Below are 71647 nucleotides of genomic sequence, written 5' to 3' on the forward strand. Positions count from 1 at the left end.
ATGTCTTCTTTCTCCAGGAACCAAATGCAACACCCTAGATCTTGGGGAATACGAAGAAGAGATGGGCTGAGGGTCAGGGCGGAGAGGGCTGGCCCAGGCCGGGTGTCTCTGCCAAAGACACCCCCGGGGGGTGCATTTCCTCCAGCAGCTACTCTGCTCATACAATTTGTGTGTGTGCGGAGGGGGGAGCAAGATATTTAAATTTTTTTTCTCTTTTCTTAACAGAGGGACTGGGGATTGAACCCAGGACTTTGTGCATGCTAAACATGCGCTCTGCCACTGAGCTGTCCCCTCCCCACTCCACAGCAAATTAAATGGTAAATAACTGAGCATGTGCTTCCTACTCATACACACACACGTGGACACCCTGTCTCTGCTCCGGTTAGGTAGCTGGTCCTCTTAGTCCCCCTGAGTCCCTGTCACTCAGCCCCAGGTGCTGGAGCTCGGCAGACAAGCGGTTCCTGGGGTGGGGGGTGGGGGTGTGACAAACAGCTTGGACATTTCAAGGAGGTAAAAGTTGGTGGCTGGGGGTGAGAGAGTTCAGTGAGGAGGAAGGACCCAATCTCCCCACCGTCCAGTTTGACAAACTCAAGCTTAGTCTCTGAGGTCCCCCAGCTTTGAGGCTGTCCCGATGGACACAGGGAAGACTCAGCATCTGGGAGACAGGCAGTCTGGGCCAGAGATGGAGAAGCTACAGCTCCCCAGATGAGTGAGAATGAATCACAGCCCAGGCCTCTTCTAGTGAAGCAGAGGCTGTGTGCCCCAGTTTTGTAACACTCGCGGGTGGAGGGTGAGGAGGCCCGCCCTGATCTGCATACAATGGGGACAATTGCAGGCTAGGTTCTAGAAGTGACTTCAGAGAACCCACTGTCTCCCCAGTAGCCCAGAGGCCCGGAGGTCCCATCCCTGAGCTCCCACCCCGCTCCCTGGTCCTCTGAGCCGTGCAGGCCCAGCTCGCCTCAATTCATTCTAGAAAGTCTCATTTACCTGTCCTCAGCCAGCTGCCCCCCCCCTTGGCAAGGCCCGTCTCCCAGCCTGGGAGGTGCCACCGTGGACATCATCACATCTGCGGAGAGAGAAGAGGCACTAAAAGAGGTGACTCAGTGGTGTCGCCAGGTGCTCCTGAGGCCGGAGGAGATTTGTTCTCTTGCCAGGTGCCCTGCATTCTTGGGTGCTGGCTCAGCCCCTGGGACACCCACCAGGATGGGGTAAAGCCACTCTGGGATGCCTACGACCTCATAAGATACAACGTCCAACCATCACAAGTGGATAAATTCATTCATTTAGGCATTTAGTAAGGAATTTTCCACTTCTTTCCCAATGAGTAAAAGGTCCAGGCTGGCTTTGGATGGTATCTGATTAAGGAAAGACAGATTTGCTTAAAAACATAGTAAGGTCTCAAATGCCAGGCAACTGCCTCGGATGGTATTCAGAGGCGAGTCGTTGGAAGTTCGTAATGAAAAGGAAATCAAACACAATTTTCTTGTTCCCAGTGCTTTCCAGTGGATGTTAAGAGCTGGCTGACCGATCCAGCAAACACTGGAGTTTCCAGCTTGGGTAGAGAGTGATTCTGAGGACCAGGGATGCTGGCTGAAGCTTGTGGGGTCCTTTGTTTACTGGTGCCATCCTGGTCCTCGTTGAGGTGTGTCGGGGCCTCCGACCCTGCACCCTGTCTGTCCTGTGGCAGGAAATGTGGACACGGGGCAGGGCAGCTAGGGAAGGGCTGGGATGACCTAATCTCTCCCTTTTAAGTTCAGGGGCTTCCCTCAAGGCAGCCTGTACGAGAAATGGGTCCACAGCTCAGGACCCCGAGCAGGCACAGCCAGTACCATCACCTCCACCCCAGCCAGTTGCCTACATCCTTCTGCCAACAGCCCTCGCTGGTTCTGTGTACAAGACACCGGGGGGGGGGGGAGGGCCGGTGAACCACGGCTCGGGACTGGGAGAAGTTGAATCAGACACGTGCACAGGAGAATTTCCAGAAACACTGAAGGACTGTGGATGTCACTGACTGCGTGTGGTGGTGGGTGGGCTTTGAGGGGAGCTGGGGCTGGAGGTGGGACTTGAAAGAGAAACAGAATGACGTTAGGACACCTGAAGATGGGCGGGTGGTCCGGGCACGGTGAGGAAAGGCGTGGATAAACCGCGTGCAAACCGCGCTTGGGAGAAAGTGCAGACTCAGGGTGGCAGCGCTGGGGGCCTGGGCGGGGGGCAGCGGGAAATGCAGCAGCAAGGGCAGGGTCCAATCAGCCTTTGCATGTTCTCCAAAGTCAGGCTAGGAGGTTGGACTGTCTCAGAGGGAAGCCATGGCAAAGGTTTCCAAGGAGGGTCAGATTCATCAGGTGGTGTCCATCTGGGACAGACCCAGTTCCTGGGGCCATGGAGGCGCCAGGGCGCAGCCATGAGCAGGATGTGGTCTCTGCCCACAGAGACTTTCTGGTTTGGGGGACGTGACAGGTAAGAAACAGACGCCCCGGGTAAAATGTGATCAGTGCAGGGCTAGAAACAGAGCTGGGTTGCTGTTAGAGCTCAGGGACGAGGCTGAAAGGCAAGGGGGCGAGGGCTGCTCCTCTGTCCCCAGGGCTGTGGAGGGAGGCAGGGGAGAGACGAGACGGGGGACTGGAGGATGGACCCGGACAAGGAGGGGCCGGCAGGATGAGAGAAATGGAGGAGGCTGGTGAACAGGTGAGGCCGCACAATGGGAAGAGGTCATTCGCTGGGCAGGTGAGCCCGGCAGTGCTCAGGAAGGACAGGGCAAGAGCTTACTTGGGGTCAGGACATTCACCTGGGAGCTCCTGAACTTGGCTGCTGAGAGGTGCTGGAAGCCAGAGCTGGGAAGGAGCAAGACAGACACGGCACCTCCCAGCTCTTGGGGTGAAGGAGCCACGCTGTACGTGGGGCACAGGTCTTCCAGGGGCGGGGCCTTCAGGGCAGCCTGTTATCGTTTTGAAATAAATTGGTTAATTCCTTGCAGCAACAGGGATGGACCTAGAGATGATCGTACCAAGCGAAGTCAGTCAGAGAAAGACAAATGCCACATGACATCACTTGTATGTGGAATCTAAAAAAAGTTTGATACAAATGAACTTATTTACAAACTGGAAACAGACTCATGGACGTGGAAAACAAACTATGGGAAAGGGATGGGGAGGGAGATTAGGCATTGGGATTAATTTATACACTCGACCATCTATAAAATAGACAAACAACAAGGTCCGACTGCACAGCACAGGGAGCTACATTCAATATCTTGTAATGGCCTATGATGGAAAATATTCCGAAATACATATATATTCCCGCCTCGGTTTTTATTGGACTTGAACATCGCTGTAATCACACCACGTGCGCAATTTGCTGCCCCGCTGCACCAACCGTTCAAGAGTGCCGATTTTTCTGTGTATTACATTTATCCTCGTTTTTACATATGTTGGTATTTTTACACATATTCCAGGGAAAGGCTCACCTCCCTGTTTTTTTCCCTTCCTTCCTTTTCCTTCCTTCCTTTCTTTTTCTTACACTTTCTAGCTCCCTCCTGACCACCTACCTTCATTTCAAGCCTCCGTTTCCAGAGTCGGAAATGGCCATCTCCTTCAAATCTGCCTCCGTGGAGCTTTGCCAGGAAGAGGAAGTCACCAGTGCTGATTCCTAGAGATCCCGTCTGTGCCCCTCCCTCCTGCAAGGCCCTGACAGGACTCTCACTTGGAGTCACAGCCCTGGCTGAGGCCCACCCTCCCCCACCTGCCATGTGCATCCTGCCCCCAGTGTCAAAGGTTTCATCTGACCATGATACAGCGAGCTGTCTAAAATGAAAAACAGCTAAGTACTGTCTTATCTACAGTCATTTTCTATTCTCTGAAGTTATCACGCAAACATCTCCTTAACAACGCCGACCTCCAGATCACACAGAGCGCCCAGGAGACGCTCAGTCACCACGGGGACCGACCACCACAGAAGTCAGCTGGAAGCCTGGGGCTCACTTGCCCTCACGCCGTCCCCAGCCCGGGCGGGCTTTTCCATCACATGCCTTTTCGGCAACAGGGAGCTGGGATGGAGTGAATGCTCAGCTCTCTTTCCAAAAGCTGAGGACACTTAAAAATGCCTCCCAGTAGGTGGTTTGGTGGGGGAGGGAGATAGCTCAGTGTTTAGCGTGCAAGCATGCAAGAGGTCCTGGGTTCGATCCCCAGTCCCTCCATTTAAAAAAAAGTGCTGGTAAGACAAAACAAAACATGTTGTTAACCTAGAAACCTCTATCGATTGAAAAGATACCTAATGAATAAAGGCAAAATAAAAACGTTTAAAAAAAACACCTCCAAGTTAGCAACCAGGGCCCAGAGAAATACGGATTTATCCTTGCAGGGGCAGTGGCAGGGATTCCGGCTTCTGAGTGGCTTCACCCGGAGCTCGGCTGTGGCCGAGGCTCAGCGTGAGAGGATCACTAACACATCCCTCTTTCTCCACCACTGTGTCTCCATCCGAGTGGACGACCCTGCAGCCCCGACTCTGAGAGGCTGTCTAGTGTGGCCTGAGCTGTGTGCCCATCCCACCCCCTCCCATTCATGTGCTGACGTCCTAACCCCCAGAGCCTCAGAATGGGACTGTGTTCAGAGATGGGGCCTTTAAGGAGGAAATTAAGGTTAAGTGAGGTCATAAGGGTGGGGCCCTCATCCAACAGAAGAGGGAGAGAGAGACACCAGGGAGGTCCAGGCGCTGGGGGAAAGGCCACGTGAAGACACAGCGAGGCGGCCCGTCTGCAAGCCGGGACCAGAGGCCCTGGGAGAAGTCAAACCTGCTGCCACCTCGGCCCCGGGCGTCCAGCCTGTACGCTGAAAATACAAGTCATTTCATCACTTGGGTTCTTACTGGATTGTGTTTTTTCTCAAATATATAACATAACCCATATTTCACTAGATCATGGGTATCAAAATTCAGTATGATTTCCTGACCCAAGTCCATTTTTTTCTTCTAAATCACCATCCCTACAGTCATTCTTTTATGCTTGTTGAGAATAGATTTAATTATTGTCATATGCAGCGAGTCTCTGCTTTTTATCAAGTTTTATTCCTGGAAAATTTACGACAAAGTGAATTGCCTTAAATAGATTATATTTTACCATCAGAACTGCGACATAAGTGAACGTTTTCTTCTTGATTTAACATCAAATGAATTTTAGATATGACCACAATATGTCACAAAAGCAAAAACACAGCTGTTTTAAACCCCTGTCATCGATTACAAGAGTAGAGTGAATGCCCAAGCCATTTAAAATGGGATTGAGTAGATAGATTACATATATTTTGTAATAAAAAGGGCTGTGAGCACATAAAATAGAAAAATTCCTTGTTTTTCCACCTCTTCCCTGACAGTCCATCCTACACACTGGCACCGGATTAACCTTGATGGGTGAGACTCCAAGGTGACACACTTCCACCAGTTCCCTCTCTCTCGTAGGATAGCACTGAGAGCCGTGAGCGTGGAAGTTGCCCGCAGTCCCGGCCTCTTCCCGACCTCTCTCCCTAACTCCTTCACAGTGTTAGCTCTCTGTCCAGCCAGCTGGTCGGCAGCTCCAGGTCCGTCACACCCGTCACCTGTCTTCCTGCCTCGATACCTTTTTTCGCTCCCTGCTCCACCCTTGCCAGTCTCCCCACCCACGCAAATCCCTTTCCTCCTTGGAGGCTCTGCCCCGGTCTCTGTGCCTCCCAGGTCTGCACAGCGCCCCCGGCCCCCAGCCCGGGACTCGTGCTGGACCCCAGAGCACAGAAGGTGGGCCATCTGGCACCTCCTTGGGGCATCACTCTGTGCTGTTTCTGCTCTATTGTACCATCCAGGCTGGCCAGCCCGTTCTATCTACCTCTGGGCATCGGTAAAGGGAAGGGACAGACACCAACATTTGCTAAAAATCTACTGTGTGCCAGGCACCCTGTCTGGCATTTTCATGCAAGTTCTCTCCTTGAATCCCTATGACAACCTCATGCAGTAGGATTTAGTATTTCCACGAACAGCTGACAATTCTGAGGCTAAATATCTTCTTCAACCAACTCGGCTAAGAAGTGATGGGGCCAGAATTTAAACCCAGATAGTACACAGGGAGGATATAAAACTAGAAATCAGGAGCTCTCCAGTTCAATTAACCTCTCTGAATCTCATCTTGTCCCACAAGCATAGAGGGCTCAGCACACCCACCTCCTGGAAACGTGTGAATTAACGGAAGACAGCCACGGAGGCGCCATCGCTCCTGGTGCCGAGCACACACCGATGCTCAATAAACCTTTGTTGCTAGACTGATTTCTAGTTCTTCACAGTATCTGTGAGTCTCCCCCGTCTCCCTGCTCTGAGCTGGTTACAGCCATATTCATGTGTTCAACTTTAGAAAAGAAATCATGCCACGATCTTCTGAGAAGCACTTCCCAGTCCAGAGTGATCAGACAGTCAACACTTCCCTGCACACATTTGCAAACATTGCTTCATGTCCTCAGGAGCATTCCTCCCAGGGCTTTGTGAGCCGCGTTGGGGAGGGGTGAGGAACACTAATGTGTAACACCAGTTTGCTTCTACTTCTTGAAAGATAGCAATGATGGGGGGTGGGTGGTTACAGCTCAGTGGTAGAGCCTGTCCTTAGCATGCACGAGGTCCTGGGCTCAATTCCCAGTCCCTCCATCAAAATAAATAAATAAATAAATAACCTAATTACCTCCCCCACTTGCAAAAACTTAAAAACTAAAATAAAGAAAAAAAAGATAATGGCCAGTAGTCATGGCCGCGTCTCCTACTTCTGGGGCTCCCTTAAACCCCTTGCTGGGGGTGGCCATCAGCCTTCTCTCCGTAGACCAAGCTGCCTCAGAAAAGCAGTGCTCGTCACACGCCGAGCCGTGCGTTTTTGCTGGGGGTCTGCTGTTCCTTAGTGTGATAGAGGTAGCTTGGCTGTCACTCTGACTTAGCTCTCCGCCCCTCCTGAATATCTGTGCGCTACATTCAGTGTCTTCTCCAGGCTCAGCGTGTCGTTTGCTGGGTCTTCACATTTCCTCTTGTCCCTTTCCTTTCCTTCTTGATTACCCGGCAAAGCTCCTTGCAAACCCATTTTCCCTGTTTGTTCCCATCACAGTATGATTCCGACCCTCAGCTTTCCTACTTAACCTTCCAGAAATTGCTCGAGGCAGACTCTTCCTGCCCTGATGAAATTAGAGTTCTCGTCTTAGAACTTCCCCTGTCATTTCTCTCCTTGTAATTTTGTACATTTCCTTTCATTTAAAGGAGCCAAATATTTACGTTTCTTGACTGTAGTTTTAATAGCTTGGATTTGGGGGTAGGAAACTTGCTTACCCTTACCAGAGAAGGGGGACTGGTCAAAGTGTGTCAACTTGGAGGCTCACCTATTAAGCTTAATCCGGTGCTGGCGTGTAGAATGGACTGCCAGGGAAACGGTGGAGTTCCCTTTCCACCACAACTGGTCGTACAAAATCGAACTTATTTTTAAGACGAAATGTTCCAGAAAAATAGGCACCAGTAGCACTTTTGTCGGTAAAGTTAATAACTTCTAGATGTAGACTTTATTTCTCTACCACACGTTCATGTTCTATAGGATTACCCAGTGCTCAAAACAGAAACCTTATCCAAACAAACCCATTCTGTGGTATACAGCGCTTCCCCCAGCTTGTCCAATATACAAGCCTTTTTCGCTCTGCCTAGTTCAACTGTTTGTAGATATTAATCGGTCCCACTGAGTCATTTTTCCATTTTTTTTGTTTTGTTTTTTTGAACATTTTTTATTGATTTATAATCATTTTACAATGTTGTGTCAAATTCCAGTGTTCAGCACAATTTTTCAGTCATTCATGGACATATACACACTCATTATCACATTTTTCTCTCTGTGAGTTATCATAACATTTTGTATATATTTCCCTGTGCTATACAGTGTAATCTTGTTTATCTATTCTACACACTTTTCCATTTTATATCCAGTAACAGACACCTCTCTGAGTGGACATCAGATGGTTAATCCACTCTAACCAGCCTCATCGATGCTCTTTTCTGAGGAACGCATGCTTTAGAGCAGCCAGAAGAACCATATTTCTCTTCCTGCTTTCTTTGGCAGCTCTCCCAAGGAAGAGGTGAAGGTGAGAGGTGGTCCAAGCCACCAGCCCTTCCTGTCTGTCCTGTCCTGTCCTTTTCCCAGAGTACTCCCTCCTGTCTACCCACGGCACTCATCCCCGCACCACTGGTCACCCAGGGTCCACGCCACTGGCAGCCAGGACAGTGGTCCACCCTTCCAGTGGGCCTGGGCAGCCATCGATCTTGGTCTGTGTGTCCTGTGGGGAGGCCACCGTGGTATCTGTCTCAGAAGCTGTCTCTAGCCTCGCTTTGTAAGTGTGCCTTCAGTCCCAGGCCAGAAGGTCTGCAGGCAGAGCTGTGGGAGCTCGGGGAGAAGGGGGCAGGGGCGCTCTGCTCTGGGGGCGTGAGAGTCACACAGGGTGGAGGACAGGATGTTACCTCCACTTCCAGGGGGGTCTGAGCACATGGAGAAGACCTGGATGCTCTTTGTTGGGGCGCGCGGGCCCTGGCCATCGATGGAGGCAGGGGACCCAGCAGGACATCTATGAGACACCCCCAGGGCCCACAGAGATTCCTGGAGGCTGGGGCAGGGGGCTGAAATCCTCTGTTTGTTGTGTTGGGGAGGATCAGAGCCTGTGAAATCTGGGTCGTTACTGTTAAGGTGACTCATGAGTATCCACAGACCATCAGAGCCTGTGCTTTATAAGAACGACTTCCGTGTGAGCAGGTGGTCTGTGAATACAGGTGCGGTCATCGGCCCTCCACCTCCAGGCAGCCTTTGGAAAGGAGGTAGGTTCACATTTGTACTTGGGGATATAAGCACACGGTATAAAATGATAGAATATAGATGTGCACTCTTCTTTAAAAGTAAGTTAGGGCTGTTAGTTCTAGAGTCATGGATATGATCCACGGAACGGGAGCTCTGAGGATGGACACCTGTATCTCTCGGACTCAGAGAGATAAAAGCGCACAGAGTAAGTCCTGGGAGCAGCGGGGGTCCTGGGAAAGCCAGCCCCTGAGGCTGAGGACAGGTGGGCTGGGGGAGCAGCACAGCCACCCTGGCAGGTGCGCTGCATCACTGACCCCGGGAGGGCCCCTGTGTTGTTGGGCATCTCAGGTAGTGTCCCAGGCACCCAAATACAGAAACACGTCAGGGGTGTGGAACTCAGCCTGGAACTCCCACCCAGGCCGTCCAGCTCCCCAGTGCCATCCCCCTAATTCCCAGCCAGGCGTTAGGGCCAGACCTCCCCTGCGGGCTGGGACAGGACCCTCCTGTGACTTTGCTAGTTCTGGGCCGACCACCAGCAGTGCTGGGCACAGTCCACATATCCGATAAGTCTTCCTTCTTAATGTCAGTACTTTAATTAAAGCATCCCAGAAAGCCGACTCCTGAAGGGGGCTGGCACTGAGCCAGGCCCTCGTGTACCACCCCTACCTGCCGGGAACCAGGGAACTGGAGAACGATCTTCTACTGGATTGAAATTGCTCCCTTTCCATTTTTTTTTCCTGCAGTCTGAACAACTGACTTGAAAGAGTTGTCTGGAAGGATGACACCACTCCCGTGCTGAATTTTTTTTTTTAATTTTAAGTATAGTTGTTTTACAGTGGTGTGGTTAGTTTCAGGTGTACAGCACAGTGACTCAGTTATATATACATATTCCTTTTTCATATTGTTTTTCATTATAGGTTGTTACAAGATATTGAATATAGCTCCCTGTGCTCTACAGTAGGACCGTGTTATTTATCTTCTCGCTTTTATTCTTATTTTTAATTGAAGTACAGTCAATTACAATGTGTCAATCTCTGGCGCACAGCACACAATGTCCCAGGCATGCATATACATACATAGATTCGTTTCCATACTTTTTCCATTAAAGGTTATTACAAGATATTGAGCATAGTTCCCTGTGCTGTACAGAAGAAACTTTTTTTCTGCATTAATTATTGAACTTACATACTCTCTCCCCTTCTGTTCTCTGTCTTACTCCTCCTTGAACTCTTCATCTTGGAAAGGAATAAAGATTTTCCCAGCATAGTCCTCCTTAGCAGAAGGCCAGGCTGTCCCAGTAGCAGCAGAGCTGGCTGCTGCCAAAGCTTTCGAGGACCTGGTAAGGGGCCTGACAGCAGTGAGGGAGGAGGTCTTCAAAGCCCTTCTTGTCCTTCTCCTGCTCTTCCCAAGCCCCCGCTAGCTTTGCCAGAGGGGAAGTTATCTTGTAGGTTTCAGTCACTGTCTTCATCAGGCACATAACACAATCAGGGAAATGAGGAGGAACTTCCATAAAAAATATACTTATACAATGGAGTACTACTCAGCCACAAAAAAAGAATGAAATAATGCCATTTGCAGCAACATGAATGGACCCGGAGATGGTCATTCTAAGTGAAGTAAGCCAGACAGAGAAAGAAATGCCATATGATGTCAGTCATAAGTGGACTCTAAAAAAAAAAAAAAAAAGGAAAGAAAGAAAAAGGAAGAAGAGGACACTAATGAACTCATCTACAAAACAGAAACAGACTCACAGACGTAGTAGACTATCTTATGGTTACCAGTGGAAAGGGGGTGGGAAGGGATAAATTTGGGAGTTTGAGATTTGCAAATGTTAACCACTGTATATAAAAATGGATAAACAAATTTCTCCTATATATCACAGGGAACTATATTCAATACCTTGTTATAACCTTTAATGAAAAAGAATATGAAAAGGAATATATGTATGTATACGCATGACTGGGACACTGTGCTGTGCACCAGAAATTGACACATTGTAACTGACTGTACTTCAATTTTTTAAAAAAAGAAGTTAGAGTTGATTTAAAAAGAAGAAGAGCCTACCCTCCCTCATTTCCTGGCACTGAGTCAAGGGACTTCCAGAGAAGGAGGAGGAGGGTTGACTCTGTCTCCTGCTCCCTCTTCAAGTTCTGGTTCAATGACCCCAAAACTGGACCAGTCAGGAGACTGGGCCTCTGGCCTCTGAGTCTCGCATCTTGGAGGAAGTCCACACACTGTCCTTCCAACCCATCATCTTCTTAGTGCTCTCCCTAATGTTGAGAGATTTCCGTTCCCAGACAGATGGCTAGAAATTGCTTGGAGGGGAGGGGAGACTGACGGTGAGGAAGGACTCTGGGTGGGGCCCCGGGAGGAAGCCCCCTGACAGCAGGGCTGGGGGATGTGGTTCTCACCTACTCCACGGGGTCAGCAAGTTAGAGGAGCAGGCAGAGGGGCCCACGTGCACACATCCGAGCTGTGTCAGGCAAATGCTTGCTGGACCCCTGGATCTAGGCTCAGAGACAAGACAGCTCCGCCAGTCTCCCCTTCACCTTCAACCTCCTTATCTTCATTTGTATGTTGCCACTTGATCTGTTAAGAAATGAGCTCAATGTTTTAAAGTCTCCTATCACTTTTTTCCTATCAATTAATACTAATACTTTGAACAAGTTTTGTTTTACATACGTCATGGCTGTGTTCCTTGGGACTTCAAATCCATGCTTGTTCCCTATTTCATTCCAGAAGATGATGTCCTACATCAATAAAATATTCCCTTCTGTGGCCCATGAATGCTTCCAGTGGGAGAAAAATGGGCTCTGATGTCCAGGGGCTGCAGGGAAAGAAGTGTCCTGGGGGAGGACCAGTTTCTAGTTGGAGCAAGAATTGGACAGGAATCACCAAGCAAGAGGCCGAGGACATGGGATTCAGCTGATGACCGACCATGGATTCTAGAGGCTGCGGAGGAAAGTCTGTGGAGCTGGGGAGGGCCAAGCTGGATGAGCTGCGTGGGGATGAGGCTGGCTGACGAGAGAGGACCTGGGAGTCTAGGATGAGGACTGGTGCGGGTGGTACTGTCGGTCAGCAAGGAGTGTTGACTGGGGCGGGAAGGGATTGGAGAGGATCTTCCCAGAGCACTTGGAGCCCTGCAGGTCCTGTGTGCTGCTGTGGATGGAGGCATGGAAGACACACACGGAGGGCTGACCCACGTCCACCCTGCCGGGCGACGGGTGGACCGCAGGTAAGAGGTAACACTCCCTGGAGCCCACAGAGCTGCTGGCCCCTCTTCTCTCAGGACAGAGACAAGGATGAAACCAAGGAGCGGGAGCAGTGCTGAGGAGGGTCCCGGGGACAGCGCGCTCTCATCCACAACCTGTGGAAGTGGAACTTGAGAACTTGTTTTTCAGAAAAAATTCTAAATACCTACTGAGAACCTTAAAATTACACCTGTCTTGTCCTGTCTTGTTTCAGTAACTTCTGGGAAATTTTGGGAAAGATATACTCAAAGTTGGCAAAGATACAGGTATAGAATGCACATCATGACTTTATTAATATACCAAAATACATGTAAAAAATTAAACAATAAGGGCTTGTCTGGCAAATGATGACACATCTATACTTTGGAATAACATGGAGATTTTTTAAAATTATGATTTGCCATGATGGCAATAATAGGGAAATGTTTGCTTTATCATACTAATAAAAAGCAAGGTCTAAAAATCATATATATAATTTTATATTTATTTTATAAATATTTATAATTTATATTATATAATTTTATATTTACATAAATATATTTATATTAATATAATTTAAATTTAAATCTATATATATTATAAAATCCACATTTTGAAGAGAAATAAAAATGCATAGAAAAACTGGAAGGGAATACACTTAAAATTAGTGAACTTTTTTTGGATGTGGTAGAATGTAAGTGGTTTTTGTCTCTTTAGATCCTTGTATACTTTCTATTTTGTTTGATGATAGCCTATATTTTACTTTCTAATGATAAAAGTAAAGACTTTTTGAAGTATTAGATAAGAAAGAATTACTCAAATAAATGCACTATAAAATTACTTAAATGTTCAAATAAAAATTACACTTGATTATTCTACTAAATCAGGACTACACTGGGATTTAAAGCAGAGTCTAAAAAGCAAAGAATAACAGTGGAGAACTACAGGAAAAATATCTCAGATTATTTGCAAGTCAGAGGTCAGTGTTCCTTCTGCCTCTCCTTTGGGAAGGGAGCCTGAAGTCTTCAAGGGAGACAGCATTCCATGCCCTGTCCTCCTCCCGTTCCCATCATGAATTGCTTTTTTTTCCCAAAAAAAGAATAAAGAATACTCAATGAAAACTATTAAAATGCTTGGCAAAACTACACAGACAGAGACCAATTAAATATAAATAGTTCATACCAAAACTGTCTTTTTGACCCAGCCACTAATATCTACCCGGCCCCAGATTTAAATGTTTGGATGAACATGACAGAGGAGAGAAAGGCCGGCTGGCCAGCCTCGGAGCAGCGCCCAGCAACAGCGCTCACGTTTGTCTGAAGAATATGTGTGTGGTGTGTTTTCCTAAAAGCGCCAGAGGAGATGCAAATATCTCACCATCTCCCCAAACCTGGAGAAGGTGACTTTTTTCTTTTGAATTTAATCTTTCCACCTACTACTACCACTTTTTTTTTTTTTTTTTGGTCTAAATCAGAGGGTCCACTCTCCTCTTGGGATTTTGAAGCTATTGACAGCTTTTTCTTTTAAGGCTTAGCCGCTTTCGACTTTGAAAATGAACACACTAATGATCATTATGAGAAGACAGCCTCGCTTTCTGAAGGACAGATGCCATGGGACGGAGCAACCCTAAGGGCTCAAACCCGGGCCCGGGCACTCAGTGTGTAAGGCTTGCTATGTCCCTTCGCTTCCTGGGCTTCAGTCTCTCCATCTGCAAATGCAGGGTGACAGCACCTTGAGACAGTTTAAGACAACATTGTCTTCCTTCGCCAAGTGCTATGCGCTCACTGCTCTCGATGTAAAATTGGAACAAAATATTTCGTAACACCAAAAAAAATCCCTGTTAGCCTGTTTAGACAAAGATGATTAAACTAGGACATCTACTCTGAATTACTATTTTTTTCTAAGCCTAAGTCTGGGTTAGTATCATTCGTTTACACTGTTTAGGCACCAACAACATGTGTTTGTAAGATGACATTTGATAAGGAGGGAGTCCCTTTATAGACTGCCTCTTTGTGTATTAAAAATCAATTAAAACTATTTTAAAAGCTTAATTGCAAACCTCCATTTGCAAAAATAGGCTAGATTAGATTATCAGAAATCTCTTACCGTGAAACACCTAGAAATGCCAAAAACCTGTTAAATTCATCATTTGAATTCCAAGAAAGTAAGAGACGTTCCTGGGGTGAAAAATGAAGATGAATGTGCGCATCCAAACGGTAAGTGCGGCTCCTGGTGCCCGGTCTGGGTGAGAAAGGGCGCCGGAGGACGAGGGGCTGTCGGTCCTACTAGGCGGGGATTTTCTCTCTCTTGCTCCAAAGTTCACAGACACTCGTGTGAAAGAGAGTCCATATTCAACAGATTCAATCAAGATTTTGCAAATTCACATTTATCTTTCCTTTTTTTGTTTGTTTTTTGTTTTGTCGGTTGAATCCGGAAATGTGGAATCACATATACAGAGGAACCACACACAGAGGGTCCATTTTAAATCACAGGCAGACTTTCCACTGCGTCCATTCCTGATCCCGGGTTGTTCGAGGGTCAGCTGTATATGGCTTTTCTGTGTTTATGCCTATGTATTTGCCATTTACAGAAATGCTATGCTGTCAATCTCAGTTCTTGGTATCACTGAAAAAATGTACAGTGCTATTTAGTAGATATATTTAATAACAACCACAAAAACAATTTTTCCAGGGTCTGCCTTCTTTCGGGTATTTCTGTAGCTGCTGAGGGACCTGGTCACTTAGCACACGTGTCCTGAATTTATATCAGTGACACCGTGATATACGCGTCAATCTGTTTCTAACTGTCGTTCATCAGCACTGTCTTATTAAGATGTACTCATGCTGAGCGCATGTCTTGCTACCCTGGTTGCTGTGCAGTATTTCATCCAGTGCCCATATCAGTCCTATTTGTGGGGGGACTTACATGGTCTCCAGTTCATCATGACCACAAATAATATTAGGGTAAATATCCTTGTCTTATCCTATTGTAATCAGTTTATCTGGTTGATATGCCCAGGGCTGAGAATCACTGAAAACCACACATTTGCTCTCTCTAGAGTGCCTGTATCCCCACATTTGTTCTCCCACAAGCATTTCATGGAAGTTCCTATTTCCCCAGCCCTCAACAGCAATTGGAAATCATTCAGTTTAGTATTTTTCCCCCAATCCGATGGATGGATGTGGGTTTTCCCTGGTGTGAATTGTATCTGCATATCCGCTGCCCGTTTTCGTCTTTGCTCTCCTACTTTTTTCTTCTTTGAAGCGTATCAGTTCTCCCACAAGTTAATATATTCACACAGTTCCAGTCTGAACCCCAGTCTGAGTTTGGTGTTAGAGAAGTCTTAAACATTGTATTTCTCCCTCTCAGAAGGTAAGCCCCTGGAGGGCGAGGCTGCATCTCTTCTCAATCTCCTATATCCATCCCGCTGTCCAGAACCCTGCTCAGAGAAGGTCCCAGCCAGTGTTTGTTGATTGACTCTGTGTGAGCCAAGAGCAGGGGGAGGAGGGTGCCGCTTAGCAAGCTGGCCACCCTGTAAAAGGCAGTGGCCAGGCATGGTGGTGGAGCTGGCCGGCCAGGGCTAGTGGAGAGAGAGAGGGACCGTGAGTGTTCTGTCCTGAGGGACCAGGACAAGCGCCCTTGGTAATCCCATTTCAAAAAATAGATATAAAGAAAACAATGACAAAACACATCTGTACCTTTCTCAGTTAGAACTATTCCACCTAAGAGCTCCCTTTCCCCATCGTTCTGAGGGCGTGTGCCAAGTGCAGCCCGAGGCTTCCACGTCCCGTGGCCGGTGCCCGCGTTAGGCGGTCTTACCTGAAGTCCTGCTCTGGATGACGAGGGTGAGCCTGTCATTCCCTGGAAGCAGCGGGCAGCAGGGAGCGCACGGGCAGAGGTGGCCCTTGCTCAGCGCCCGGCACCCAGACTGCACGCTGACTCTTCTGCAGCTCCATCTCATCCTGCTTGTCGGTTCATTGCACTCAGCTTAGTGAGTTGCAGAAGACATCAAAGTTTCTGTATTTAAGTGCTGCAGAGAGAGAGTGATTCTTAGTGTTGAGTAGAGACCCTGGATTTTGTTCAGCATGACGCTGGATGAGTTGGACATGGCTCCCTTGAGCACAACACTGCTTAAAACCCACACAGCACTGAAATAATGGGAATTACCTTAAATTGTATTTGTTTGCTTAAGGGTATACCTCCTGGCTTCCCAGACAGACTGCAAGCTGCCTGAGGCTATAAACCATAGGTTATATATACCTCTTTGTTTCTGGTAGACAGCTATGGTCATAATTAAGCACTCAACAATTATTTGTTATATGTACTAATGAGTGAGTTTATTAGAATGAGTATTCAAAGCTGGATATTCAGTCTCCCAGTCTAAACTGTTTCGAATTGAATACAGGCACCTGGTCTACCAGGCCTACTGCTGTAATACTTGCGGGATTGTTAACTCAGCGGGGAGCAATGTAAGTGTGCAGTTATGCCAAGAAAGGCACAGCATTGGAAGAAAAAAGGAGTTAAAGCTGTAAAAGTGTGGGGAATGTAGCTCAGTGGTAGAGTGTGTGTTTAGCAAGCACGAAGTCCTGGGTTCAATCCCCAGGGCCTCCATTTAAAAAAAAAACAACTATAAAAGTATTAATGAACACAAATTAGTGTAGGCTGATTGAGTGCACATTGTGTTGGGTTACTCAGGACCCTTGGTCATCTCTGCATGGGATAATTTGGTTCACTTTTCCCAAACCCAAATAACTTCCTCTCGTATAGCCCTTGGATACTCAGGCCCTGCAGATGAAAGTGGATTAGTCTGGTGACAGACAGGAGATTCAGCCAGACAGTTTATCAACTGGTCATCAATCAGAAGCCTCTGAAGGACTTGTTTTTATCACCCACAGTCCATAGTGCACTTCAGAGCTCACTCTTGGTGTAGTACGTTCAGTGGGTTGGGGCCAAAGGATAATGACAAATGTCCATCACTCTAATTTCATACAGGATATTTTTATTGCCTAAAAACCTCTGTGCCCTGACTAGTCATCTCCCCCAGCTCGCCTCCTTTGTTTTGCCTTTTCTAGAATGTTGTATAGTTAGATGCATGCAACTTTTCACACTGAGTCTTCCACTTAATAATATGCGTTTAAGGTTCTTCCATGTCATTTCATGGCTGGAGAGCTCTTTTTTTTTTTTTAATTTTTAGCACTGAATAATATTCCATTGTCTGGATATACTACATTTTATTTATTTATCCACCTACTGAAGGGCATCTTGGTTGCTTCCAAGTTTTGGCAATTATGCATAAAGCTGCTATAAACATCTGCATGCAGGTTTTTGTGTGGACATAAGTCCTCAACTCCTGTGGGTAAATACCAAGGAACGCAATTGCTGGACTGTATAGTAAGAGTACTTGTCATTTTATAAGAAGCCACCAAACTGCCTTCCAAAGTGACTGCACCATTTTGCATTCTCAATGGCGACATGGCGAGTTCCTGGTACACAACATACTTGCAGCATTTGGTGCCGTCAGTGTTCTGGTTCTGGCCATTCTGATAGGTGTGGAGTGGTAGCTCATGGTTGCTTGAATCTGCATTTCCGTGACAAGCAGCCAAGCAGATGTACCTGCCACAGGCTCAGAGAATTCCAGAAACGGAGTCGACTTCAGAAATCTCTTACTTCTTCTGTTGGCTCTACAGCTTGCCTTACAAGTGATCATCCCACCTCCTCTAGAACGTGACGGGGAAGTCAATTTCTAGATAACTCTGTTGGAAAGAATGTTGACCCTAATGTTAAGCCAAAGTCTACCTCCCTTTGGTTTTTCGCCATTGGCAGTAGTTGTGAACCTCTGCAGATATATGCAAACATACAGTTCTTTAAAGAAAGAAGGTGGCCCTTGAAATATTTGAACAAAAGCATCACATCTCTTTTCAATCTCTTTCTCTGGGCTAAATATGCCAAGGCCTCCAATCACGTCTTCTGTAACATGAATCTCTTCTCCATCAATGTCATTTTTTTCCTGATTGTGCTCTAAATTGTCTCTGGATTCTTCTTAAAATGTATCCGCCATGCACCTTTCGATGGGACCTGACTGGGGAAGACTGGAGCAAGGCCATCACCTCCTATCTTGCTTATGATGGTGGTCACCCTCGGAGTGCTCCGCCTTTTAACTGCAGGTGTGTGTTGAGTCCACCCAACCCTTCCAGTCACGGACAGAATCCTGGCCTGGGGTCAGACAGCCAGGCTCTGAGCTGCCTGCCCCATCCAGGGAACTCTAGAGAGGCTGGTCTTGCCCTCCCAACCTGACCGTCCTCTTAGAGATCAGCCTCTGTCAGCGCCCACAAGGGGTATCCCCACACCCTACCATAGTCAGGGGCCACAAGTGGGCCTCCGGTCCAAGCTGGGCCGAGGAGACCCGGCCCAGGTCAGTCAGGCATGAGGAGCCCTTGGAAGGTCATGGAGACATGGAAGTGACTTGGCCTTTTGGGACGGCTATGAGCGAGCAGGGAAGCCAGGCTGCAGAGGACATGCAGGAAGCTTCTGGAAACAGAGGGGAGATTCCATAAGGGCCCCAGGGAAATAGAGTCAGAGAAATGAACCAATGACTTGCCAGTTTCTACACATTCCTGCTAAACCTCTTTTGACTAGTTTCCATGAGGTTTTTCTATTTGTTGTTTGGTTTGGTTTTGTTTTTTAAGAAACATATTTCTAAAGGCTTCTGTCCTGGTTTTTAAAAAAAAACTGAGGGGAGGGTAATTTGGTTTATTTATGTATTTATTTATTTAATGGAGGTACGGAGTACTGAACCTAGGATCTTGTGCATGCTAAGCATGCATTTTACCACTGAGCTATACCCTCCCTCCGAGGTTTCTCTATTTTTAATGTTAAATTCTATTAAATTTAAGATTTTTCAAATGGATTTGGTTCAGAACAGTCTTTGTCAAGACTTTAGGCAAGTCTTTGAACCTCACTGGGCTTAATTTTCCTGATGGATAAGTCGCATTGACTGTACAGCGGTCTGTTTTCACTCTGTGATTCTATGTCTGGTCATTCCTATTTTACACATCTGTCCTCAGGAGGATGTTAAAAATAAAACCCTAGGCATATAACTTTATATATAATCCCTGGTAAATTTCATCTTGGTTTTGGGTTTTTTTTTTTAATTCCCCTAAAAACCATCACTCTATTTATCTCTCTGTAACCTATTGATCAATAAAGATTTTTTTCCCACACACACACACACACAAAAACCTCATCTATTGGAATATATTTGGGTCTTTAATTATCAAATAGTAAATAAAAGAAAACTTGAGAGCAGTAAGTTCATACATTTTCACAGAAATCTGCGTAATAGTTGTGTCTCACATTGGATGAGTGGTCAGGAATTTCATGTATTGATGACTTAGAAATTCACTCATTTGTTAATGTGTTTATTCGTTCAGAAGTTTGTTGTAGACTGAGGGTATGCTTTCCAGTGACAGCAGAGAGATATGTGAGCAGGAGATGCAAGAACTTCGGTTTACTGTGATCTGTTATGATGGCCACCCGAGCACAAAATGTTCACATCTTGAAGGACCCGACAAGGGGGCTCTGGTGCGTTTGACCGACTGGAACGCTCAGTCACAACCAATTGTGCCGGGTCAGACACTCTGCAAAAAGAACTAGTCAGACTCAGATTCGTCAGTTTGCTATTTGTTGGCAACATGGGCGTAAAGGCTTGGTGGGAAAGGAGGTAGGGATTTTGGCTTATCTTCAGATTCCAACTATGCAAGGCTGTCCCATCCCTCACTAGACATCAACTTAGAGTTCAGCCTGGTGACTGGAAGCAAACAAAGGCTCAGTCTCTGAGGCAAGATGTGGGCTGTATCTGTTTGTGGTTTATATGTGCTTCATGAAGACCGACGGGCGGAAAGCCAGGCTGACTCCCACCACAGTGCGATGGGGACACACCCCGTGCTGTGGAAAACACACACCTCTGAGCACGCCATTCAGAGAGCCTCGGGGAAAAGAGGAAAGCCAGCGAGAGGAGAAGCAGGCGTCTGCACCACCGCGCCTGGGCCACCACTCCGGGGGGGCTTTGGCAGCTGACTCATCCCGGGTCGCCGACACTCCCCGTGAATGAACCATCGAGCCCCCAGTCCTGCGTCTGGTCTTTGCCTCCAGCCAGAACCGCCCCAGATCCCAAGTCTGACATTTAGACATTCCTCAGCCCCTCAAATACCTCCACCAACCCCATTCTCTCAGCTCCCCTCAATTTATTCCCTCCCCAACCACTCCATCCTTCTGCTTCAATGGCTCAGCAAGTCCCCATCCCTGGCCAATCCATCAGCTGGTCTCAGTTTCTTCATCTGAAACATGGGCAGAGTTACTCCTACCTCACGAGGCTGGTGTGACAGGGAGCTGTGACGCGTGCGTTCAGTGTGGGGGCAGATCCACCCCCAGCACCCACCCAGGGACGGGGTGTCTCCCCCTCTGCTCCCACATACGCTCTTCCTCCCCCTCTAGGAAAGTCCCCTTGCACCACCAGCATCCCCCGCCTTTCTCCCCATCAACAGCCCCCACAAAGGACTCGTCGGCCCCCACCACCTCCTCGCCATCAGTCACCATGCTCCCGGAGACCTTATACTGTTTCCACGTGTAAGTCTTTCGCCCCCTTGGTCAGATTTATTCCTAAGTTTTTTTTTGGATGTGAGTCTAAAAGGGATTGTTTCTTTATTTTCTTTTTCTGATATTTCGTTGTTAGCGTAAAGGAATGTCACTGATTTCTGTGTGTTAATCTTGTGTCCTGCTACCTTGCCAAATTCCCTTATCAGCTCCAGTAGTTTTTGCGTGGAGCGTTTAGGGTTTTCTATATATAGTATCATGTCATCCACATATAGTGACAGTTTTACCTCTTCTCTTCCAATTTGGATCCCTTTTATTTCTCTTTCTTGCCTGATTGCTGTGGCTAGGACTTCCAAAAGTATGTTGAATAGGAGTGTGTTGTTCCAGACTTTAGTGGGGAGACTTGCAACTTTTCACCGTTAAGTTTGATGCTGGCTGTGGGTTTGTCATAAACAGCTTTTATGGCGCTGAGATAGGCTCCCTGTATATGAACTTTGGTAAGCGTTTTTATCTTAAGTGGGTGTTGAATTTTATCAAATGCTTTTCTGCATCTGCCGAGATGTCCGTTCTCTGTTGGTGTGGGGTAGTCTGGTTCCGACCCCCACTCCATTCTCAGCCTGCTTTCCTCCGGGTTCCAGTGTCTCAAGTTCAAAGTCTCAGTGTGGTTCTCGGTGCTCCCCTCATTTTCTCTTCCTCTGCTCAACAGGAGACTAGATTTGCTTGGTTCTGTCACAGAATTGTCACCTTCCCCTGCGTATCCACCGTCTCAAAGGCAGCCTCCCTGGCGCCTCCAGCCAGGACTGTCACGACGCACCCCCCGACCCAGTCCTGGCCTCGCTACTCACACTCCACACCCAACTCTGCTCACACACCTCCAGTGGCTCTCTGGCACCTCTTGGACATCTGACTTCCTTAGCATGCACGTGGGGAACTACTGGTTGCCTCAGTGCAGTAGGCCTGCAGTGGCGGTGATCTTAACCATGGTGGGAGCCTCAGCACCTGCCATGGGCCACACTCACGCCAGGTAACCCAATGCAAGGCGATACACAATTAATGAAATGAGAGAAGAAACACTTTGGGGACCTCTGAACCCAGAGGCTGAGGACCCACGTGAGAGGTGAGTGGCATTCCAGCCCCACCCCCTTCCACATTCATGCTTCAAGACGGACTTGAGACGAGAGCAAATCCAGAAGTGACATAATGACCTTACACTCAAGGACGGACTGGTGGTTTTGACCGCAGGCTGAACGTGAGGTCTCGGTTTGGCTCAGCTGGTGCTCAACGCACTAAAATGCTGAGCCTCACGGAGAGCAAGACGTTGCCACCACTTGTAGGTGAGATGCTGGCTTGCATGGCGGTTCAGGGCAAGGCCGTCGGGAGAGAAGAATGTCACAACAGCCTTGAGAGTCCGGCTAAGCAGGAACAGGCGCAGGATGGAGGAGGGCGGCGCGGGCCTGAGAGATGGCCTGGCTTTGCAATCACTCCCCTGGTGGGCTGAGCCCTGTGGCTCTGGTGGGTGGAGGTTTCCCAAGACAAGCCCAACCCAGAGACTGGAAATGCAGGACACTGAACTCCGACCTGGCGGCGAGCGAACCGAGCGCACATCACCCAATGGCAAGCATGGTTTGCAGCAAAGACCAAAGGGAAGCATAGAATTTGGAAACTTTCACGGCCAGGGTGATGAGAATGAAGTCAGCTCTGCTCAGAGCAGTTCTGAGAGACCCAGGCCCAGCCACGCGGCCAGGACAGATGAGCTGTAAGAGGGGAGTGTTCACCAGTGCAGCTGTGCGGGAGGGGACACGGGGAGGCTCGCAGGGCCCCATCCGGGGTGCTAGGTGACACTGTGCACACGTGACAGCTGACACGGAGGCGGCGTCTGCAGAGGCTCATGGATGGCTCAGAGGTGTTATTTATTATTGTTAGTTTTGCCCTCCCTTGTGGCGTTTATAGAAAGTGCTCTGTCAAGATTCTCAGGCCCGGCCACGCACAAGTGACAAAAGGCTGATTCTCAGGGGAGCCCCTCTCTGATGCTGCGAGGAGGCAGCAATTCCAGCAAGAAGGAGTGAAGAGTGGGCCAGGCGTCACAGAACCAGAATGGCAGTGGCACCCACCAGACGCTGGTGGCCCAAAGCCCGGGGGCCTGGAGAGGATGGGTGGGGACGGGCCCTGCTGTCCGACTGCTAAAAAGAACAAGTTTTCTTCCAAGTGACCCAGCCTGGATTGGTTTAAAAATATTGGCTAGCCCTAGGCCGCCTAATGCATTAAACTCCCCAAGGGGTTTGCCAAGGGGTTGTTGACGCCCAGTGATTGGCGACTGAACCACCGAAGACGGTACCCATTCCAGGCCGTTGCCTAGCAAGTGGAATATGTGTGGAAAAGCTAGGCTCTTCTTCGCGCTGTGATGAACTACTTTGCTGGAGAGCAGGTTGGATCAGACAAGAAGAGAAGGCCCTGACATACCTAGATGGGCGTCAGCAGGCGGACACAGCAGCTCTGGAGGCTCTTAGAACGCCCTCCTCTATTTATGTGTTTGCTCGTTGCTTTTCCCTTGTCTTTCTTTCTGAGGCCTGGGACCTTCTTTTAGGTTTGAAAACACAAAAGGGTGAGTGACCATCTTATGACTTGGATGTTCGGTTCCCTACGTCTGAGTATGCATATTAATATGCTATTCCAAGCCCGAATTACTTTTGCACGGAGTTCACCCAGACTTCCCAGGAACCCAGGAAACCAGAAGAGGGTTTTTGTGATGGCTTACAAGCGGACCATGAATAAGACCACTGAGCAACTGCGGGGTTGCTCGGGCTACAAATACCTCTGTGGCAAGCTTAGGAAGTCGGTGAAACCCAGAGGACACAGGAATCTTCGAAGGGACAAACCCCATGCTGAGGAGGGCCGGGGTCAAGACATGCTTTCCTTCGGGCACCATTTTGTTAGACCGTTAATGATGTGGTTGACCCAGCGTCTCTCCACACACACACAATCTCACAATGAATAGCAGGTCACCTCTCGTGGCTCCTCTGGAACATGTGGGGCCTGCAGCAGCTGGGCGGGCCATGATGTAAGAGTGAGGGGCCGAAAGGAAGAAGGGACTGGGGAGTGGAGAAAAAGAAGGGCCAGGCTGCCAACACTCAACTGAGAAGATGGTCACCATGATCCAACTCTTCCCTGTGGACTGGTTTTGCCTTCAGTGTGAGTCAGATACAAACAGGGCCCTTCACAGAACTGTGACGAATGATTTAGAGGAGGATCTTAGAGAAAACCACAGTCCAGGCTGATGCTATAGTGCGGTCCAGTGATCTCTCCGCCAAGGGGGTTGGACTGGAGTGAGGCCAGGAGGAGACGGAGCAGAACTTGAGCTCACGGTACCAAAGGGACACAGTCTTAAGGACAGCAGAACTTCAGTATCAGGATAGCATGACAGGGAGCCGTAAGTGGAGAAACCAATGAGAAGGCCCAGGATGCTTCTTTGGAAAAACCCAAGAAGGCTTTGAGCACCAGCCAGGATTACCCGAGGGCTGTTCACATTTGGCTGGAGAGCCGGCTCTGGGGAGAGCTCATGATCAAACACTCCCTGGATATGTCTTCATCGGAATGATGAGTACTTCTGATTTTGAGCTACTCTGCGGCCAAGCAAAGCTCCAAGGTCCCTTTGGTCCAAGTAAACAGAGAAGAGGGCCTCCCAAACTCCTGGCTCTGATGTGCAGGGAGGCTGCTGGCCCATGACTTCTTGTCGGCTGGACCAAGCCTCTCATGATGCCCTGGATGGCTCTTTCTGGTGTTACAGGCAGCAGTCATCCCAGCTGGGCGAAGAAAAGGTAACAGAGTAAGTGGAGAATTCAGGGCACCGGGAGGGGTTGAAAGATAGACTTCATCAGAGTAACCAGCACTCTCCTGTTTTTAGGTCATATAATTACAATGTCTGCATTCAGCCTGGGATCCAGCTTCCTGCACTGACTCAGTCCACAACAGCCCCTCCCTCCCTCTGTATTTCTACAGGACGTGTACTGCCTTGAATCATTCTTAAATGCTTCCTGTATATGCCACACTCTTTCCATTTTAATAAGCCTATACTGTGCCTATAATGAAATTCAAAGGCAAGTAAATAATGGCCAGTTCTTGTCCTCAAGGAACTTAGAGTCCAGTGAAAGGGACAGCACATGAAGAAGAGCACTGGTGTGGAAGCAGAGGTAGGAGCCTCAAGGCAGGCCTGGCTAGCGGGGCTCTCAGGAGTAGGAATGGATTAGGACGTTTCTCCAAGAGACATGGGTGTAATTTTATACCAAGGACCAGAAGTACAAGCCAGGTGGAGAATCACTGTGGAAAATCACCTGGAAACCTAAAACCAACGAAACCAGAGTGGCCAGAAATGGCAAGTCAAGAGCGAGGCACAAAGCAGACACCAGGAAGCCAAGCACTGAGAACGGTGAAGAGGGGGCAGGGGCTCTTGTAACAGAGCTATTGTTCACAGCTTTGGGAGGCAGTTGGACTTACTTAAAGGATCAGGGATAGAATGACAAGAGGGAATAGACTGAAGGCTTGATTAGGAATAATTGAATATGAGACATGAAGGAGAAGGAGGCATCTAAAATAATCCTGAGGTTCTAGCTTGGAGCCTGCCTGGCAGGTGCCTGATGCTGACATAAGCCATCACACAGATTAGGGGAGAAGTAGGCTCAGGGAGGAAGGGGATGCGTTCATTTGGGGTGCATTGAGTTTCAAGGTTTTCAAGGGATGGCCAGGTAGACTGGTTGCTTAGTCATTAGTTGTACCCCAGGATTTGGATCAGGACTGGAGGATTCTCCACAGAAGGTGAATAGCAGGTCCCAAGACCAAAAGTTGGGGACCATCTACATCCCAAGAGCAGACATGACTATGAGACAGCCATCTGGTAAGGTGGTCGCAGCAGAAGCCAAACAGCAGAGGTGGAGGAACACGTGGAAGATGGGACAGTGGGGGCAGTGTAGCCACCTTCAGAAATGAGATGGATGGTGAAGGGAAGGCATGACATGGAGCCATCATTCGAGAATGGTTTTTAGAGCAGGGCATCACTGGCGTGTTTGAAGGACATGGAGAAGGAGCCAATGAGGAGACAAGATTGAAGGTTCAAAATGGAGAAGTGATGGCAGAGAACTGGAGATCTCAGGGGAGGGGCAGGGGAGGGGTCCCGGGGCAGGGCAGCTTTTAAAGAGCCACAACCCTTCACCTTCTGAAGCAGGGGAAATGATTTTAGGATGGATGAGAAGTTGGGTGAGGTGGTGGATCTGTCAGGCAACAAAACTCCCTGCTCCCAGGACTGTGTGTGTGTGCGTGTGTGTGAGAGAGAGAGACAGAGACAGAGACAGAGGCACAGAGAGACAGAGACACAGAGAGAGAGAGAGAGAGAGAGAGAGAGAGATGCAAGCCACATTGTCTTGCATGTAGGAGTCAGTTTTCTCTGTGTGTTTCAAGCATGGACACTCTCTCTCTTTTAGACAGTCATCTCTTTGAAGGCAAGGACTGTGGCTTTGACTACTTTTGCCATCCCAACAGCACCCAGGACAAGAACTGTGTGAGTCGTGAATGAACCTGACCCTGCTCATCTTCCATGGCTTTCTTCTCTCAGATTATCCAGGCATGTCTTTATGAAGCACCAAATACCAGGCACTCTTCATCTCTTGAGAGCTGGGCTGTGCCTTGAAAGGTTATTTATGTTGACCTGGCACACTTTGCAAGTATGAATTTCATAGGCATAAAATGAAGAGAAAAACTCAACTTACAGTTGAAAAATAGTAATTACTTGGTGGGAAAAGAGGGCATTAAAAGAAGCAAAGACATCCTGCAGAGAAAAAAAGAGAAAAAACAAAGAAGGAAAAGGGGAAAAAAGGAAAAAGGGAAAAAGAAAGAAAAGAAAAAAAGATCTTAAAAAAGAGGCAAGGACAGTTTCTTTTCCTCTCTTTTAAACTGCTGTCTTGTTTAGAGGCAGGCTGAGCTGGATGGTCCCAAGGTGGCAGTTTGGTCCATTCATTCTGTGAGCTTCCCTGCAGGTCTCTTTATTAGTCATGACAGGGCACACAGTACACTCCTCAAACATAGTGTTCCATCAAGTCTGGGAGCCTTCACCAAACTTCAACCGAGTGAAGGGCAGGCCATTATTTGGCCTCATCTTGTAGCTTTGGCTAGATGTTTGACACAGATCTGCTTGGGAATTTCCTCTGCATCACCACCTGGCCTCAGCTCTTCCCCTCCTGGCCACTCACAGTGTTTAAAGTGCACGCTTTTTATTTTTAGCACCCGATTGTAGTCCATCTAGCACCGTTGTGGTGTTTGCAGCTTCCTATCACGTAGAACAGTCATCAATATTCATTCATATCTTATCTCCTTCGCACATCAAACCCTAAATTCCTGGAGAACAAGGTCCATGACTGATTCACCTTTATATTCCTATCATAGCCACTGGATTAGACATTGAATGTGTATTTGATCTTGAATGAATAAACGGCTCACTGTCTCACACGTTCATGCTTCTCTGAACTCAGTGTTCCCAGCTATAGGATGAGGAGGCTGAACTAGATTCTGTAAGGCCCTCCCCACTCAAACTTCCAAGTATTTTATAGGTTTGTTTCCGTTACTGATTTTATGCCCAGTAGAGAGTCATTCCTGGAAGTTAGCCAATATTTTAGCCCAGTGCGAGGACATAGTGGATTACGAATTTAAAATCTAGCTGGAAAGACAGAAATAACCCATATGAAAATAGCCCCAAATATGACAAGCTGCTTGTGCTGAAGTCTGAAGTGTGTGACAGACACTACAAATGAAGAGATAAACAGAAAAATCAGCGCCAGGGGACTGGGCGGTGTCGATGTAGACTGGGATAAGGGCTGGAGATTTGCAGCCCCACAGGTAACAGAGACACGTCTTAGAACTTTCAGAACCTAGGATGGGGGTTGCTGTGTGAATTCCGGGGGAGACTGGATCCTCAAAACCCTCATCTTGGGGTTCTGTGGCAAGATTTGCAGAAAGGGTAAAAGATGACCCTGAGGGACAGACATTCCTGTGGACCCCCCACCCCACCAGGAGATGGGACCAGCACAGGATGGAAGAATCTAGACCTAGAGGTCCTCACAGTTTCTAAGCCAGATGATTCCCTGGGAAAGACTTTCTCATCGGCCTTTGCTGGAAAGAACTCAAATGGTCATGATTCACTTCAGAAAAATAAAGGAAAGGAAACAGTCCTGAACCTTGAGTGTTGAGAAGTATATTCCGTGCATGTTAATGTTGTGATCACGAATAAAGTCCATTTGAAAACTCATGGATTTTGTAGTGATTTTTGGAGTCTATATGCATTTTCTTAATCAGCAGCACTAAAGTACTACTACGACTGGGAGGGTCGGGGAGGATTTTCTGTCCTCATTAAATGTGGGTCCTTATTCTTGAATCATGGAAAGGATGAATTATGGGTAAAGTCTAATAAACATGGTGCAAGATTTCATCCATGGCAGGGCTGCTGGCGTCTTCCAGCTCCTGCGGTCTTCCGTGCCTTTTGAGGACATGGCCCATGCCCTTGAGAAAGCAGTTCTTACATGTTCATGCATTCATCCATTCATTCCACTAGTATTTCTTGTGCATCTGATGGTGTCCAGCTCAGGGAAGGGCCCTCAGCGAGGGGCAGAGAAGACGCAGGGACCCAGCTCTCCTGAGCCGGCTTTCCAGCCCCCCGACAAATGGTGCTGCTTCACAACTGCATCCTGTCCTTCCTGCTGAAACGTCCTGTCTCCTGCTCTCTGTCTGCCAAGGTCCCGCTCATAACACAAAGCACTCAGGCTTCAAACTTTGCAAGAAACTTTGCACTGCTCTTCCAGATCGCAGAGTCCCAGGCCTCAGAGCGCAGCCAGCTGGTCTGGAAACATCCTTTATCTGCCTGAGTCCCTCATGAAAGTGCAAAGGTGCCCGAGCTGCAGGCACTGCAGGCGTGGCGCCTGTGCAGAGCGAGCCTCCTCAGTGTCAGGAAAAGTTGCCGAGACATTGGCATGTGGCTAGCTTCTCCCAGAATTATGACCATTGATCCAGTGGTTCTCAACCCAGGCTGCACATTAAAATCATCTGGGGAGTTTTTTAAGAAGCACCATTGCCAGCTTTCTGCCTCAGAGGAAATCTGATGTAATTGGTCGGGGAGGGGCTGGCCAGGCAAAGGTATTATCTGAAAACTCCCTAAGTAATTCCACTCAGCACTCAGAGTCGAGAACAACTTGCATAGAGGCACAAAGATAAAGGCCAAGAGATGGGGTCCCTCAGAAGGCCACTGCCACCTTCAAGCACACATTGAGGACATGAGGACCACACGGAACCTCACAGACACGCCCACCAATCACCACCGCTCACTGCCGAGCATCACTCCAGGGCCTGTCTTTGGCCTGGGCCTAGGTTAGCCGGGATCCAGGCAGGGCGGTGGCGACAAAGCTTTAGGGGTGGGAGGCTGGTCCATTCCGGGGGGCAGGGGCAGGGGCTCGGCAGGAGGGAGTGTGTCTGCCTTGGCCGTCTGGCTGGGAGCAGTGCCAGTGAGGTTGTCCCCACGTGTGCCAGCTCAGTGGGCACTTCTAGAACCTTCCAGGATGTGTTGCCCCATCTTAGAGCAGAGCAACCCCACTCCAGACTCCCCTCCGTGAGGGGAGAGTGGAGGAAGACGGTGACCGTGTGGGGTGACCATGACCCCCTGCTATAGCTCTGCTTCCCTCCGGCCCCACCCCCACCCCAGCCGTCCTGTGGCTACACTCATTCCTTTACAGAGAATGAGTCAGATCCTCTGAAGTAAGGACTCAAAAGGAGAGGAGTGTGTGTTTTCACTACCTCAAGGCCCTCTGCAGCTCATCGTCCCCGGGAAAGGCGGCGTGTGGCTGGGACAATCCATCACTGATTAGTTTCCGCTGGCTTCTGCAGGGTGCAGACCGGGAAATTAGATTGTGGGCCTTCTAAGCAGGGGGAGAAGCCACGTCAGACTCCATGGCCAGGGGCGGAGCATGCAGCATCCTCAAAGAAGCACATAACACAGAATTTCCCAAGAGGACCACGCAAGCACCTCTGCTCTGAGCGTAAGCCCTGCACGATGGGTGAACAACCGCGAGGAAGTTTTCAATCTATTTCCCCCCTCCTATTTTTTCCTACCTCCCCCCAAAAGTCTTTACAGTGTTGGCTAATTTTAGGATTTTTTGCTCTTTTATTATCAAAGCTACTTATTTCCTACACACCTTAACTTCATTTTAACTTTGTGTACTACAGCAGTAAACAGTGGTGTGTAACCTCGACAGAACACTCTGTATACTTGTAGACCAATTACTCCATCAGCCTTCACGTCTTCAGAGTAAACAATGTAACATCAATTTGCATATGTTCCTGAGGTTATTGCAAACAAACAAACAAACCCCTGCTTCAGTGCATTTGAAGTAGAGAACACTGATCATTTAAAATCACAGTCAAGGGGGAGGGGAGAGCTCAGTGGCAGAGCGCGTGCTTAGCATGCACAAGGTCCTGGGTTCAACCCCCAGTGCCGCCATTAAAAATAAAGAAATAAAAATAAAGAAACCCAGTTAACTACACCCCCCCCCCAGTTTTTTAATTGAAAAAATAAAAAATGAATAACTAGACTTTAATAAAAATAAAATCACAGTCAGTGCTCAGCTTTTCACTTGAATAAAATTCAGATACCACTTTGTTCACAAAGCAATTTGACTTCAAGATTTCCAGCAGGGCCAGTCACCTGGAGCAATCTTCCTCGCCCTCTCCCAGCCCTCTTTCCCATCGGCCCTGGAACCCTCAGGTCTACATCTGCAAACGATGAATCGGGAGTAAAATACAGTGGAAATAGCTGCTGTGGTGTCTCCCCACCACCGGATTCTTTGTCGGGTGTAAACGCTCATCATTAAATGGAGCAGGAGTTTTCACTAAGCCCCTGGAAAGTTGAGCCACGTGGGGCTGTCGCCCAGCAACGGGGAGAAGCCCCAGCACATGCTGTAGACCTCTTTCGTCGCTGCGTCCAGCCGATACTCAGCGTGACCGCCCGGGACAGCCCGACGGAGTGACAGCAGACTCGCATTGGTAGATGACATGCTGCCTGCTGGCTCTCTGCTCCCTTTGTTTTCCCAGAGGACCACCTTTGTCCTGCTTCAGGCTGATCATTTCCAGGTTCCACAGGTGGAAAATGGTGACTGTCACCTGCATTGCTCCGACATGGCCACAGAGTAAAACGGGAAAGATGGACAGAGTTCCGGAAGTGCTCAGACAGGGAATGAGGGTGAATTCACAGCTGAGCAAGGTGGCAAGGCAGGGGGGGAAGCCCTGGGGAGGTGAGCTTGGGCGCGGGCTTGGGGGGGCTGGACTTGGGGCTCTGCGGGTGTGAGTGAGCTCCCTGAGGGCGCTGGGGGGGGGGTTCTTCTCCGGGTTTCTCCTCTCTTGACTGATTCAGCCTGAAAGGAGGATAGAGGGGATTCCAGCCTAATAACTGGGAAGAGTTTTTAAAAGCACATTACATAGAAGATTCCACTTTTCTTTTCAAGCGACTCCAAACCCAACAGCAAGGGACTCGATGGTGCATTCAGCTGAATTAGGTTTCTTACAGGGACCAGGTCACAGCAAAAAGCATCCAGAGAAACAGGGTCCCAGGGTGCTAGACACTCCTCTCTCCTTCGTCCACGTGCTCGGAATGCTCCTGATTACTGAGGAGAGGTGAGTGACAGGAGGTGACTCTTAAAATGGGAACCACTGGGGATTGTGCCTTTGAGGGGTTCATAGCCTAGTTGAGAAGTGTGAGAAGCACTGTAGGAGAGCAGATGTGATGGGAGGTGGAGAGGAAGGAGGTATTGGGTCCGCTGGAGAAGGTTGGGAACTGCTTCATGGATGCAGACGCAGCTGAGATGAGTCCTGAAGAATCAGGAGAGACTGTCTGGCAGACTGGCATGCATCTGTGTGCATCGGGGGACCTGGACGGGAGGGACACGATCGCCATTTCATTTGTCTTTTTTGATACATACAATTTTATTGGACACGGCCACACCATTCATTCACAGATTGTCTCTAGCTGTTTTCCTGATAAAAGGACAGAGAGGAGCGGTTGCAACAGACCCCAGATAGCCTGTAAAGCCAAATCATTTACCACCTGGTTCTTCACAGAAAAAGTTTGTCAGCCTCTGGCCCAGAGCACTTCTCTCTTTGTTGCTAGTTGTTTTAGAGCCTCCTTAAAGATTAGAGCATTGCAACTGTAAAGACCTCATAGAGTGACTCTTGGACATATACCTCTGTTAATATAACCCAGGCCTACTTAACTTCACATGACACCCATCTACAGGTAAATGGCAATTTTTAAATCACATTTGACCACACTCTTCACTTCCTAACAAAAACTATTGAATTCTATTGAGAAGAATCTTCATCACTTAATTTCTATTTTAGGACAATCAGATTTGTATACAACAGGTTTGCTTAAAGGAAGATTATAACTGTCAGCAGATAAAAAGGTTTTCTTCTAAATGTTAAAAATAATACCCTTTCATTAGTAAGTTAGTTATAGCAAACAAAACAAGGAACAGGGCTAACTGTTGCATTCGGTCTTGATTTCCGCTTTCATTTCATCTGTGATCCGTCGGTGACTAATAGCATATTGTTTAGCCTCCATGTGTTTGCAATTTTTGCAGTTTTTTTTCCTTGTAGTTGATTTCTAACCTTATAGCCTTGTGGTTAGAGAAGATGCTTGGTACAATGTCAGTTTTCTTAAATTTACCAAGGCTTGCTTTGTGGGCTAGCATGTGGTCGATTCTGGAGAACACTCCATGTGCACCCGAGAAGGACATGTGCTCTGCTGCTTTGGGATGGAATGCTCTACAGATACAATTACATTTCTTAGATCATACATTTTGGAGAGATACTCCCAGTGGCAACGTGGGGGCAAACGGAGGGGCAGAGCGATGGGCAAAACCATTCTAGACACTCCCAGGATATCAAAAGATGAAAAGGAATTGAGGGTGGGGACAGATTTTGGTGGGAAGATGATGACATACTGAGTTTAAAGGGGCTGTAGGCCATCCACAAGGCGATGTCTTGTCTGCTTTGGGGAATGAGAATCCCAAGCCCCATGAAGAGGGCCCTGTTGGAGATGAAACTCCACGAGTCATTCAAAGAGAGATGGTTGTGGAAGTTGGGGTTGGGTCTGGGTTGTTGAGGGAGCACATGCAGCTGAAATAGACAGGGACCTGGGAGGCTGGGGCACCAATTACCTGGACACACAAGGGTTCCGTGAAAGGAAGGAAAGCAGAAGAGGTTCACACCATGAGTGCCGAGGGGAGGAGGGAGTCTCAGTGTGAGGGGCCATCACCAGTGTCAAATATCTCAGGAGGACTGAATAAGGTGTGTCTTGAGAAATGCCTTTTGGAATACAGGAATGGAGGAGGTCCGTGTGATCTGAGCAAGAACAGTTACAAGGAAGCAGTGACAGGTCAGGGGAAGCCAGATTTCAGTGGACCAAAAAAAAAAAAAAAGTCAGAAGGGACTGAGTGGAGACAACAAGGAAGGTGTGCATAAGGGAAAGGGTTGAGAAGGCTGTGTGGACATTCTGCACTCTGTCTGCAGGTCAGACAACTTCAATCAAGCCACGGGCATTGGAGCACCTTCAACGTGACAGACAATCTGTTTCGCCCTGGGGATACAAAGATAAACAAGACAGAGCCCACATGCCCAAAGAGCTTTCCATCTGTGGCTTCAGAGAGACAGATGGACAGACACGTCAAAATGCAAAATCATAAATTCTGGACAGAGCAGAATGTAGCACACAAGTTAGGATTGGGAGGAAAAAGACACAATCCTTGCTCTCAAGTTGCTGACCGCCATTTAGTTTGTTCACAGTCAGGAAATAACAGGAGGTATAACGCTTGAGAAGAAGGGGGTGGTACTCTGGGTGCCCAGAACAAAATCCAACTCATTTTAAGTAAAGATTGAGGAAGGTCTCCCTGAGAAGGTAGCATTTGATTAAACCTTAAGTAATGGGTGGAAAGGCTAGTGGGATGTCAGAGATGGTCATTTCAGGCAGAGGATGTGATGTTTTAAGGAGAAGTTTTAGGAGGAACCACTGGATACACTGCTTTCATAGACAGGAATAAGAATCAAGTATGAATCCAGAGCAGAGTCAGGCTTCTTGGAAAAGTTCCTTGGATCTAGCCTTTTATATCTTCTTACATCACCAAGATCCAAGTTCCCAAAATTGCTCTTGGCCCAAAGCCTGGCTCTGCACCATGGAGACCCCACCAACATTTCATCTTCCCAAGGGCACATCCCGTGGCTCTGTGATGAAGGCAGTGGAACAAGCCTGCCCTTTGTTTCTGTGAGTGTGCGTGTGTGTATGTGTGTTCTCGACGAATCTCCCCCAGGGCTCCTTGGGCAACACTATCACATTGGCCTCAAGGAAAACAAATGTGGAGAGCCATACTGATTAGAGATAATTAAGTAAACCTGCAATACACTCACACTGCCGGGTCCTGTCCGGGGTCTGTCGTGAAGATCACATCCTCTCTCTCCTAAAATGACCTCACGTCTCCAATGAAGTGTTCATCTTCGAAAAGATTGTATTGTGTGGAAAATATTGCGTAAAGCTAGGGCCTTGGTACAAAATATAGGAAAGTGAAGTTCAAGTCTAGTTGAATAAATTTTCTAAATCCCAAGTTTTAATTAAGACAAGGGAGCTTCATTTAAACAAACAAATGATTAGAATTACCCACCGACACATAAACAAGGTCATAATTTAAAATGTAATCATCATTCTTCTCCGTTCAGCCATTATCCTGGTCTGAATTTCTAGCCCTGTTTTCTCTCTACCAGAGGCTCAGGGAGCTGAGGTTTTGGCCTGCTTTAACAGCCACTTTTTTGGCAAACTACAGGACGGAACACACAGCAATCAAATCAGCCTCGAAGTTGGCCCTGAAACATCAAATGGGCCCGGACATGACGGCGTGTTTTCTGGGACATATAAACTTGGCCTGCATTCTTCAGGGCGTGAGTCTGGCACCTCTCTGGATCAGTAAATAAGCTTTTTGAAAAGCCCAAACAAACCATAAGGAAATCCTGCGTTTTGAAACAAAAGGTATAAAAGCTAAGTAAAGACACACACCACCATTGTCCGCTTTGCCAGGATGTGAGCTGTTGCCTTGGGAGAAAGATAACATGAAAGACGCCATAATTGCGGGGCCAAGACTGCAGGTCCTGCGAAAACAGGACAAAAAAATAGCAAAAAAAAAAAAAAAAAAAAAAAGAAAGAAAGAAAGAAAAAGAAAGAGAGAGAGAGAAAAGAAAAGAAACCCTCCATGTGCTTTCAGCTGGGCCAGGGGTTAGGGTGGTAGTGGAGGGAAAGATCAAAAGAGCAACTCCCTCTTGACTTTGTTCAAGAAATGGAGACACGGGGGTGGGGGGGAGTGAGAATGAACACCAGGCTTAAGTTAAAGTTTTCAGGAAAAACATGAGGGAGGGAGAAAGAACAAAAGAGGAAAGCCGAGCGATTTAATGACGGCCAAGGAACTGAGGGGAATAGGGCGTGCTTTTTAAAACATGTTTGCTTTTTGTTGTTGTTTGCAGGAGGAGCACGGAAAAAGGAAAAGTAGGCTCATTTAGTGAATGAGGAGAGAGTTGAAAGCTGGATGGCTCCACGTTAGCTGAGCTTTTAAATGGCTTCTTTAAAAGTATCTTAAACAAGGAAAATAAAGACATGGGGTAAGGAGAATTGGGACGTAATGGAGATGTGGCCAGTAAACTACTCCTAAGGCAGCGTTAGGGGAGTGTGGAGAGGAACGAAAGCCGTGCAAATGCGAGGCTGAAACGACCCGCATCTCAGAGTGTTTAGTGGAACTAGAGCAAGAATTTGCAACACCGAAGAGGCAATTGTTAGTAGCGGTATTTGTAAATTGAGGTATAGTTGATTCACAATCATGTTAGTGTCTAGCGTACAGCAAAGTGATTCTGTTATACACATATTTATATATTCTTTGTCAGGTTCTTTTCCATTATAGGTTATTACAAGATACCAAATGTAGTTTCTGGTGCTGTACAGTAGGTCCTTGTTGTTTATCTCTTTTATATACAGTAGTGTGTATCTGCTAATCCCAAACTCCTAATTTATCCCTCCCTCCCTTCCCCTTTGGTAACCATAAGACTGTCCTCTAGAGGCAATTATTTTTAATGCCATCCAGTATATCCAGCGTACTAGGAACGTGACATTGCATTTCATACTAATGTTGTGCATAATAAATGCGTTCACTGTCCTCAGAGCTGTACACATTAGTCTGGATCTCATGTTTACTTCCTCTCTCAGTGGCAGTATGAGAAGATGGACAAAGCAAAAGGAGTTTAAAATGCTGTTTGGTATTAAACAGAAACAGAAATACAGCCCCCGATAAACTAGAAGGCAACTGAGGCCCTGGGTAATCAAGGGAGTTGTTGAAGATCGAAGACCAGGCCGACGACTAAGTTGTGACCCATTTCCAGAATTCAGACATCTTCCCGGAGAAGACAGGGCACCGACGGTGGCCAGATCTCAGGTGCATTGATGCAGGCTTGCTGACGGGAGCCAGCTCGAGAGCAAACCTTCCCTGCAGTCACAGTGCAGCCGCCACCAGAGCTGCTTTTTTTCTCCCCCAGTCATTTCCTGCTCCAGGAGGGCAGAGCTAAAAGTAGGAACCCAAATGCTCCTTTCACCCCCTACCCCGCATGAATGTCAGAAGGACCCCAGCTGCGCGGGGCGCCTTGTGCCTGCTCCTTTACACGCAGAGCCGCACGGTCAAGAGAGAGGACAGAAACGCTTTCCTGGTTTCTGCGCATAGACCAGACCAAGGGGGCGATTAACCTTTAGCTGGTGATCACGGAACGCAGGCTTTGAGCCTTCAGATGGCGAGGAGGCGAAGGTGGTTGGTGGACGCCTACACACTACACACCTTACTGGTGTCTCTTGATGAAATCACCCATCCTGAGCTGGCAGACGAGACACAGGTCTACAGTACCTCCCGGGTTGCTCTCTGGGGGCCCCTGCGAACAGGGCAGCCCGTCCAAGGCCTCCCTGCTCACACCTGTTACTCACTCCCAGCCACCTGGCCTGAAGCGCCATCAGGGTCACAGTTTTCACTCTGCCTGCTCGGCTGGGCTGATGGATCGATGACAGCAGAGAACAGACTGTGCCAGAGAGGAACATCGTCTTCTCCTGGGCTGACTCAGCTCGGGACAGGAGGATAGGGCATCTGGCGTTTAGTGAAGCCCTTGACTGTCCCTTACAAAATATTAACTGAAGTGGATTTGTGTTGGCCTGGTTCTGAGAAGGTCTCCCAGGATGAGTTTGAAAGGCAGAGGCCCTGTGTCAACAAAGGGAGGCGGTAAGCAGCCCTTCCTCTGAGCTACCGCATCTGATCGGGTACCACGGGCTCCGTTTTATATCTCTCCACCGATCGGTGTGTTTTTATGGCAACCATCTCCATAGCAACCAGGTGTCCAGACACTAAATGGATCTCAGAGATATTAAATGTCACCCTGGGAGCGAAGCCCCTCTTGACTGGTCTCCATGGAGCCATGTGGGTGGGTGGGCTTCTCGAGGGCCCTGCTTGGCACAGGGACAGCCGTGACGGGACAGGAGGCTATTCGTTATCATTTTTGCTCAGGATCCAGAAGAAAGGGTAAATAGCAGGTAAATTACACTCTGATGAAACCAAGTAGGGAATGAGTCACAAACACCAGAGACGCCGGAGAAATTACGTCTGTGACAGCGGAGGAAATAGCCAGTGAGGACGTCCTGCGGAGCCCTGAGCTGGTACCTCTGGGGACCAAAGTTCCGAAAATGAGAAGGGAGAGGAATGCGGGAGCTGTCTGAGGAGGTCGGGGAGGGAAAGGCGGCAATGAAGCTCAAAACAGGGAAGGCACACAGAAGCGCGGAGCGAGGGCTTCGGGGGGGGGGGGCGCAGCACAGCGCAGCCTCCCCTGGGGTGTTCAGAGGAGTCCAGAGAGCTGACGGGGGAGACGGCAGGGAGACGGCAGGGATGCGGGGGGAGTGGGGGGGGGCCGCGAGGCCGCATCTTCTCACGGATCCCCCTTATTGCTGGAGGCAGCTGCGCCTCCAGTGACACCGAATCCTCCCCAGAGGTGAGTCTGCCCGACCCCAGGCCTGCCCTCAGCAGTCGCGCTTTCCTGGGGCTCCTTTGTTTTGAAGTGATGCTCGTGTGTTGACGGCACACGGAGGGCAGAAGAAAGACGGTCCAGGCAGAACCCGAAGGAAGGCAGACCTGACGACATTGAACAAAGGGATATGTAGCTGGAACCCCGGAAGAAGTCTCCCGAGAGAAGCTAAATAGACTGCAAATGGCCTTTTGGAGGGAACTCCTATCCCTGCCACAATCTGAACCAGGGCCAGACCAGGCGGGGTGCCCGGCCGGGGAGGTGAGCCCTGGGTGTGAGGGAGGAGGGCGAGGTCGCCTCACGCTGCCTTCTTTCCTGCGGCAGTCCCTCCACAGCCCACAGTTCGCGGGTCTGAGGGTTAGCTGTGCAGCTGTGTGTTGCACAGGGCAACTTGGATCGCCCACACTAGGTGTGTCCAGTGACGAGCGCTGCCCGTCCCATAGGAAAGCTGGGGGTGACGTCTGTCACTGTCAGTGTACCTGGCAACAAAACAAGAGGAAACCACATTCTCCATGAATGAAGAAAGGAGCAGGAAGAAGGTAGCTTTTTTTCCTCCTGTTCTTTTTTTAAAACATGAGTGAGAGCCTCAATATGTTTGAGATTATTTAGCAAATTCTCTGAAAGGGGCCACGGGTCACGAACCAATAGATCGTGGCAGGAGACACCACATTCTTCCGACTCCCCTCCCCTCCTCAACCCCAGAGATAGCAGGTTGAGCGTCGTGGGGGTCTCTGTTTAGTTAACCATTAACAATTCATAAAAGTCCAGACCCCTGCATGATAAGTCCAGTCCTCAGAATGTTATTAGAAAATCCTATTTCTGGTCTGTTATGAAACAGAGGTTTTGATGTTCTGCCAGGTTTATGGGGAACTCTGGAAACAGAGCACTTGCTGCTCAGAGAAGCTGAGGCCGGCGACGGGTGTTACATAAAGCTTTCTTAGCAACTCAGGTTTATCAGAGAATGGGAGGCTGCAGTGGAAAAAAAGCCAACGCGTTAGTGCAGAACATGAGCCAGCCCACTATCCCCATTTGCTCTGAGGCCAGCCAGCACATTCACAGGAGTGGTTTTAACCCGTGGCGCCACGGGCAGGCTCAGGACTCCAGCTGGCTGCAGAATGCTCCGGCAGCTCAGAGCTGAAAGGCACCTTCGCACGGACCTCTCGGAACGCAAGGCAGCTTCTTTTTGCCTCTGAACCAACTGCTGATTGAAATTCACACAAACACATCTCCTTTCCCCTTCTTTGGGCTGCTTCCAGTTCCTCTGGGCACTGCAGAAATAAAAGGGAGCAAGGTCACATTGTGGAATCCCTGCCAAGTTCAATGCCTCTCACGGCACGACTGTGCGTCTGAAGTCAACGGATGACCGTCTCACTTCCAAACCCTTGGATCCAAAATTATGCAGATTAGGATCGGATCCTTTTCTGGTGCTGGTTGCCAGCTTTCGTGAGCTTTCTGAAAAGCATATGTCCAGTCGGTTGTTTTAAATCTCCCAGGGCCGGGAGGGAAGGGGTGGTGAAGGAGACCTGGGAGCAGAAACCCCACAAAATCCCATTTCAAAGCAGCCAAATCAAAGCCAGTCACCGAGCATGATCTACTTACACATGACAGCCCAAACTGCAGCGTTCTAGAGAGGAACAGAAAGAATCCCCAGCCATGAGGACAAGTCTGACATGTTGCCTGGGCTGGGCTTGCGGGGGGCGGGGGGTGTATGTCAAAATGGATGGAGGTTGAGTTGGAACTCAAGGGGATGGAGGAAAAGCAGTTGGAGAGGAGCGGCCAGACCTCAATCAACCTGCCCGGGGACCAAAGGCCGCCATCTGTGATGCCACTGGACCACGGCTCAGTGCCCACCTCCTCAACAGTGAGAGAACCATCACTTAGAAACCCCATGTGATGGCAGTCATCCAGCGAGGCCGGTGGGAGGACAGTCTTTCTTTACATAAATCTGATTGCCCCAAATCTAGAGGATTCCACATTCCCCAGACCTTCTTTGCTGAAGAACATGCAAAGGGGCTAAAAAGGGTAAAAGCTACATGTTTGCCTTAAAACCAACAAAGAAAGGAAACCCAAGACATTCTAATCAGATTGGAACTTGAATTCACCTAGTAGAAGATTAATTTCTATTTTAGGGAGTCCATGAGAAGTCATCAGAAATCCAGAAAAGAATTTGCACTGAGATGTCTCTTAAAAGATTTCATTAAAAGTGAAACAAACAAACAAACAAACAAACAAACAAAAAGATGGAGGACACCAAAGCAAGGCCAGAGACCTGCCCAAGGAAGACTGTGAAATCCAGCCACGGTCCCTGGTCTGAGCAGACCTTATCATGCACATTTAATCGTAAGAAGAAGGGGAACCCTCTGCAGAAGTCTGTGCCCAGGGATCCCCACCCCTCCCGCAAGTGGGGAGGTGAGGGCCGCTCCCCCGCAGCCCTCGGGTGCTGACAAGCCGGCGTCTGGTCCTGGAAAGCCGTCCGCACCCAGCATGGCCATAATGAGCCCATTTCAGCTGAAACAAGATCAATACGACTCATTTTTCTCTCGCTGGCTCCCGAGTGATTCATGAATCTGAAAACTAGTTCATGAATCAGAGTGAGGTGGGGAGGGGTGCGGTGGGGGCGGGGTCACGTTTGTGCAGCCAGCGAACCTCGATGATTCTCCATCGCTTTGGTGAACCCAGCTAGGAGTTACATAATGCTTGCCTGCCCGCTGGTTGAAATCAGCCTTTTCGGAAGCAGCTTTTGGCTTTCACTTATTCACCTAGTCTCCTTCTCAAAAGGCAAGGAGTGACCCTGGGTACCAATTGTGTGTCCATCTGTCTCGGTGGGTATGTCTGAGTGTTATGGTCTTTGTGTGCACACTGTGTGTGTGTGTGTGTGTGCGCGTGAACCAGCAACGTATGACCAGCTGCGGGCCCTTTAAACCAGAACAGGAGCCAAGTTCATTTCTCAGCGGAGCAGCTTCGTAAGGAAGCACGAGACGGGGCAGTTGGAAACCACAGCCCTGCGAGAGCTGATTACAGCCTGTGAAGGAAAATGAGATTTTTATCTCACAGGAATTCAGTTATAAAAATAAAATACAACGTCTGGCTTGATTCAGCTAAATGTACAAGCACAGGGCGTTTTTAATTTGGCGGAGAAGCTGCACAAGAAAGATGACCTAAAACATTGCGTTTCTGAGCAAGTGGGGGGGGGTGGCCACAGGAAGGAAGTGGGAGTGGAGGTGAGTGTGTGAGAGATGGAGGGAGAGAGGGAGGGAGGGAGGTGGGGAGAGAGAGAGAAAAACCACCCTGCTGGCAAATGAATGCAGCAGGGATGATGTCATTGGAACAGTTGGAGGAGAGGAAAACAGCTCAGCGCTCAGCTAATCCTGTTTGCTGCCCTGAAGGGAGTGGACGGCGGCCAAGGCAGGGAGTTCTGGGAAACCATATAAGGGTGCCAAACAGGCTTTGCCGCCAACAGGAGGAACTGACAGCTTTGTTCTTTGTAACTTGGCCGCCGGCCAGCGGCCTCATTTCGGCTCTGCGGCATATTACCCTGGACGGCCGCCAGCCCCGCGCTCAGGGCTCCTTTTCTTCTCTCCCAGCTCTTTTTTTTCCCCCTCTTTCCCTTTGCCAAACATGCAGCGGTTACCATGGCAGTCGAAAGTAAAGTTTTAAAAGAAACACAACAAAGTCGGGAGGCACGCCTGGATCCAGATGTGCCCCAGAAGCAGATAGGAAAGGCGGAAGGAGCCAGCACCGAGCTCCGGGGAGGTGACTCCGGGATAAGCAGGGGCCCCGGCCCGGCGGTGGACCGAGAGGGGCTGGCGCCCGGGCCTTGTTTCCCTTCCCTTCCCCTCTCTCTTCCCGAGGCATTGTGGGGTGCGTGATGAGAAACGGAAAATGTCACGATTCCCACTGGGAATGCGTCCACGGTTCTGAGAAAGCTCCAGAAAGCCCTGGAGGGAGCAGGACGGCAGGGAGAGGGTGTGGACGGCTGCAGCGGCCCCCGGTCACCGAGGTGAACCCAGGGAGCTGGCCCGCGGCCATGGCGCAAGGGCTGTGCTGGTGGCTGGAGCTCAGTCAAGCGGTGACCAAGAGCCCTGGCTGCTCTGGGCTCCGGGGCGCCACGCAGGAGCCCGCGGGGGGTTTTGATGCCCCCCACCGCCTGAGTCCTGGGTGGAACTTTTTGCCACTTGGAGGAGCACAGTAGTTTTACTTTACAAGGGGACTCTGTGAACAGTCCAGTCTACTATTTTTAACTGGGTTCATTTCTCACCTGCTTGAAAAGTGGAACATCTCCTGGGAGGTGACACATTGTGACCACAGGCAAGTCTCCAGGCAGAGAGCTGGCAGGCTGTAGCAAAGCAGCGGCTTGGTGGACAGCGCCCCCCAACCCCCACCCCCACCCCCACCCCCAGGGTGTAGCAGGATGCTGGGAAGGGCCCCTTCCTTCTGGCCACAGGGGACTGGCTTGGCCATTGCCTGGCCCCCTGTGCTGGACGAAGGCAGGGCCGCGGCAGGGGCTGCTCTCACAGGCCTGCACTGGCCTCGCTGCCCACCAGGCCGTCCGAGCAGTACCTCTGGGTGGGCCACATGGGCCCTCTGGGAGGGGTCTTCACCTTTCAGGAGTATGCGTGACCGCCTCCCCTGTCCTGGGGAGAAACGGAGGTGTCAGGAAGGAAAGAGACCAAGGTCAGCCATGCAGGGAGGAGTCGTCGGCAGGATCCCAGCAGCCCCGACTCTGGCACCGCCCTGTTGCCCAGGCCCAAGCTGCCTCTCCCAGGAAGCGCAAGGCTTCGCCGGGGGTGGGGGTGGGGTCATTGCCTTTCGGGGTATGTTCCCGAGGCAGAGTGGCTCGAGTCCCCTCAGAGAGCAGTTACCCTCACCCACCCCTGTGAGCTGAGTCCCGCCCCTCACCACCCCCCGGCCCCCAGAGTCGCCATGCCCCCACGTGCCCTGGCTGTCACCCACAATGAGGACGTGGCGGTGGAGAGCTGGAGTGAGGCAGGGGGTTCCTGTCCTAACAGAACGCACAGGCCTGGCAGACCGGAGCTGGAAGCCAGCAAGAGACACACTCTTGCCTCCAGACGGGAGACAGCAAATGAGGCCTGGTTGGGAGCAGAGCTGATCCAAAGACAAGTGCCAGCTTCTTAAGAATTAGGAAAGGAGAGGGTGGCTTGGGTTTGGGAGCTGAACCTTGACTTTTTTGTTATCCCCTATCCCTTACCCGGCAACTCAAAACCAGGGGAGCCGCCCCGATGTGAGGGAGGGCCGTGGACTTGGCCGCTGACACCCAGGGCAGGGCCTGGCCAGGCCACATCCCTGCGCACTGGGCTGACTCGAGTGAAGGAAAACGCTCACTGGGGGCTTTCTAGAAGAACCCTGAGTCCCACGGCTCCGTGTCTGTTTGGGCACAAGAGAGACTTAGCATCACCGTGTGTCTGAGCCTGTGAAACCCCCGGGGCCCCCGGCGGACTTAGCTGGTCCCCAAGGTGCTGCACGGAAATGGCCAAACCGGCCCTTCCCACCCTGGAGAGGATGGGAATCTGACTCCCTGGGCCTTGTTTTTGGAGGTCCAGGCTTCTCTCCTGCTGTGTGAAAGCGGAGAAGGGCGGCTGGCGGGAGGAGCAGGCCGTCTCCTCCGGGGGAAGCAGTGGGCTCCTGTTCTCGCCATCCAGCACCTCCGGGTGGCCGGCAGGTGCCCGGCCTTGCAGAGGCAAATTCACCTCCCCCGGGGCCTCCGCTTTCCCCAGGATCGACGAATTAGACACAACACGTACGAAACAGCAGAAAACCCATCACCCTCACTTATGGATAAATGTAGGTTTCCTATTGGGTTTGTCAGGCAGACAGAAAAAGAGGATCCTAGGGGATTTTTCTTTCCTGAGAAACCAGGAGAAAGCAAAACCAGACCTGCGTGGGAATATGTGTGGGGGTGGGGGCGGAGGCACATGCATTTTTAGCAGCCACGGAGGCCTAAAACAAGAACAGTATTTGCAAACAGGTTACCTGCTCACCCTCCCCTGTGATCTTTCATTTCAGGTGCTAGTTTTTCCCCCTCATTAAAGAAGCCCTATTTAATTTCCTGCTTCACCTGCATGGTAAAAATAATTACACACAGACAGTAAGCCTGCACTAAAAAAAATCAATGTGCAGAGAGATGCCGCCTTCGCTTCTGGTCATCACAAGACTTCACAGCCATAAATAGAAAGCATTTCAAATACTTCTCTTTGGAGACAGACAAGGGAAACTCATCCCCAGCTTCATAAGCTGCAGAGAAGCCTTTGTATGTCAGGGAGAGTCAAGAATCAGAAATTCAGATCAGGCTCTGACATGGAGTCCAGGGCCTGCTCGCTTACTAAGTGAAGGATGCTGGAATGATCACCAAATAAAACGCTCCAACTTGAGATGCCGGCTCCAAAGTACTGTGGCGGCTTTAATGGGGACAAGATTTATCTTCATTACCTGGAGCTCAAGCCTGAACCAGAGATGGGTATAAGACAGCCCTGGGGAGGCACTGCCAGCCCCCGCACCCTGCACCCCCGCCCCCACACCTCCTCCCTGCCATCTCCTGCACAGAGCTCTCCGTGGGGCGTTCGGATGGGCTGTTCACAGGGGGAGGCAAAGATGGGGGCCATTTTCATAAATGTCTTTTTAGCTCCATCTGGCTGGTTTCGGAGAATCTGAAGCCTGATCCAGGAGGTAAGAGGCATGTGCAATGATCAGTCCCCAAATCTGCGGAACTTACAGGACCAGCTGGGCCCCGAGAAGCCCTCTCTGGGCGTTCTGGCAGGACTGACTGGAACTAGACCCTGCTATTTGGGAAAGCAGTGCTGAGGATTTATAAAGAGACTCAGAGGTTGCCCTCACAGGTGGATGTTTGTGAGACGTGCGTGTTCCTGGTACCAGCCGTCACGAGGTGGATCAGGTGACTACACCTGCCGTTGGTTTAAATCCGCGCCCCCTGAACGCCTCTGGGATTCGGCAACGGGCTGGTCATTTTTCCCTCTCTAGCTTGCTCCGCGTGTGCAACCAGGCCTCCCCCTGCAAGACGCAGAGAGGACGAGCCCCACCGCCCTGTGTGAGGTCACCTTCATCTGTGTGTGATGCTTGCTACATTCCAGGGGGCCGCGGGGACGGCTGCTGCCATCCCCACCGCCCAGATGATGACTGGCCATTCAGGTTGACCACCAGGGCCACAGAGCGAGTGCATGGCACTGGCGGGCTTACCGCCCAAGTCTCTGGTGTCCTCTGCCGGCCCTGGGCCACCTCTGAGGTGGCCCTGCGTGACACTCCAGGGAACCCTCGAAACCCTTCCAGGCCTCCTTCCCCACCCGAAGGCCAGCCCGGAAGGCCGGTGGCGTGCCCTTGTGACAGCAAGCCCAGCACTGAGTTTAGGCTGCTTCCTTGTCCTTACTGGTTACACAAGAAGGCGTCTGCTCAAACCAGGAACCTTCTTGCTTTCCACAGAGTGAGCCCAGGACATCAGTCTGTGCTGATGTCACCCTCAGCGCTTGCATTGGCCTCTTTGTCAGAAACCTGGGACCGGACCTGAAGGCAGAGGGGAGTGTTTCCCTCACTTGTCTGCCGAGACAGGCCGTGGGACTCCAGAAGCCCAGATGTAGGGGCTACTCAGTCCCCTTCCCATGGTGTCGGGGCCCCTGGTTTGGCGCCAGGGGCTGACTGCTCTTCCCTCAAGCCCAGGGCTGGCTTTTGAGCCCCTGGATGAACAGGGAACCTGGTGGCCTTGGGTGAGTCACAGACTCCTCCAACTGCCTTAATTTCCCCATTTTGGGAGATGACATCTCCAAAGCATCTGATGAGTCTGCCATCAAGTGAGAGCCATGGCAGATAAATTTGAAAAATAACTCATTGCCCCTGGCAACGCATGGCAGAGCCGAACAAATACTGGGGACAACAGATTACGTCAGCATCCTAAGGAGGGAAGCACTTACTAACTCTGTGGATGGCAGGGCTGGGCTCTGAGTCTGCGGTCTGGACCCAGGGCTCCGTGTCCATCCGCTCTGCACACATGCAGATGCACGATCTGTCTACACAGGGCATCGTTACACGCCATCAGTTGTATCAGCGCCAGTTCCCTCGTGTGTGTGCGGCCACCGTGCACCTTGCCTTCCACCCCCATGTGTGAGCTTCTTGAGGGTCGAAGCTGCCTCCCACATTTCCCCTGGGTCCTCCGTAGAACCTGGCAGGACACATGATCTGGCTACAAGGACCAGAAATCTCTTCTCGGTGGACTGAACCTGGAGGGAAGGGATGAGCCCCCCGAGAGGCACATGGGCTTAGCCGCACAGTCGACTCAGGAAGTCCCTGAAACGGGCTCCAAATCCCAGCTCCTCAGAAAAATCAAGCTTAGCTTTACACATGGCTGAAAACGCAAGTGGTCTCAGGGCCACGTGGACCCACCAAACAGCTGTGATCCAGCGGCTCACGCAGCCATCCACCACCCCGGTGAAGCAAAGGCCTGCGAGCACCGCATAAAGTGACCCATTCTGGGATACTGTTTCTTCTTGGCCCAAAGCTGAAGCATCTAATTTTGCTAACGGTGGCTTTTACTGCAGTGGCGAGCATGTTTACCTCACTTTATGTGCAATTGCAGGGGGAGGCTGGGATTTTTTTTTTAATTTTTTGTTTCTAAAGATAATGAGAAAAGTCTCTTAACGTTTGAGCCAGAATGTATCCTTGCAGCCATGTAGATTTTTAGCCAAGCGATACTGTATATAATCAGGGAAAGGCAAACATGTATATTATCTACATCCCCTTATAACTGTATGAGATAACATAAAACTGCAGGAAGTATCAAGCAGAAAGAATAAAAGCAGTCTATTCAACCGCTGGCCTGCCCTCCCCTGCCTGGTCCAGGAACACCCTTCAGCAGATAAGGGCAGGCAGGCAGGCTGGGAAACGCGCACCCGGCCCCGCCCTGGTCATGCTGGGCCGGGCTCTTGTTTCCTGAGCCACAGATCACCTTGGCAAGTGTTTATCTGCTGCTGTTTATGTCAGGCAAGTGAAGCAGCTCCCGCAAAGGTTGAGGGCTGGCTTCGGCTGCCTGGATTTTGCCAATTTGTGTGCATCTATTACGTGTCACCTGGGTGCAAAGTCACACGGAAGGGAGTGAGATATGAGGGAAGTCACGTGGAATAAGGGGGTCAAGAAAAGCGTTGGAGGCAGCACGTCCTGGTTCTTGGGGAGAGTTCTGATTCGTTGGTACAACCCGTGGTTGAGGAGAAGGATGCCAGGTCTCCGGGTGGTGACTCCTGCCCAGACCGGCCAGCGGTTGATGGCACGCCCTGCACAACAGTCCACGGCAACCCTGCCCAGCCTGGCCCCAGGGCAGACCGCTCCCCCGAGGCCGCGGTGGGTGGGGAGAAGGGTATCTCCATGGCACCCAGAGCCAGAGAGAGTCAGCCCAGCTCTCAGGGAAGATGCTACGGCTACGTTCAGGCCGCATGCACTGCAGGCTGCTTAGGGGCATCTGTGGGCCAGCTGGGTGCACCTTGCAGGGAGGGAAGCCCTTCCAGCACTGGGCACGGCGGCCTTCTGCAGGCCAGAGAGTGAGTGGGCTTCTGAGCCAAAGACTGGTCACTCGGTGTGTCTGCTTCCTTCGGGGCAGGCTCACCGAACCACAGGCCCCGTGGAGCCCGGTGCACGGCCTCGGGCGCACGGAGGCCTCACAGCAAGCCCCAGATTCGCTTCTCCTGGAGACATGCAGGCCCCGGAGCAGACAGTCAGCCAAGCCTGGGATCTTTACAGCACGGAGAAGGAATGGACAGAGCAGGGCCAAGCAACCGCCTGGAGGGAGGAACCACCACCAAAGATGCCTTACAATGCACGCGCGTCGCCGTGTCCCCAGAAAACGCTCTCTGAGCTACGAGCTCAGTGGAAGGAAGGACACCTTCCCGCCGCACGCCATTCCTGACGGGCAAGACCAATCCTCCAGAAACGTGAAGATGAAAACCAAAGGAACCACCAGAAACAAAGGAGGCCCAGCCTCCAGCTCTTCACATCAGACCCACATCAGCTCTGACACCGGCCACGACAAAGGCCCCGCCAGACAAACCCTCCGACCCCGGCATTGATCTGGTTCTTTCACCATCAAAGGGGAATGAGGTAAAACCAGCAGGAGGAGGGGGGGGGGAGGAAAAAAAGAAAAAGAGCATCTCGGAAAGACAGGCCCAGTTTCCCTGGTGCTGAGCTATGCTTTTACTGTGGCCCAGGCCCGTGGCCTGAGCTGGTGACAAAGAGTGAAAATCCAACCCCTCGGGCATCCTCACTTGCGAACAGACGCAAGCACGGACCTGTTTGCACATGTTCGCAGCTGCGGGCTTCGCTAGAACTCACGCAAGCACTGAATCACACAGCTGGTGATTGGACTCGGCAAACACACAGTTAGGAGACCATCACGGCAGGCAGTAATTTCAAATTTTCAATGGAAAAGCATTCTCTCTGTGCCTGTGAGCACAGCAGGGGGCACATGTGTGTTGAGGGTGTGGGACAGGAAGGGCCCCTGACCTGCATGTGAAGCCCCCCAGCCCAGACGGTGCGGGGGGCAGTGACCAGGTCTAGCTTGTCAAGGACAAGGGCCTCATAGGCCACTGTAAGGACCCAGGCTTCCCCGCCGAGCGAGATGGGAACCACTGGGAGGCCATAAAGAGGGACAAGGTCCCACTCATATCTAAGCGGGTCCCTCCAGCCTCAGAGCTGAGACCAGGCTGCAGGGGCGAGGGTGAAAGGCTGGTGGGGAGGCTGCTCAGTAATTCAGGGGAGCAGCCATAGTGACGCCCAGGTGACAGTCATGGCAGCGGTAGCAACATTTGCAAAACAGCTTCATCCTAATTATCAAACACATCTTCACAGATACACCCAGTCATTGAGAAGTCCACAGTCTTCAAATGGCCTCACAGAAAAGAAACAGAAGCTTCCCTCACTTAACTCAGAATGTGCTACAGGGCCATTTCTGGGCTTCCTGGTCCTCAGTCCTCCCCGCTCCCCAGTCCCACCCGCCGGAGGCCCATCCAGCAGACCCTGGCTGCTTGCTGGCTTCTGAACTGTGGCTTCATCTCCTGGCTTCTCATCTTTCTTAAAAAGCAATGAGATGCTTTTTCCCTGTATATACCCAGAGGGTGTGACTTCAGAAGGATCTCTGGAATAATGACTAACACTGCCACTCACGGAGTGCCCATCTCTGCTAGGACTGGGCAGACACTCGGCAGTCTTACCACAACTGTAGGGTGTGCAGTTGTCCCGGAATTACAAATGAGGAGACTAACCTCAGAGCGCATTAGAAGCCTGTCAAAGTAGCAGGGTCCCTCCCAGGCATGTTTCTGCAAAGCCTGGGTCCTCTTCCTCGTAACAGCTCGACTGACAACTGCCTGTGTTCCTGCTTGGGTGTGTCAGAGGGTCTTTGCCACCTTTTCTCAAAAGAGAGGATCCACGGTAGGGACCTTGTCTCAGGCCCAGGCTGGACCGCAGGCAGCATCAACCCCGATGCGCTCACTTATGGGCTTCTGAGTCTTTTTCTCGGGCATAGCTGTCTTTTCTGGTTCCCTCAGATTCTCAGCTCCTCGGGGGTGGGACTGACCCACAGATTTCTCATCTCTGGTCCCACAGCTCACGGCTCTGTGCTCTGTACCCAGGGAGCACGTGGTAGATGCTACTGACTGGCTGACTCAGGCCCCGTCTGCCCGCACGAGCCATTCTGAGCACCTTAGACACAAATACGGAGTCTGTTGTAGTTGACTGAGCAATCTGGTCAATTCCAAGTGCAGCCAGGAGATGCTGCTCCCCATACCAGTCCTCTCCTTCATGAAGGAGGACAAGGCTACAAAAACCCAGCTCCTCCAAGAAAGGCAGCCAGCATTCCCCTGCCTTTGGAATTTGTGGGATGGGTCATGATTCTCCAAAGGGAGCCGGCTTCAGGCTTGTGACAGCCATTTCCCCACCACGCCACCATCTCCACCTGACCAGGAGTCCTGCACACCTGCACCTTGCTGGCAGAACGGAACAAACCCAACCTGTCTCTCTGTGCCCCTTCTCTGTCATCCTGGGAAATGATAGGGAGGGAGGTGATTCTTAAAATTAAAAAAAAAAAAAAAAAAAAGAGGAGGTCTGTGATTACCCAAGAATTTACTTACTTAGTCCGCATGCAGATACTTGCACAAAGTAGAGAGTTCATCGGTAAAGCAAATCGGACACGGTACAGGTCAAGGTGTGTTCACCGAGTAGGACCTTTCAGATCCCAAAACCCCACTTTTTAGGAATCAATATTAAAAGGAAAAAGAAAAGAAAAAGCACAAACGCGTTTGCCTGTGAGCACGTCAAGCACCTCTGATACCAACTGGTAATACGGGTGGGCTCTTGGAAGGGGAACCAGTGTCTGAGGGACAGGAATGGGAGGGAAACATTTCACAATAGTCTTTGGAGTATTTTAAATCCTACTAACATGACTAGATAGCTTATTTAATAAGTGAAGAGATATAATATTTTTTAAAAAGCAAAGAATAATAGAGGCAAGAAATCATGCAAGCTCTAGACCACAGCAACAAATGATATCCTAAAAACAGGCCACACCGTGATGACCCCATCACACTCAGATTTGGGTGGTTCAAAGGTTCAAAGACCTTTTTCTATGGGGATCAACTGTTTAGCAGAGGCTGGGCACTTTTATCGTCATCCAGAATGAATGGATGGTTAATCTCACAGGAAGACAAGTGGGCAAGAGGTGAGTGGGATGCCCCTGAATCGTTGCTTGGGACCTCACAGAGTCAAACTTGAATGGCCACATCCTTGACCCGGCCGGCTTGGTGGTCCATTGCTTTGGACTGTGATACGGAGAATTTAAAAACAAGGAAGGAAAGGAAAAGATCAAGATGCGACGCAAGAGCAAGCAGTCAAGGGCATCAAGTGAAGGGTGTGGATACAGCAGTGAGGGTGGGAGTGTGGGCTCTCACCTCCACCTGTCGGACCCCCTGACGTCAAAGGGAGCTTGTAACAACCTGCAGGCCGACTCCTCAGCCTCGGGAGAAGAGCCTCTCCTGCAGCAAGTGTTAGATGCTGGGGCCGGTTCCCAGCCTTCCTGGGGGGCTCCACACACCCCCAGCTGCGGGCCTCTCTGAGCCATCTCCTTCCACCCTGGGTGAGATCGTGTGGCCTGTGGAGAGGGAAAAAGAACTCTGTGGAGGGGAAATATCCCCCCAAAGAAAGCCTCCTCTGCCCTTTTTCTAGGAACTGTCAGCTGCAAGGTAGCATCACGAGCTGCTTTCCATTTCCAGATAAAAAGGGAGGCGAGGGAGGGAGAGACACAAGCACAGATGTGAATTACTGGGTACCACTGAGCGGCTCCCCTGCTGAGCCTGTTGCTACGGCAACACACTCTGGTTATGGACCACTTTGAGGGGGTGGGGCAGTGCGAAGAACTGCCGGGAAGCATCACAGAAACAGCAGTGTGATTTTGAGCCTGGGCTTTCTGTATTTCTGGAAGCCTTCTTAGTACAGACGCATTTTTTTTTTATCCTTGCATATTCAGCAATCATAGACCGTGTCCAAAACTCCCACACTTTCCAAAATGGAAGGCATTTTCCCTGCCTTCTTTTTCCCTGCTCACACCTTCCCATCATTCAGAGTGCCTGTCTAGGCTGGTCTTCCCTGAGCAAAAGCAAGAAAGGGTTGGATATTCCCCCCCCCCCAAAGCATGCTTTATTTTCCTTGAATCATCAGTATTGCCGTGTTTTGCCTTGCATCTATAATCTGGCTTTCCTAAATTTCCTGGTTACATTGGATTTATACTTTGGTACTTGTCTTTGTTTTGTGTCTTTATCCTTCAGTGACTACTCGAGTGCTGGAAACCGTGAGAAGGTAGGGCTCTGTCTCTGCAAGCCAAGAACCTGGTCAAGTTCATGATGGGGATGGTGGTTGAAGAGGGCAGCTCACTGCCATCACAGATCTTAAGAAGGGGCCTAATGAGAGCCTGGTCCTCCAATCGATAAGTGGTGGTCCAGTTTTGTCTTGAATACCTCTAGGGATGGTTACCTCACCACTTCCGGACAAGACCTCTGCATTACTTAGCAATTCCCTGCCACTGACCTGCACTTACAGCTGCAGTTTCACTGGCCTGGGTTGGAGCTCAATGTCACCAAGCAACTTATTGCTGCGGCAATCTCATTCCTTCTCACCACCTCCCTCTTACTAAACAGAAAGACCACAGGGATCAGCATGGAGGAAGCAGGGCAGGTGCCAAAGACCAGCCACCCAGTCCTTGGTTTATGGTCCTAGTTGAGAAGCCGGGGCTGAAACAGGTTATTCTCGGAGGCTACTGCCGTGTCACAGCAGGTGTCAGCAGATAGAACCATCATAACAACACCCTAACTGCCATGTATGGAGTGTTTATATACATCAGGCTTTATCTTCGGTGCTTTATAGTCATGATTTTATATAACTGGCTCAAAAGGTTAAAGTGATTGGCCCAAGGTCCCATAGCTAGTAAGTGGCCGGACTTCAACCTGTCCACCTGGTTTCAAACCCTTGTTCTTTCCAACATCGTGCACCAAGTCCCTGAGTCATTGACTCATTTGACAAATATTTACTGAGTACCTACTATGGCAGGTACAGCTCCCGAGCTAGGGGAACATCAGTAAATAAAACCAAGATCCCAGACCTCGTGGGAGGCAAGGGGGAGTGCTATGGAACAAAAATAAAAGGCAGGGTGGGAGACGAGAGAGCAGGGTGCTGGGGCAAGTGGAAGGGTTGGGGGGCAGTGATGCCGGCAAGTTCAGCCGAGGTCAGAGTGGACCCCCGGAGGACAGAGCCGGCACTCAGTGAAGGACTCAGCAAGAGCGTACGGGGGGAGAAAGTCCCCTACAGTATGAGCAGGTGAGACAAGGCCCTACGGCAGAAGTGTGTCCGGCTTATCAGAGCGACAGCAAGGAGGCCGTGCGGAGTGGGACCAGAGGCAGTTGGAGAGAGAATAAAGGCGGGTGCGATGGTTTCGGCTGCGCCCTGCGGGAGCCGGGAGCTTCTTACAGGGCTCCGAGCAGGTGTCCCAGCACTTGCCTTACATGTTCCAGGCTGGGAGTCCCTCTGGCTGGCGTGAGGGGAGTGTGTAGGGTCAAAGAGAGGCACACGGACGCCTGTTGGAGGCCCCTGCTGTAAGCCTGGTGACATGGTGGTGACGTAGGGTGACAGAAGTGGAGGAGATGAGGCCTAGCCAGGCCCTGGATGTATTTCAAGGAAGCAAGTGGGAACTCCTGACAGTCGGAAGGCAGGGTCTAAGGGGAAGAGAGAAAGCAAGGATGGCTCCAAGATTTGGGGCCTGGACAGCTGGAAGAAAGGAGTCCCCCCGCCCCCAACCCCGCCTGAGATGGGGAGGCTGTGGGTGGGGCCTGGGAGGGTGAGGGGCTGGGTTTCAGACATGCTGAGTTGGGGTCTTTCGTTTGCCTCACAGAGACACCAAGAGGGCCTCTGGATGTCTTCTGAATGTGGGACAGGTTTTAGGACATGTATAAACAAGTGTGACTGTTAAGGTTTCAGGTGTAAGCCTCAAACATCAGGGGAACGAAAGGAAAGAGCAAGGTTCCTTCTTCCCGTTAAGACGCCTGGTGGAGTAAATGCCGTAGCAGCCGCCGCTGCAGACGCTCCCGAGAGGGCTGGCTGGGGCGGAGGAGGGAGGCAACCCAGAAGCACGGAAGGACCGACGCGGGCCGACAGACCGTGTGTCGGAGGAATACGGCAAGTTTGAAACAAGCACTTTATCTGAAGGGAGAATTCAAACCTTGTGTACAGATCTGGAAATAAAAAGCCGGATAAACTTCACGTTCTGTTGACAAAAGTCTTGGGAACTAATTCTTAACCGGAAGTTAACCAGAGGGCCCAAAGCTGAATTACCAGTAAGCCTTCCCCTGCAGCCAGAAGGAAGGAGGGCCTAATTGTTCTTGCCTCCACACCAAATTTACTCTCAAGAGGTACCGAATTTCTTGGCCAGTTACTGCACGTCTGAGAAAAAGGACGGGCCGTCAGGCGATGACGGGAGCCCCACTGTAGACCAGTCCTCGCCCGCAGGGCCGCTGCTCCGCGTGCCCTGTGACATCTCCCCTTTCCAATGCATGAAGAGGAATCCCATCCATTCTGATCTGGGGAAATCACCAGCCGGGGCGGGGAAGTTTCGGGTGTAAAATAATCATGGAGACGTTGAGGATAAGCCACACCCTCTCAGTCTGAGCAAAGGTCTGAACGCTCCTGTGAAACGGCACGATCAGTCCTCGGCGAGGCAGAGCTGCGGCTTTAATGTGAGGAGGGGGAGCTTGCGTTCTGCCATGGAACCCACTGCCGACGACACCTGGATGCTTTTATCACTTTGTCTGTCTTGGGCTCTCGGTTCTGTTTATAAAGCCTCTCGGCAGCATCACCAACAGCATTTATGATGCATGCTGGGGTCTGTGCGTATTGAGTTCAACGAAGACCGTCTGGGCCCTGTTGGGACTGGCGACCTTTCTGGGATGAAGAGGGGTTAGGACGCATCCCTATTACTTCATTTTGGCCCCTCCACGCACATCACAGCAGCGCCTCCGTACTTTGGGGTGACAGCCTCCATCACCGTATTCTGGCTTAGACTACGGAAGTGAGTTCGCAGGCTCCACTCCTACAGAGGGTGATGGGCACCAGCCCCCCCGTTACACATGCACACACACACGCACGCATACACGCACGCACACACGCACGCACACACATGCGTGCCTACACGTGCGCGCGCGCACGCAACATTCTACTTGAGTATCAAATGTCCACTGGTATTACCCCCATTGCAACTGTATTTGGAAACCCATCATACTCATTCCATTTGATAAACGTTAGTTAAAGATGCTTCGTATCTGCAATGATAACTATCAACTTGGGTATCTGTTTCCTCACTGGACTGAAAGTCCCCTAAAGACCAGGCTGGGGGCCTTTCAGCTTTCTACCCACAGCGGGAAGCCCTCTGCCTGGTCCACAGCAGATGCCCGATACATTTTAATTGACTGAATGAGGAAACTGAGGCACGTGGGGGCTTTACCTCTGAGTCCGGACACAAGCTCAGTATTTCTATTTGCAGACTGGTGCTTTTGCCAGAGGCTGGATGAAGCACAGGCTCCAAGCTCTGCAGGATCCACAAAGAATTTTTTCTAAGTTCATTTCTGAGAAGGGGCCAAGGAGACGGGCGTCTTTCCCCCTGATCCAGGCTTTCCTGCCTCTGCCTGATGGATGCAGCCCGCCGGCCATGGAGACAGCAGCATCCCTGTTGTCTGTTAGGAACATCACAGCCCGGGCTGCTCCCCGCACCCCGCAGGCTGCGGGGTCCGCGTCAGAGAGGAGGGGAGAGGCCGCCGCCCCGGCAGGCTGCGTTCTGCCCATCCCGCCGCTGCTGCCTCCGCCTCCGAGGGTCAGGCTTTGAAAATATCTCTAATTTTGTTGTCATAGCTTGTTAACCTCTTCCTTCCCAAACAACGCCCGTGTGTGTTTTGGCTCCATCCGCCACAGCGAGGACAGGATGGGTCTGAGTTGGACGCACAAAAGCATTTTCCCCTTAATCTCATTACAAGAGCTCCTCAGTCTTGAATTCTTCCCAGGGCTCCCTTGCTGTGAAGTGACTTCCTCTTGGAATCGTGTTTTCTCTTTGTGAAGCTGGGAGAGCAAGGAGGGTTGGTTTTTGCAGGGAGACGAGGAGGGAAAGCCAAGACAAAGGCGAAGGAAGCAAAAAGCTGCGATACTGTGGTGCGTCGGGGAGTTCTAACATAAAATGGGCCCAACCGAAAATTGCTGCAGCTAAGAGCAGCGATACCAAGTTCTAATTTGCATGCAGGGACCACGTTGGGGTCATTCTCCTCACCACGGTCTCTTCTGGACCTGAGGTTTACCAAGTGTGTGCAAAGGGGCCAGTGCTTTCACAGCCGCCATTTCTCTTGTGTTCAGAGCATCTTACTTCATCTTTTCTGCCCCTGGCATGCTGTCTGCCTGCACAGCCACCCTGACGGATTTCTCCCAGCACATGACATCCCCAACCTGGTCCTTCTAAGCATGGGGGACAAATTCACCTTGGACTTCTGTTCTTGTGTTTTCATTCATCCTCAAGTCTTGAAGGAATTTTAAGTGATCCCAGTTTGGGGTTCATTTTTCTATTCTTCTTCACCAAAGTGTTCCTATTCCCTTTGAATGCTTTCGCAGATTGCATCTGCAAATACAAAACTGCAACAAGGGACAGGGGATTCTGGAAGACGCAGGGTGGAGCTGGGGGAAACTGACAGGTGACACCACCAACCAGACCCACCCGCTGTGGCCTGAACCACTCAAGTGACCGAGAGAAAGGGCCAGGCAGGTTTTGCCTGTTGGATGTTGGATGAACTACTGTATATTGCATGAGTTGTATATTGTATGTAGATTGCATATGCACCATTGATAGAACAGGAAAAACGCCTTCATCTTTTCCAGACCCACGTTGTACTTTACATGTCAAGTAGAGAATGGTGCGCCCTACCCTTCAAGGGCAGTGGCTAGGGCAGGCGTTCTCGGCCACCTTTCCAGGGCTGAGTCCTGGCTTGCTCTCTCCCTAGCAAGGTACTTCCCTTCATTCATTGGATGTGCATGGGGTACCAGTTAACATCCTTTCTTCTCCCCTTAAGCATTCATTTGGGCATGAGAGAGAAGAAATAAAACACAGTGCCTGCTCTTTGCCAGCTTAGAACTCAGTGAAACTTACACATAGAAAGGAAGAGGCTGGAAGCAGATTCGCGGCAGCATCTCCCGTGTACTCACACGTTCTCTCCCAATGTCTCTGTATTACATTTTCATGTAAAAACACGTGTGGGTGAGGGAAGGGCTCCTGGAGCCTTCGAGTCCTGGTTCTCCAGCACTTATCAATCACCATTCATCTTGGAGGCTCACAGCCCCCACGCCCGTTTGCTGAAGAGAAGTGACTCATCCGGACTCAAAACAGCAGTGCTGACAGTTAATTGAATTCCAGAGCTGACGCTTCTTCCTACTGACAGCAATTCTTCACAGCTCAGAGCTCAAGATTGCTCCAAGTGAGGCTGCTGTGTCTTGGCAAGAGAGAGGGTACCTTTTTCAAGTGATTGAAAGGTCGTGTTTACGTGTCTGATTCCATTTTTCTTCGACTTTCAGGCTGAGAACTTATGCAAACGTGGTCCGGGGAAAAGGGACCAGACAGTAATTACAGCCGAAGATTGCTGTTAGCATCTTCCCACAAGGCAGAGGGCAATGCCAGACCAGCCTGCTTGCATGCCTGGCCTGGAAGGTGTAATTGGCCAGCAGCTGGTCCCTCGTTTAATAATCCTTTATCTTCCCAGCAATGACCAAGGGCAGTCACTATTTGCTGGCTCTCCGGCTGCTGTTTCGAAGGACAGAAATTAACGCACGTGCGGAGAATTTTATTGAGGAAAGACCTATTTCTAGAGTCCCTTCACAGCGTGTGTACATTGCAGGAGGAGGGCAAGTGGCAAAGGGAGGAGGCAGCTGTCCCCACGGGGAGCACCAAGTGCTGGTGGGGGCGTTGACCGGGCTCACGGAAGCCAGGTTGCCGTGGGTAAGGGCGGAAGCAGGTGCTGCTGAGGGCAGGAGCAGTGGATGATTCATCCACACAGCTTAGCGAACGGTCTTAGACATCGTGTGTACACGCACGCAAACAAACTTGGGGGATTCCAAAATCGTCCGGGGAGCGATCCCCAGTGTGAGGGCCCCGGCCCCTCCAGAAGCCCTGTTTCTACAGCGACGACTTCTTCTGTGTGGTCACTGACTCTTCTCTAGGGTTCCTGGTTACCTGGATTTCACTGAGGCACAATGACGACAGATACGAATTCCTGTGGGCCATCCCTTCTTGAATTCCTCTTTGTTCACAGCCTGGCCCGGGGCACAACACCCAGCCTGCCCAGGCCTGTCTGCGCAGGACCAGCCCAGGTGGTGAACTCACTCCCCCAGCAGAGAGGAGCTTCGGGCCTGGGGGAGCAAGCGGGCAGGTGGGTCCCACCGCCTTGCGGAAATGACTTCAAGGTTGTCCCGGTTCTTAGTGAAGACAACTCGCTTCCTGACTCTGGCCCTAAGGCTCAGAGAAATGTCTGCGCTGGCAGAAAGCTTACATCTTCAACCGCCTCTTGTTACAGAAGAAAAATCTGACTCAAGCAGGTTCACAGTAGAAGTCTGAATCAGACCCGTGTCCTGACTTGCTCTAAGTTCAGGACACAGAATGAGCACACCCTCAGACGGCCCAGAGGCCAGCGGCGTGTTCGGGATGCAGTGGGAGGGAACTTTAGACTAGCTCATTTGGTTTGAAAACACTGGTCTTCTAGACACTTCTATCCAATAGAATCCTTCCTCCCCATTTCCCCAAAATCTTGAAATTCATTCAAGAGATGCTAGTCTGAGTCCTGGCTAATTAGCTATTGCTCCTTTGGAGACATCCTTAATTCCTTTGAGTCGGCCCCTGAAAAATCTAGAATCACAGTGAGAATAGTAATAATTAGTAGCAATAGTAACTATATCTGACTTGCTGAACGGTCAGGACTATCCTGAGGGTCTAATGAATAATGCACATGGAATCATTTGAAAAGTATAAAATTCTCAAAGTATCATGTCGTGCCATCGATAATAATAATTTCACTGCATTCTCATCCCTTAAGAACAAATAACCAAACTCTATTTCTATGACTTTCATCACAAAAGGCTCTCTCTGACCTTTACCCTTTGGGCATGGACCACCTGCTGTGTGGGGTTGGATCCTGACCTTGGAGGTCACCTTTGGTGTGACCTCGTCAAGTTATGTCCCCCTTTTTGTTCCCGTTGTTGCCCTGTGATGCCGATGTGATCCTTCGGAGATGGCGGGGGCTTGCCTGGCAGAGGACGGGTGCTGAACAGCTGTACTGCACCCCTATCCACACAGCCGTGTCTGACGGGCGTGGTGGGTGTTGGGGCACACTCATGGGCTTCCAAACTCAGCATTCGGGGCTCGCTGGGGCCGAGGTCTGCCCCACCTCCCCAGCTCCCAGGCACCTGTCCTTCTGCTGCTGGGAAGGCCCCCACTTCTCCCCCTGCATCTCCAGTACCTCTGCCTCTGTTGGACCCTCTGCTGATGGTCCGTGGTGGCCTCCTGGTGTCCAGGCTTCTGAGGTCTGAGCCTTTGTTTCTCCTCCGGGAGGGTCTCCCCGAGCTTCTCAGCAAAGGGCACCACCATCAGAGTGTCCGTGGCTCCTCCTCTGACTTTCTGTGATGTCATCTCTCACTTTCTGCCCCGTGTTTTACGTATTCACGGGCACGTCTTCTGTCGCCTCTAAAATAAACACTTGCTGAATGAATGGCTAAATGTGTTGCCTTGGAACAATCGATTTATGTTTGCCTCCACAATTAGATTACAAGGTCTGAACAGGCAGGCACCGCCTCCTACCCACAAATATAATTCAATTAACCAGCATGTTGGAGGAGCTGGTCCAACATGGCCCCAGATGAGGGTGCTTTCAGGATGGGGCCAGAGGAGGTGAAACACATCCCTGCCCTGAAGCACACAATCTAGTTGGAAAGGCAAGATCAGAAAACGCAAAGAGAAAACAATCCGAATGCCCGTCAGCTGGGGAAGGGCCAAAAAGGAACAATGATCGGACTCATGTGGTAGGCTACTCCTCGGCCATAAAAATTAACCAACTGCTGATACACTCAGCATTGGTGAATCTCCAAAAAATTATGTTGCGCCAAAGGAGGCAGACACCCAAGACTATCTACCATTTGATTCCATTCATAGGATGTTCTAGAAGAGGAACAACCAAGCTATGATACTAGACATCAGGTCAGTGATTGCCTGGGCTATCAGGGTGGCCGGTGGGCGGTGGAGAAGGAACAGGGGCACACAGGAACCTTCTGTAGCAGTGGGATCTTTCATCCTGCTAGGGTGATGGTGACACGTGCACATTTGTCATAAACTGCATACACTTCAATTTTGTGCATCTTAGTGTATGTAAAATATACTCCAATTAAGTCAACTTAAAAAGATTGGCTAAAGAAGATGTGGTACATATATACAATGGAATACTATGCAGCCTTTAAAAAAGAATAAAATAATGACATTTGCAGCAACGTGGATGGACCTGGAGATTATCATACAGAATGAAGTAAGTCAGACAGAGAAAGACAAGTATCATATGATATCACTTACATGTGGAATCTTTTAAAAAATGACATAAGTGAACTTATTTGCAAAACAGAAACAGACTCACTGACATAGAAAACAAACTTATGGTTCCCAGGGAGGGAAGGGGTAAGTGGAGAGATAAAATGGGATTTCAAGATTTGCAGATACACACTACTGTATATAAAATAGATAAACAACAAGGTCCTACTGTACAGCACAGGGAACTCTAGTCAGTATCTTGTAATAGCCTATAATGAAAAATAATATGCAAAAGAATATATACATGTATAACTGAATTGCTATGCTGTACACTAGAAATTAACACAACACTGTAAACCGACTAGACTTCAATTAAATAAATAGATAGATAGGTCGATAGGTAGATAAACAAATGAATTGAGAACTAAATACGACTCTGAAATGTAAAAAACAGTCCAAGACAACCGTGGAAGAGATATACCAAGTAAGGATTAAGAGTAAAGCCGAATTTTACAAACAGTAATTGTGTTGAGGGTTCTAGGGCAGGGGGCGCTCTCCATCACGCATGGTGGTCTTTAAAGCAGGAATGCAGGAAGACCTTTGAGGATGCTAAACTGGAGGAAGGGTGCACCAGGAGGGGGCATCTCATGCTCCTTTTGTGTTGACCACAGCCCTCATCATGGACTTAAATAATTTTTTGATAAAGAGATGAGTTCAGAAGAATGAGTTCTTTCAGCCTCTGTCCAGGGAGTGGGGGCAGACGCCAGCCCACAGCCACGTCCACACGGCTTTGGGGACACTGGGTGTCCCTGATCCTTCCCCCCCCACCGCCGCCATCCTGCACTCGGGGGAATCCTGTTCCTGTCCCAAGACTCAGCTCCTCTGCACCGGGGGCTTTAAGGACCCGCCCCCTCCGTCCCTCCAGGCAGGGTTCTCTCTCTGTGTCAGGTTCCCACAGTGACTCCTTCCTTGGGTGTCCGTGATACTCCCCCGTGGTACCTGGTTAGCAGCCTCCAGGGCATCTGCAAACAGCTCCTCACTAGGCGCCTGCCACATCACCAGTTACTCTTCTAAAGGGGGGTTCTCTTTTTTTAACGCACACAAGAGGTGGCATCATGTATTCAGGGCTGGCGGAGGGTCGGTCTGGTTTACTTTCCATTCCAACCTCTGCGACTTGGGACGCGCATCCTCTCCAACTGTCCACCTTTGTAGGGTGGCTGCGTCCCATGTGTTCCTCACCCCACAGACAGCCCAGTGACCTGCAGGAGCAGTTCTCTGGAAGTTTCCCTGAGTGCCCAGCACCAAGAGAGCTGTGAACTGTCTGTTGGTGCGCTTGTCCGCGGGTAGCAAACTGCGCGTGTGGATATCCACATGGTCGACCCTCCTGCCAAGCAGCCCTGCCGCCTGGGGGCAGGAGGCTAGGAAAGGGGAGATGGCTCACAGACTCGTGGGACACCTAAGGGTCAAAGAATCTCAAATGGTCATCTGGTCCAACAGATGGGGAGACTGAGTTTTAAAAGGTAAAATAATAGTCTCATGATAGGGACCTTAAAAAGCCAACAGAGAAACAGAAGAAAATCTTCCTGTCCTCCTCTAAAGGCAGGGGGTGGCAAGGAAAAAAATAAATCAATCAAAGTCACCTGGAACAGAACCCATCAGTAAGGAAAGACATGCTATTTTCACGTTTCTAAAAGGATATCAGTAACAGTCAGAGGGGAAGAAAACCCACATAAAACTGCAGTTGATAAAGGCCTTTTGGAAGCAGATAAAGGTGTGTTTTGCTGCCTCGCAGCCTTGAGCCTTTTTCACTCTGCTTTGTCCGGCTAGGTTTGGAGATTGAGGTCTGGAAGTGTGATGGTATATTTGTTCTGACTGATACTGGAGTTGTTTGCTTTGAACAATGTGATTTTCTTTGTTCCTTTGTTGGATGTGGCCAGCCGCGTAGCTGTTGTTCAGGGAAAAAAAAAGAATCAGGAACTTGCTGAAAGTAAAGGAGGGGTGGTGGTTGGTGTTATACACACTGGTGCGAGAGCCAAGGCAACTTAGCGTGGTGATCAAGGCAGAGAGTCCTCGGTCGTCCCGTTGGCGGGGAGGGAGATGCCGAGAACGGTCCCTTTTCCAGCACCACCCTGAGGCATCCTCAATGGCCCTGGGTTACTTCCAAGAAGATGCTCAGAGCAATTGATCAGAAGCCGGGAAAGAGAGCCTCATTTTATTGAAAGATCACTTGCAGCTTGCTTCCTGCAGAGGAAGGGATCCACTGGCTGCCTTCTGCAGGGCAAGGGGCCGGAAGCTGAGAGTCCTGGCTGGTGTGAGCCGCAACTCCGTGTAAGTGCACCTACTGTGTGCCAGGCACCGTACCAAACACCGCGAAACACCATCTCGGCGTTACCCAGTTAAAGCATCCGATAACCTCACGGAAGTTTCTTTGCGTTTGGTTGGTTGGTTTGGGGATAGCGAGCCGTTCAGTGTTGACCAGCACATCACCAGACAGACGGCAGAATATCCCCAGTTTACGGCAGAGAAACTGAGGTCTGAAGTAACTTGTTAGAGGATCACATAGGTTCCAAATTCACATCTTCCAAAGGGAAACCTTTGGCTGAGACCTCCCGCGGTGTGCATTCGGTTCCTCGGGGAATGGCTGGAAGAGGCCGGGTCGGGGTGGGCGGGGAGAGAAAGGGCCGTTTGCAGCGGAATTCTCAGGACGAGTAGGGGAAGTGGTTTCCTTGGATTTCGCTGGAACTGCCACGCGTCTGCAAGATGCAAACGACAGGATTTTGCTCAGAGACTTCCTGGCAGCCTTGGAGGCCCCCGGGAGAAAGAGGCAAAGGAGGCCTTCCTGAAATGAGGGTCCTGGGGGCTCCCAGCGGGCCTGGTGGCTGCTTGGAGGCCTTTTCTGAGAGGTGGGGCAAGGGCAGGAACCCACGGTGGATTCCAGGGGGGCAGACCACTGGAATCTGCCCCAAAGCAACCCCCGAACCGAGAGGCTGTGCTGTGGGCCGGAAGAAGTGCATGATCTGGTCCAGCACATGGCCCTCACCACCCGCCCTGGGACCACGTTCTCTTTGGGACAAGAAACCCATATTCCATCCCAGTAACACTCGGAGGGCGTTGGCCTGTCCCTGAGGCCTCCAGCCTCGAAGTGAGGAGGTTAAGGTGGGTGGGTGGAGAGGAACTCCTCCATGTGCCCCCCCCCACCTCTGATTTGCAGACCTCAGACCTCTGCGCTGGCCGGGGCAGGGCTGAGGCAGCCAGGTTGCCAGGAAACCATCCTACCAAGGATTAGAGGCCTGCAGAGAAGACTCTGGGATGCAGACAACACGGATGTGACTTCTGGGTCAACCTCGTGGACTCATGACACTGAAGGCAGGGCAGGGAGTGGAGCTGGGGGAAATGAAGGACCTTCAGAGGACCTGTGTGTTCTGAGGGCAGGAATGGACGGCAGAGATGCCCAGGGACTCTCCAGCTCTGCTGACCAGTGAGAAGCAGGTGCTGCCCTCCCCGCCTCTGCGTCTCCCGTGTCCTCTTCCTCTGGCTGCAGACAGGGTCCCTCATCTCCTCCTTGCCGGCCTGATCGTAGCTCAGGGATGGAGAGTGACTGTGAAAGCTGGCTGGTAAGTTTCCACGGCTTTCCTGCCATGGGGACCCCAAGTCATCTCAAAGGCCACCTTGGGCATCCACAGCCCATGTGCATGATCCTGGCTTTCCATTCCAATCTGGGCTCTAGAAAACCCAGATCTGGCTCACAGCGAGAGATCACTCCATTTCTAAGAAAGTCCGTGACAAATACAAAATGCTATTGCCACACCATTTAGCATCCTTTTGTCCTTACTTGCATCAATCAGAATAGTTGTGGGTACCATCATTAATTGCCTCTTGCTGTGCATCAGTAAACCCTACAGGGTAGTGGAGATGGAGCTGGTGATGCTGTTGGAGTTTTCCCCTCCCTGCTGAACTTTCTAAATCTTTCCTAGCTTTGTGGGATTGCTACCAAGCCCAGCAGTAAAGGATGTATGAAATGAAGTGTGGTTCCCTGCAGCCAGCCCATGGCTTTGCCATCCTTGCTCCAGTATGTATTACTGAGCTGTGTTTGGGCTGGCTACTATCAGAAAAGCCCCCCAATGGTAAAAAAATAAAAAATAAAAAGACCAAGAAGGAAGGTGAGGAAGGAGAAAAGCCTTCTCCTCTCCCAAAGAAAGGCTTGTATGACAAGAAAAACAGCTGGACTCGTAACACCAAAATGCTGGTTTGACTGACTTCTCCCCAATGTTTTCAGGTTGTCCAAGCAGAGGAGAGGACTTCTCCATCACTGGTCTGCACCCTCTTCTGCCTGGCTCACCCCTTCCATCTTGGTCATGGCAGTCCTATCAGAGGGTTTACTGCCTTTGGGGCAAACATACGTAGACATGGTTGTGTTCATTGTTTAGCAAAATATCACAAAAATGTGTAACCATCTGACAACTTCCTCAAATCCCATTTTTTAAAGCTTTATTAATAGCCTTATTTTTTCTTTTCCTTTTTTTTAATTGACATATAGTCAGCTACAATGTGTCGATTTCTGGTGTACAGTACAATGTCCCAGTCATGCACAAACATATATATATATATATATATATATATATATATTCATTTTCATAAAAGTCCCATTTTTCGATAGGCTTTTCCCATCAGCAGTTAACCCCTGTGATCCCTGACTCCTTTCAATTTGTTCTGATCTTTTTTTGTTTGTTGTCCGTGACCACATAATTGGCTTCTTATTATAATCTGTCCATTCTCTAATTATCTATATATAATTGGGTCCATTTTTATCTCGGCATATAATGCCATCACTTATTCCCTAATTATTTCTGGAAAGACTCTGGGATCTACAGTGTGAGTTTGAATCCCAGCTTTGCTTCTTACTAGTAACCTAAAACCTCCTTCTATAACCTGAAAAAAAAAAGGACTTTATTTCTCTTTGTCTGAATTTCTCCTGTGTGGAAGCATGTTGCGGTTCATAATGTGTCTGCAGAATTCAGTCCTTTTTTATAGCTACTTCAAATATGGTGAAGTAGGTATAAAAAAGGGGGGCTTCCTGAAGTCAAGAATCATTTTGCATGTTTCTTGGGGCCATTGTAGAATCAAACACAAGGCTGGATGTTTGTAGATAGACAAGCTGTTTCTCCAGCTTGGACACAGTGAAAACTCTTTCCAAAACTCCTTTTTTCCTGCCCGTTTGGGTTTTAGCTAGTGCATCCTTATGAGCCAGACAGTTACTAGAGGTACTAGAAGCCACACCAAATATGCTTCCAAGTTCAGTAAGTAAAAGCAATAGATCTCAGTGACAAGCTCCAGGTGCCCAAAGAGGCCACACATTCATCTTTCACGTGATCAATTAGGGGCAGATGCGAGATCACTTTTCTTGTAAAACAAGCAGTGGTTCTGTGTTCCTTATAATGGATGTATTCTCCTTCTGCATCTTAAATCCACATGGGTTTTACCGCCGCTTTCTAATAATAGCTACATTTATTGAATGCCTAATATGCGACGGTGTGCTGAAAAACAGGCTCCTGGAGGAAAGAAAAAAAGCCCTGCTTTGGCGCATTTGCTGATTTCCATGGAGGAAACACTCTCGCCAGAGCCAGTTTCAAGCTCCCAACATGACATCACTGGACAGCCAGCTTCCCCGCTACAGCCGGTGCTATACATGTATTAGCGATAATTTTCACAGCAACCCTACAGGAAAGATATTACTGGTCCCATCCTGCTGATGAGGAAACAGGCTTGGAAAACACTTTGCCTCAAATCATGAGCTAGTAAGAGGAGACTTAGGGTTTAAACCAAGGTCCACAGCACTCCCAAACCCATAGCCTTCCCAGCCACCACATCTCCTCGCCATATTGCTGCAAATGAATGGATGAACGTGGTGGTCCACTCGTCACAGATCCCAGCAGGACTGCGTGAGCAGGATTGTGTCCAGACAAAAACCCAAGACTGCCCAATAACTCCAGACCCAACCTTGAGAGACATGAGCTTCCTCACAACCTGCAAGATGGTACCCGCTGGGTTAGGTGGCCAGTTGTTATCTCGTTTAGTTCCTGCACGTTGCCGTGTGATGTAATTAACCCGGCCATTTGGTGCCTCCTCAGGGGCTAGCAGCACCAAGGGCTGTCAGTGCGTTTGGAGGAGGGTGTGGAAGGAAGCCCTTCTCAGAGAAGAGGTCGGAAGGGACAACATCCCTCCTGCCCCTCAGTAGCTACTGGCCAGCAAATACATCAGCTTCCACTGGTCCTGTGGTGTGACCAGAAAGGGAACTTCCAGCACATCCCAAAGGGCGTTTCAAATGAGTCTCACAGGTTCGGGTCCTTTATCCTGGTAACTTGAGGTCTGCCAACGTCTTCCTGTCCTTAACACTGCGGACCATAGTGTTTATCTCTTTATAACCCCAGGGGATTGATGAATTAATGTTCACAAAGGCTGTAAAGCCCGCAGTTGACAGGAGGCATACAAATACATAATCCTTTTCATTTCCCCCCGTGACTGGGTCTTCTGGATGTGACACCTTGCTATCAGAAGACCCAGATGTAACCCAAACAAAATAACTGCTTTCTATACTTAACTGCCCTTTTAAAGGGGTCCTGTGTTATGAAATAATGATACAAAAACGATAATCCCTTGTGTCTCGGTAACACTTTTTTTCCGAGGAGCTCAAAGCCCTTTACAGACACGAGACAAGTTGTCAACAGACAATTTACAGGGGGAAAAAAAATTGACTTGTGTTTTAAGAAGTTACTCTGCGGGGGATAACGGTTCTGTTATTTTCACAAATTGACTGGCAAACACAATATCTATTTCTGGTCTCAAACCAGGAATAAAAATGCCACGTGGGAGGAAAGTAAGGAGACATCGGGTGAGTGAGGAGATCAGGAGGGCGCCTCTTCTGGTCATTTACCTGCACACAGTCTAGACGCAGTCTGGGACGGTTCTGCCCCTACACGACCCGGTGACAAAAGGCTGCTCACTGGCCTGGATGTTCACATGAAGGCACAACTTCCTGCTTTCTAGACCTTCCTTGGGGCTTCTGTCTGCGGTCCAGACGGAGTCTGCTGGATCACCTCAGCAGATGCTCAGGACACTGAAACTGGGAACCTGTCCCCAGAGCACCTCTCCTAAATGACTTGCAGGCCCGCCCTGCTTCTTAAATACTTCCCTCCCCTCATTTCCCTATGCCTTCTGAGTTTACCACTCAACACTCACCCAAAATCCACGAGCTGCAGACCTCAGACCTCAGAGGTGACTCTGATTGGATTGGAGAAAATCATCATTTACAGAGAGGCCACTCTGCAAAGCACAGCACTGGGCAGCAAGGGTGGGGAAGGGAGGGAAAGAGGAAAACACTGATGAAGTCATGTAGTGACCAGTGGGGTTAATTACACAGACCACTCAATTGATCTTCATACAAAAACCCAGTGATGGAGACATGTTATCCTTTTTCCAATGATGAACTCAAGGCTCAGAGAGGTTAAATAATTTTTCAAAAGCCACATAGCTCTTCAGCGGCAGAACCAGGATTAAAATCCAGGGCAGTTTGGTCTTTCCTCTTCAATAAGAAGTTTGGGAGAGGAGCAGAGAATAGGCTGGGATTACTGGTGAGAGAGGGTGTTCCTTGAAAGATCATGGTCAGGAGATGGAGACTGAGAAACTGGCACAAACCTGGGGCATTTGAAGACTAGCATCCCAGCAGTAATGAGCAGAATGGACTGCAGATGCAAGAGAGGTGGAGGGAAGGGGAAATGGCAGGACATCTCCAGGTCAGAGAGGAGGAAGCAGCGTCCCCTGGACAAGGAAGGATGCAGGCCGGGGCTGAGGGGCCCTGCAGAGAAAGAACTTTGGGATGGGTTATCTGGGGGAGGAAAAGAGAGAGGGTGTCAAGGATGACACCGGGCAATGGCCCCTAATGTCTGTTGAGTCCAGAACCCCTTTGACATTCAAATAAAAGCAATGCCAGCCCAGCCAGCCTGGCCCAGTGAACTCCCGGAGCCCCCCAGCCCATGCCCGCACCAGCTCCAGCTGCTCCTGCCGAGGCAGCCCTGGTCCCAACCTGTCCCTTCTCCAACCCCAGCCGGCCTGCCAAAGCCACTGGTACTCACAGTCTACACAGGGGACAGTCCTATACAAAGGCCATGCTTTCAAGACCAGGAGAGGTAACTGTTTCACCTAATTCATAGAAATAAACAAAGTCACACAAAATGGGGAGACAGAGGAAAATCATTCAAATGAAAGAAACAAGATAAACCCCAGGAAAAAAGCACCCTAATGAAATGGAGATAAACAATTTACCTAATAAAGACTTCAAAATAATGGTCATAAAAATGCTCACTGAACTCAGGAGAAGAATGGAGGAACACAGTGAGAACTTCCACAAAGAGTCAGAAAATATAAGAAAGAACCAGAGCTGAATATGACAACTGAAATGAAAAACACACTAGAGGGAGTCAACAGCAGATTCAATAATACAGAAAAATGCATAAGCGATCTGGAAAACAGAATAGTGGAAATCAACCAATCAGAGCAGCAAAAAAATTTTTTTTAAAAAGAGAGATTTTTTTTTGTTTAATGAAGAAATTTTTAAGGGCTGTCTGAAACAACACGAAGCATACTAACATTCACATTATCGGGGTCCCCAAAGGGGGAGAGAGAGCAAAAGAAGCAGAAAACTTATTTGAAGAAATAATGGCTGAAAACTTCCCTAACCGGAAGAAGGAAATGTCTACCCAGCTCCAGGAAGCATGAAGAATCCCAAACAACATGAACACACAGAGATTCACAGCAAGACATATCGTAATTAAAATGGCAAAAGTTAGAGAATTTTAAAGACAGAAAGAGAAAAACAACTAGTCACATGCCAGCTGATTTTTCAGCAGAAATTTTGCTGAAAGGCCAGAAAGGAGTGACATTATATATTTAAAACACTGAAAGGAAAAACCTTACAACCAAGAATACGCTACTGAGCAAGATTATCACTGAGAATTGAAAGAGGGATAGAAAGGTTCCCAGGCAAGCAAAAGCTAAAATAGTTCATCACCACTAAACTAGCCTTACTAGAAATATTAAGGATCTTTTTTAAGTAGGAAGAAAAGTCATAGATAGAAATAAGAAAAAAAATATATATATATATTTAAAATCTCAATGGTAAAGGCAAATATATGGTAAAAGCAGTGGATCTGCCACTTTTTAAGCTAGCATGAAGGTTAGAAGACCAAAGTCATAAAGTCAGCTATAACTACAATAAGTATTTAAGGGGTACACAAAGTAAAAAGATGTGAAATATACCAAAAACATAAAACATGGGTGGAGGGAGCAAAAATTAAGGCATTTTACAATGTGTTCAAACTTAAGCAACAATCAGCTTAGAGCAAAATGCTGATCTATATATCAGCATACACACAGACAGATAGATACAAACCTCACAGTAACCACAGACCAAAAACTTTCAATAGACACACAAAAAAATCAAGAGAAAGGAACCCAACCATAACACTAAAGAAAATCATCAAACCACAAGCAAAGAGACAAAAAGAAGGAAGGAACAGAAAACTATAAAAACAACCAAAACACAATTAACAAAATGGCAGTAACTTATACATAACTGTCAATAATCCCTCTGGATGTAAATGAACAAAACGTCTCAGTCAAAAAGACAGGGTGGATGAATGGATTAAAGAAACAGGACCCACCTACATGCTGCCTGTAAGAGACTCACTTCAGATCTAAAGACACACACAGACTGAAAGTGAAGGAATGGAGGAAGAGATTCCATGTTAATGAAAGCAAAGTGAAAGCTAACAGAGCAATACTTATATCGGACAAAATGGATTCCAAGGCAAAGACCGCGACAAAGGCAAAAAAAAAGGCATCACATAGTGGTCAGGGGGTCAATCCAAGAAGAACATACAACATTTGTAAATTCTTATGCATCCAACATAGGAGCACCTAAATACATAAAGACAATCTCAACATCCATACAGGGAGAGAGAGACTGCAATTATAGTAGGGGACTTTAATATGCCACTTACATCCATGGACAGACCATCCAGACAGAAAATCAATAAGGAAACATCGGCCTTAAATGACACATCAGACAGGGTACACTTAATAAATATATACAGAACACTCCATCCCCAAACTGTAGAATATGCATTCTTTTCAAATGCAGATGTAACATTTTTCAGTGACAGACCACATGATAAGCCATAAGACCAATCTCAGTGAGTTTAAAAAGATGGAAATTATATTGAGCATCTTTTCCAACCAAAATGGTATGAAACCAGAAATCAACTACAGGAAAAAAAAAATGGAAAAAAACACAAACACTTGGAGATTGAAACAACATGCTACTAAACAACCAATGGTTCAATGAAGAAATCAAAGTGGACATTTAAAAGTACACTGAGACAAATGAAAATGGAAACTTAATTTTCCAAAATTTATGGGACACAGCAAAAACAGTTCTATGAGGGAAATTCATAGTGATCCAGGCCTACCTCAAGAAACAAGAAAAATACCAAATAATCTAACTTTGCACCTAAAGGAACTAGGAAAAAAGAAGAAACAAAGGCCAAAGGGAGTAGATGCAGGGAGATAATAGAGATCAGAGCTGAAACCAATAAAATAGAGACTAGAGAAATAGAAGAGATCAATGAAATGAAGTGCTTTTCCTTTGAAAATATAAACAAAATTGATAAACCTTTCCCTAGTCTCATCGAGAAAAAAAGAGAGAGGGCCCAAATAATACAATCAGAAATGAAAAAGAAGTTACAGCCAATACCGCAGAAATACAAACAGTCATAAAAGTCTACTACGAACAATTATGTGTCAACAGATTGGGAAATCTAGGGGAAAAATGGATTTATGCCTAGAAACACAATCTTTTAAGACTGAATCAGGAAAAAATAAAAAATCTGAAAGACTCATTACTAGCAATAAAATGAAATCAGTAACTTAAAAAAATCTCCCAAAAAACAAAAGTCCAGGACCAGAAGTCTTCACAGGAGAGTTCTACCAAACATTTAACGAAGAGTTAATACCTGTCCTTCTCAAACTATTCCAAAATATAGAAGAGGCTTGATGCTTTCAGACTCGTTCTGTGAGGCCAGAATTACTCTCATTCTAAAACCAAGGACGTTACAAAAAAGAAAATTATAGGCCAATATCCCTGATGAACATAGATGCAAAAATTCACATATACTTCCAAAAAATAATTTGGAAGGTATCATATTTTATCTATTTTACAAAAATGTGCTACCTTGTGAAAGAAAGCGTTTCCCTATGGAAGAAAAAAGAAAGCAGTGAACCTTTCCCCCACAAAATGCACACAGCCCACTCAGGAACGCGGACACAGCTTCAGAGTCGCTGGCTCTAGGTCAGGGGTCCTGCTCTGGAAAGGAGCCTGCTGGAGCGGGGGTGTCAATACCATGAATTTTTTGGCCCAGAAGATTGTCTTTCTGCAAAGAAAGGGGGGAAAGACAAGGGAAAGGAAGGAAAGCTAAGGGCACCAGGAGGAGAAGGCAGGAAAGACACAGCATAGTGTCTCTCTCTGTAGAGCAGAAATAAAAGTCCTAAATAAAACCCACTTGGCTTCCCGCAACTCAATGTTGACACGGTCCATGGGGAACAGCCCAGACACCACCGCTCTCCCCTGTGGGGACTCATGCCCAGGGTGCAGAAGGGCGT

At 49.3% G+C, this 71647-nt stretch overlaps 2 long non-coding RNA genes across 2 annotated transcripts in view; one reads left to right on the forward strand and one right to left on the reverse strand.

Moving 5' to 3' along the window:
• Positions 1-29936: 29936 nt before the first annotated feature.
• LOC116667280 lies at positions 29937-55955 on the reverse strand. The gene is made up of 3 exons (XR_004324122.1): positions 54845-55955; positions 50751-50950; positions 29937-31589 (listed from the first exon to the last, which is right to left on the reverse strand). It is a non-coding gene; the product is annotated as an uncharacterized LOC116667280 (long non-coding RNA).
• A 15265-nt stretch (positions 55956-71220) lies between these two features.
• Positions 71221-71647, forward strand: part of LOC116667284 — a 3713-nt gene continuing 3286 nt past the window's right edge. Inside the window, exon 1 of the long non-coding RNA XR_004324129.1 lies at positions 71221-71647. This exon is cut by the window's right edge and continues 522 nt beyond it. This is a non-coding gene — a long non-coding RNA (uncharacterized LOC116667284).

Source organism: Camelus ferus, chromosome 11 (genome assembly GCF_009834535.1).
Source record: "Camelus ferus isolate YT-003-E chromosome 11, BCGSAC_Cfer_1.0, whole genome shotgun sequence".
Lineage (NCBI taxonomy): Eukaryota > Metazoa > Chordata > Mammalia > Artiodactyla > Camelidae > Camelus > Camelus ferus.